Raw genomic sequence first — 72,089 nt, forward strand, 5'->3', positions numbered from 1 at the left:
ACATACGTATACCACAGCCTGGGGGCTAGGTTCATACCATTTATTTATAATGGTTTTAGGAACACATAGTTCCTTGTAAACAATTTCATATAACAAGTTTGACTCATTTTAAAACAAGTTTAAAAGTTTGGGGGCGTATTCACCTTTTCTCTTTAGGATCGGCTTCACTCACCGTCCAAGGGTCTTTCCCTTCTTTATCTCGCACCTATAGTACGAGTATAAATATTTGTTAGTCGGATACACGATCCGGCTTAAGACCTTTAGTCTTATTTTATATCTCGATGAACCTCTAGTTCATTTATCTCATTTACTTGAAAACCTTTAGTTTAAAAGTAATTATAAACCTTTAGTTTATATAAAAACCCGACGTTTCTTCTTCTCCAAGAAACGTATTCATTTTCTTTTATTATTTAAGAATACTCATTATTCATTAAATAATATTTTCATAACAAAGAGCATACATATATACTTACACACATATATACGTATTCATATTCAATATTATATCTTTCATTTATTTCTTTGTTATGATTATTTTCTTTTATCGAGGCATCGAGTATAACCTCGACTTAAGACTTAAGCCTTTAATATAATATTATATTATATTGAATTTGTCATTACGCCTAACCTTTATTGGCGTATTGGAAACCCTACGAAATCGAGCAGCACTCCGTCGCCGCTTTACTTCTTGATCAATTCTTTTCTCGATACGCAAATTGATAAACGCCAATCTTCAACACACCGTGGCACGTACTTCGAGAACAAACACCATTCTTGGTATGTGGGTGGAGGGTGGCACGTACTTCGAGGAAACGTTTACACTGAAAACGAGGAATCAGGACACGCTTATCGAGGTATTTCGGCACGCTTATCGAGGTGGATCGAAGGTACAAATATCGAGGTGTAGAGAGACGTTAGAGAGAGAGTTAAATGTGTGAAATGAGGTGTGGGTTGTGAGATACCCGTGGCCTTCTATTTATAGCCAAAATTTGGCCCCCGTCGCGGTACGCAACGGGTCTTGGCTTAGCCTGTCGCGTACCGCGACATAGGCTTGGCCAGTCACCACTAGACCTGCCACGTATCGTCACGTGGCAGGCGTTGTGCCACGTGTTGACACGTGGCGGACATGTTGCCACGTGGTGACACGTGGCGGCAGGCGATGCCACCGTGTGCCACGTGGCACACGTGTCAAAACGTGTCAGACAACCCATCGCGGTACGCGATGGGTCTTTCTTCTGATCCATCGCGTAGCCCGATGGGTCAGGAAAATCAGAATTTTTATTTTTAACCCTCAACTTAGGAATTTGGCCATTTTAGTCCCTAGACTTTGGAAAGTTTGACATTTTGGACTCGAAATTTTCACGTTGTTACATCCTCCCCACCTTGAAACAAATATCGTTCTCGAGATTGCTTTACATGAACAAATGGGGGTATTTCTTTCTCATTTCCGATTCGAGTTCCCAAGTATATTCGGGCCTTCTACACGAGTCCCATTTTACTTTCACAATTTTCAACGTTCTTTTCTTTAATTTCTTTGTTTTCGAATCTTCGATTTGCATTGGACGTTCTACGAATTTTAAGTTCTTATTTATTTCAACGTCTTTTAATGGCATAGCCAACGATTCATCGGTTAAACACTTACGCAGATTCGAAACATGGAATACATCATGTATCCCTTGCATTTCCTCGGGTAGTCGCAAACGGTATGCAACAGTACCGATTCGTTCAAGTACCTAAAAAGGTCCAACGAATCGAGGACTTAACTTTCCTTTCTTACCGAAGCGAACTACACCTTTCCAAGGCGAGACGGACATCGGCGTAACTCTTTAGGTGATCACGTGCCGTCTTAAGTCGTTCTCAGATTTGGAGAATCTTGTCGATGGTTTCTTGGACTATCTCAAGTCCAGATAATTGAGTGTCTCCGGTTTCAGACCAACACACGGGCGTTCTACACTTTCTTCCATACAATGCCTCAAATGGTGCGGTTTGAATACTTGCGTGATAGCTATTATTGTACGAAAATTCCATTAGGGGTAAGTGGTCATCCCAACTTCCACCTAAGTCGATCATACAAGCGCGGAGCATATCTTCCAACGTTTGTATCGTCCTTTCGCTTTGCCCATCGGTTTGTGGATGATAGGCGGTGCTAAGGTTCAACTTTGTACCAAGTGCTTGTTGGAAGCTCTTCCAAAAGTGAGACGTAAAACGACTGTCTCGATCAGATATTATAGACAGTGGTACTCCATGCAAAGCAACGATGGTGTTTACATAGATACGCGCTAATCTATCCATAGAGTACGACTCATTAATGGGTATGGAGTGTGCAGATTTCGTTAACCGATCCACAATTACCCAGATTGCATTATGTTGTCGAGTCGTCTTCGGGAGTTTAGTAATGAAATCCATAGTTATTAACTCCCACTTACATACAGAAAGTTCGGGTTGCAGAAGCAATCCCGAAGCCTTTGATGTTCAGCCTTGACTTTCAAACATGTCAATCATTTCGCAACATGCGAAGCGACATCCCTTTTCATTCCATTCCACCAATAATTCGCTTTGAGATTATGGTACATTTTATCACTCCCGGGATGCATCATGTATTTCGACTTGTGAGCTTCATTCAAGATTTTCTCACGCAAGCCTCCAACGATTGGTACCCAAATCCTATTACCAAGTCTAAGGATACCATCGTCACCCTTTACTAGCGAGTCAATGGTGCCATTACGGTTTTCGTCGGAGATTTGGTTTTCGTTGATTGCTTGCGTTTGCGCGGTTTTGATTTGCTCAAAGAGATCGATTTGGATTTCTAGGCGCAACGCTCGGACTCTTTTGGGTTTTTCATGCACTTTACGACTTAAGGCATCAGCCACGACGTTGGCCTTTCCTTCATGATAAACAATCTCACAATCGTTTTCGTTAAGAGTCTCCATCCAGCGTCGTTGGCGCATGTTGAGCTCTTTTTGATCAAAAATATGTTTTAGACTTTTGTGATCAGTGTACACGGTAAATCTTACTCCATAGAGATAGTGTCTCCAAATCTTAAGTGCAAAGATTATGGCGCCTAACTCTAGATCATGAGTTGTGTAATTATTTTCGTGTACTTTCAATTGACGAGAGGCATAAGCGATTACCTTTTTGCGTTGCATTAGTACACATCCCAAACCAGAATGGGACACGTCACTAAAGACCACAAAATCCTTAGTACCTTCTGGCAAAGCCAAGATAGGTGCTTGGGTAAGCTTTTGTTTTAGTATATCGAACGCCTGTTGTTGCTTCGTTCCCCATTCATATTTAATATTCTTATGAATTAAGGAAGTTAGAGGATCGGCGATATGAGAAAAATCTTTGATGAACCTATGGTAGTAGCCGGCCAAACCTAAGAAACTTCGGATCTCAGTTGGCGACTTCGGAAACTCCCACTTAGAGATAGCTTCAATCTTAGCGGGGTCCACTTGAATACCGTTGACGTTAATAATGTGACCAAGAAATTGCACCTCGTGCAACCAGAACTCGCATTTCGAGAACTTGGCGTACAACTTCTCGGTTCTAAGAATTTCAAGCAGAGTTCGGAGGTGGACTTCATGATCATCCTTTGACTTAGAATAAATAAGTATGTCGTCGATGAATACAATAACAAATTTATCCAAGTAAGGCTTGCAAATACAGTTCATCATGTCCATGAATGCGACCGGAGCATTAGTGAGTCCAAGCGGCATAACTGTGAACTCATAATGACCATACCTTGTTCGAAACGCGGTCTTTGGAATGTCTTCGGATTGGAATTTGAGTTGGTGATAGCCGGAACGAAGATCAATTTTAGAAAAGAAGCTAGCACCTTGAAGTTGGTCAAAAAGATCATCAATACGAGGGAGTGGATAACAGTTCTTGATTGTGACTTTGTTCAACGCACGATAATCGATACACATTCGCATAGAACCATCTTTCTTCTTGACGAATAGAATTGGCGCTCCCCAAGGCGATGAACTCGGTCGAATGAAACCTTTTTCCAGTAACTCATCGAGTTGTTTCTTTAACTCCTTCATTTCCGTTGGCGCTAAGCGATACGGAGCTTTGGCGATCGGAGCAGTACCAGGAACAAGATCGATCCTAAATTCTACTTCACGATCAGGAGGGATTCCGGGAAGTTCATCAGGAAAGAAATCAGAAAAGTCAGAAACGATAGGAACTTCTTTGATTTCTTTTGGCTTAGAATCTTCAGTGACGTAGGCCATGAATGCGAGGCATCCTTGATTTAAACATTTTTTAGCCCTAATCAAGGAGATTATACTAACTTGGCCAGCGTCTTTGTCCCCTTCAATTCGAATTGTTCGTTTATCAGGGGCTTGAAGTTCAACGGTTTTTCTATTGCAGATGATACGAGCATGGTTATCAGATAACCAATCCATACCAAGTATAATATCAAAACCAGCCAGATTCATGGGTAGCAAACAAATTGGTAGAATATAACCAGCTAAAAGAATTTTTCCATTTTCAAGGGCTTTGGAGATCTTAACGATTTCGCCACTAGCAGTCTCAACGCTTAGAGTTTTATCTAATTTTGTTAATGGTTCGTTTAATAGACTACAAAAATTATAATCTATAAAACTTAGATTGGCACCCGAATCAAATAAAACTCTAGCATAGGTGTCGTTGACTAGAAACGTATCGGTGATGGTTTCCGGCAAGTCAGCGGCTTTCTTTGTGTCGAGTACGAAGACTCGAGTGTTTCCTTTCTTATCCTTGCCACTTCCACCCGCACCACCAGCAGCGGGTTTGTTCTTTGGGCACTCGAAACTCAAATGACCCATCTCCTTGCAATTGTAGCAAGTCATCTTCTTCTTCCAGCAGTCAGCGGCCGCATGACCCGTACGGTTGCATGACTCACACACTTTGGGAGGCGGAGCAAAGTTGCATCGGCCTTTGTGATACCTCCTACAAGTCTTGCATTGCATAGAATTTTAATTGAACCGATTTTGGTGTCGGTTTACGCCCTTGCCTTTAAAATTGGCACTTCCTCCAGCTTTCTCTTGAGCGGTTGATGTCTTATCTTCTTCCTTGTTACGAACCATGCCGCCCATCAGATAACCGGCCAACTCCATCGCAGAGTTAGCGGTTTGAGGTAAGTGTGACCTTACCATGTCGCGGATTTCCCGTGGAAGTCCCCAAATATATCTTGTGACTTTGCTGGACTCAGGGTTAACCAGCTGGGGAACAAGGCGACAATACTCATGGAATTTAGTATTGTACTCTCGGAGGTTTATCCCTACGACCTTGAGATTAAGAAATTTCGTTTGAATCTGGTCGGTCTCGTGCATGGGACAGAACTTTGCCATCAACAAAGCTTTAAACTCATTCCAACTCAAACCATACATCACATTTCTCCCTTTGCTCATCAATAACGCATTTCACCACTCGTGCGCTTCTCCTTTGAACATTAGGGCGGAGTATTGAATTTTCTCCTCCTCGGAACACTTGCTTGTTATAACGATTGTTTCCATTTCCTCGAGCCATCTTACGGTTGTGATGGCTCCTTTGTCACCATGGAACTCTTTCGGTCCATAGTACTTGAAGTCCTTAAACGAACACCCACTAATTTTTAATTTCTTGAACTCATGTCTAACTCCACCATCGGCGTTAGACTCATGCACACTTTCCTCGACTCGAGATGGTTTCGGATGGGATTTTTCAGATTTTCGAGAGGGATGAACGGATTGAGAATTTCGAGATTTTCTAGAGTGAGATCTATTCAAAGATTCCTCCCTAACCGCATATTTTATCATCTTTTGAATTTTATTCATATATTTTTCGGGAATTTCTTCCTCTCGCTCGTTCTCGGGGCCTTTACCCTTATCTTTCATTTCTTTTTCTTTACGAGCATTTTCATTGTTGTTACTTTGTTCAGACATTTTCTTTTATCTTTTTCAATTTAGTCTGAAAATTTTAACAACATTTCTTTCATTAAATACATATCTTTATTATACATTCACACATATATATATCACAAAGGATATATATATATATATATATATATATATATATATATATATATATATATATATTTCACAACACATACCTATATATATCGTTCCAACGATATATATAGAGATCATCCTATCTTTATTAAAAGAACGTTTCAACGTTCTTATTACATACACATTACACACATGACACAAACTATATTACACATAGCTTCACATCGCATTCCTCTTTCCACCATCTTCAATCTCTTAAGAACTTCTTCACAACTTTCGTTAATTTGTTGCATTTTTGAAGAAGTTTCTCTCCCATCTTTTTCTTCTTCTTTCCTTCCTTATCTACCTTCTTTCTCCAGTCGTCGGTCTCGTGCAGAGCGCGATCCAAATGTTCTTCATATGATTGCGGGACTATGTTTGGGTATCCTTATTGCGGAGATGGGTCGCGGTAACCTAGTGTCACCATCTCGTAGTGATTCCTCGGTTCAGGATACGGGACGTAAGTCTGGTCAGATGCAAGGTAGAGGTATGTCTTGGCGGCTTGATTTTGCTCGCGAATCTCATCAGCTTGTTATTGAATTGAAGGAATCCTTCCTTGAAATGGAGGGAAGCTTGACGAAGCTTGGTTCCTTAATTGCTCCAGATATTGAACATACGGACCGACGGAACCGTAGCTTGGGATTTGGGAAGTGAGTGATCCATCCATTGAGCTTGATATCTCGTTGGGGTTTCCAGAATGCTCTTCTTCCGGTTCTTCCTCATTTTCTTCTTCAAGGTCCTCCTTTTCATCGGGGTCCTCTTCTACTTCTTCGGGATCCTCCTCTTCTTCAGGATCCTCCTCTTCTTCCGGTTCATCTTCCTCCATAGGTTGTGTAGTTTCGTTCTCCATTGGGGGCATCTTGAAACTTTCGTAGGGCATCATTACCCTCATTTTGGACTTGCGGGATGGCTCTTCGTCATTGTGGGTTTGCGAGTTGACTTCATTCATGGTGGAGCTTCCAGTTAACCATCTCCGTGGGTCAGAGTGGCACTGCATACAGTCGGAGGATGGGGTTTGTGGTTCTTCCTTTATGGGTCGGTTTGAAAGTAAGGCATAGGATGGGTGTGCATTTGGGAAATATCCAGTGGGATAGTTTTGTGGTTCTTGTGATGGTTGATAAGTGGGAATCTCTGAGGGATGGTATGTCGGTATTTCATATGGTTGATACATCGGTATGGTTGGTGGGTGATAGCTTGAGTGTCTTGGTGGTTCGACTCTTGGTTTTGGTGGACTTTCGGGAACATCTATCGGGTAGTGTCTACTTCCGGGGTAGTACACAGGTTTTGACAAGTCATGTTCCACATCTTGGTCAAAGTATGCCTCATAGTATCCATCACTCATGTTGTCTTCGGGATAGGGTTCGGCAATTCCAGCCTCTTTAGCTTTGCGTATAAAATTTACGATATGTGCTTTGAATGACATCTACATTTTAGGTGATTTAGAATGTGGAGGGAAAGAAAAGGTTACCAGCCTATCTTATCCCTAAAACACATAAACAATTATTTCCTATACTTGGATCAAAGCTTGGGTATTGTTTTATGATACCCAATTCGCTAAGATCGATGGCTCTGATACCAACCTGTCACACCCCCATCTTAGGCCTAGGAGTGTGACCAACAAGTTGGTACCATAATTGTAAATAAATCAGAGTTACGTTAATTTGCGGAAGTCATATAAAACTTAAAGGATCGAAATATAATATTTACACATATTCAAAAGACGGGATTATAATATACCCGTTTAAGTTGTTAACAAAACATTAATTGTTATATTTACAAACCACCATTTTAAGTTATTACAAAATAATCCGAGCCATCGGATTTAAAGTATAGCACTTCGACACATCTAAGCGCTAATTTTGTTCACCTGCAAAATGTATGAAAATACGTCAGCAACGAATGCTGGTGAACATGCTGATGCTAAAATATTTTCTTTTACTTTATTACCCCTCGAGACTACGCCTGCCTCGGCCCAACGTGGCTTAGGAATAACAAAGTCAAATAACACATTATAAATATGAGCCTCTACTCTAGGTCACCTCAGCAAACACCGCAGCGTTTGACTTAGTTAATGTCACACCCTCAAAATCCACTAACGGAGTTTTACCGTCAGAGGGTATGAACTGGCAGGATCGGAATCATCAGTTATAATCAAACCATAAAATAAAGTTTCAAAACCATGAAAACGTTTACGAGTAATTAAATGCGGAAGCGTAAAAACCTTTAATCAAAAATTGCGTCACGCAGGACGACTTAAAACCAATGATAACCGTTAAAAATAAGTGTTGCATAATTAGAATGTGTCAAGCAATGCATGTTCCTAAACCGCGCGCCCGCCTCGGCTACCTGAGAATAACATACTAAAAGTGTCAACACAAGGTTGGTGAGTTCACAAGTTATATAAAAATAAATCGTTTAACGTTTGCGTTCAGCGTTTTGCGTTACAGCGTTTTGCGTTTTGCGTAACCACGTTACGGCGTTTTGCGTTTTGCGTAACCACGTTACGGCGTTTTGCGTTACCAGATAGTGTTATGTCAAATTATATATCGATAGGTAGCTAGTCTATACAACAAGTATTACTAAGTGTTCGACACCGAAGCTGACTCGTTTAGTAAGTGCCTTGTCACCAGGTCCTCCAGACCATGGTACGTGTTAGCCAAAATTACACCCGCTCGACCTCCAGTCGAGTTTAGCGTTGGGTGGGGTTTGTCAAACCCAGTAGTACTACCTATTCCAAATATTAACCGGTTCGATGTGTAGGACTTCAGTTGTTTCGTTTGCCACTTAGCCTTTACAAGTGATATATAATTTACTAACAAAATCTTAAATGCGTTTATCGGAGTATGTTATCTCCCCCAAGTGAAAAGCGTTTAAAACAGTTTAAAAGAGGGGAAAGTGAAACACACTGTTTGCGAAGAATTTCCCAAAATAAATCACCAAGATGCGCGTCACCGAAAAACTCTCTCTAACGTTCTAAAACAACAAAGAGATTTTTCTAAGTGTCGGAATATTATCGAGTCTCTAGACCCGGCACATAATACCTATGCACATAACATGTTTCGTGTTTCGTTTGTGAATCGTGTGTGACTTAAACAAGTGTTTTTGTGACACATTACATGTGTAAGCAATCATATACGTGTCATGTATTCATAACGTACGTTACTAGCAATTATTCCCCGTAAGGGCATTTTGGTCAACAAATAACAATTAACTAGCCATTATTCCCCATAAGGGCAATTTGGTCAAATCATGGCAATCAATTAGCAATTATTCCCCGCAAGGGTATTTTGGTCAAAACATAACAATTATATAACAAGTATCATATTTCATGCATTTTTACACAACTCAGCAGCTAGTTTCACCGAGACAGAAATCCTACTAGAAAGACTGTACTATTTCACCGATCATAGCATCTCAATTAATTTACCAAAAATCATCACAGAAGCACATATGTCTTAGGTTTCCAGAACATATTTTATTTCATTTTTATTCCCCACAGTTTTCTCACAATCATCAAATCATTACAGCAAACTCATAACTGTCAGATTCATGCACAACAGAATGTTATTTGCAATTCCCGTTAAAAGAAAAATTCAATAAATGCAAGACCACTTGGGTTAGGTTCCTAACTTAATGAGTCAACTTCCAGAAGTGGAACCAACCCAATTGGTCTCGTAGTTCATGAGATATAATATTTACAAAACAACCTAACAGGAGGTCTAACAGCTCAGCTTTGCACAACGTTTTTGTAAAATCATAAAAGTTAACTTCTACTTGTCCAAAAATTACAAATTTATACTTTATACTTCATAAAAGTTTACTGCAGTACCAATAATCTTAACCAATTTTCACGTTTACACTTCGTTACAGTCACTTAAACATCATATACACATTCTGTCCAGAAACTGTTTGCATCCAAACTCCACATAATAACAATCTATGAACTATCATGCACTCATATAACCCTCTAGACTCCATAAACACCATCCATGCACATCAATTATATATTACATACTTGATTAGGGTTTGTGTTTGAATTCCAATCAAAGACACAACAATTTACATGCAACAAGATTCAATCTAGTTATCAAATCATTATCAATCAACAACAATCATGTTAACTTTATACATACATGAAATCGGCTCATCTAGGGTTTTCAATTAACCCTTTAAACATCAAAATCAAGCAACAAGAATGTAAAGGATGATCAATTATACCTTCCTAGCACCTAGTTCTTCAATCACAAGCTTGATTTCTTGGTTGAATGTGTGTGTGAAGGCGACGGCAGCAAGGGTTTACAAGGGAGGGGGGCCGATCGGGGTTGGGATAATAATAATAATAATAGTTAGGGTTTACTTGTTAATGATCTATTTATAAACACACAAGTTACACTCAAGTCCCTCTACTTTCAATTGTTGTTTTTCTAACTTAACTAACTAGTTTACATCTTGAGTTAATGTTCATAACCATGTTATCACGTAACACATAAGTCTAACACATAATTATCACATAATTACTGTTTTGAGGTTTTTCGTTTATTCATCAATCGTTTGCATCAACTCGTTTGCGTTTCGGTGCAAATCCCGAAAGACTACACATGTAGTAAGTGTTAAGCGTCATTTAAACCCTAGTTTAAATGTAATGAAGTGTACGTTATAGATTTAGTGATCTTAAGTTTGAATTGACGGAGTTGAGTTAACGGAGTTAACCTGAAATTGACGATTGTCACATCATTCCCATGTTAAAGAATTTTCGTCCCGAAAATTTTAGTCAAGTCGTGATGAGTGTCCGAAAGAGTAAGAAAAAAATTTCAGTTTGTCATATCATCCCCTAGTAGAAAGAAATTGCGTCCCGAAATTTAATTCATACCTCCGGTGATGTCTGACGGTTTGCCGAGTTTTCGCGGTTTTCTGTGTTTGGTTAGCCCTTCAAAAAGGTGAGGATACTTTTTCATCATTTGATCCTCGCGTTCCCACGTGAACTCCGGTCCACGTCTCGAGTTCCAACGAACCTTAACGATTGAAATTTTGCTGTGCTTGAGCGTTTTGGTTTCCCAATCCAAAACCTCGACTGGTTCCTCAATGAAACGTAACTGTTCATCAACTTGAGTAACACTCGATCGTTCACTTGAAATTCAAGAGGTTTTCGGCACTTGTCGGCGTAACTCTTTTGGCGATCTCGTGCTGCTGCCATGCGATTTCGGATTTGTACAATCTTTTCCGAAGTTTCGAGTACCAGTTCTGGACCAGTGATTTGGCTGTCACCCACCTCTGCCCAGCAGAGTGGTGATCGACACTTCCGTCCGTACAGCGCTTCAAACGGCGCTGCTTTAATACTTGCGTGGTAGCTGTTATTATACGAAAACTCTACCAAAGGTAAGTAAGGTTCCCAACTTTTTCCGAAATCCAATACGCATGCACGCAACATATCCTCCAGGGTCTGAATAGTTCGTTCACTTTGCCCATCCGTCTGAGGATGGTATGCTGTGCTCATATCAAGACGGGTGCCTAGTGCGCTTTGCAGCGACTTCCAAAAGTGCGAAGTGAAACGAGAATCTCGATCGGAAATGATCGAGACAGGCACTCCGTGTCTAGATACTACTCCTTTCATGTAAACACGAGTTAGTCTTCCATTTTGTCCGATTCCTTAATCGCTAAGAAGTGTGCAGACTTAGTCAACCGGTCAACGATCACCCAGATGGTATCGCATCCCGTCGGTGTCTTTGGTAAACCCGTGATAAAATCCATTGAGATGTGTTCCCATTTCCACATAGGGAGTTCCGGTTGTTGCAGTAGACCAGATGGTTTTTGGTATTCTATTTTGACTCTGGCACAAGTCAAGCATTTGCTCACGTAGGTGGCAATGTCGGCTTTCATGTTCGGCCACCAGTAAAGTGCCTTTAAATCATGATACATTTTATCTGAGCCAGGGTGGATAGAATATCGGGACTTGTGAGCTTCGTCCATCACTAGAGTTCTCAACTCTCCGTACCGTGGAACCCAAATCCGGTTCTCAAAATATCGGACTCCGTCCGATCTGGTTTCAAGTTGCTTGTTCATGCCCCGCATGAGTTCCGATGGAAGGTTATCATCTTTCAAAGCTTCGTGTTGCGCCTCGCGAATTTGATCGGGTAAGTTGGCATGAATCGTGAGTTGCAATGCTCGCACTCGTCTGGGTTTATCTGTTTCTTTTCTGCTGAGGGCGTCGGCCACTACATTGGCCTTGCCAGGGTGGTACTTGATGGCACAATCGTAATCTTTGAGCAGCTCGACCCAACGGTGCTGTCGCATGTTCAGCTCCTTCTGATCGTAGATATGTTGGAGACTCTTGTGGTCGGTGTAAATGGTAAACTTGGTACCGTACAAGTAATGCCTCCATATCTTAAGGGCAAACACTACAGCTCCGAGTTCCAAATCATGGGTCGTGTAGTTCTTCTCGTGAACCCGTAGTTGTCGAGAGGCGTAGGCTATAACCTTCTCGAGTTGCATCAGTACACAACCGAGACCTTGTATAGATGCATCACAGTGTACCTCAAAATTTTCCGTTCCCTCGGGGAGGGCTAGAATAGGGGCGCTGCAGAGCTTGGTTTTCAACAGTTGAAAAGCGGATTCTTGCGCGTCACCCCAATTGTACTTAGTGCCCTTGTGAGTCAAAGCGGTGAGGGGTTGAGCAATCTTTGAAAATCCCTCGATGAAACGCCGGTAGTAGCCGGCCAGTCCTAGGAATTGTCGCACCTCAGTCGGAGTCTTAGGTGCTTCCCAGTTTTTGATGGCCTCTATCTTACCGGGATCGACATGGATACCATTCTCGTTGATCACATGTCCTAAAAAGTGAACCTTGCGAAGCCAAAATTCACATTTCGAGAGTTTAACATACAGTTGTTCCTTCTTCAATAGTTCTAGAATTACCCTTAAGTGCTCTTTGTGGTCAGCTTCGTTCTTGGAGTAGACGAGTATATAATCGATGAAAACAATCACAAACTTGTCGAGGTACGCCTTGCATACTCGATTCATGAGATCCATAAATACGGCTGGTGCGTTGGTTAAGCCAAAAGGCATAACCGAAAACTCGTAGTGACCATACCGTGTTCTGAAAGCCGTCTTTGAGATATCTTCTTCGCGCACTCTCAGTTGGTGGTAACCGGATCGCAGATCGATCTTCGAGTAGTAACTCGATCCTTGAAGCTGGTCAAACAAATCATCGATTCGAGGTAAAGGATAACGGTTCTTGACCGTCACCTTGTTCAATTCCCGGTAGTCGATGCACATTCGGAAAGTCCCGTCTTTCTTTCGGACAAACAAGACAGGGGCTCCCCACGGCGATGAGCTAGGTCGGATAAAACCCTTATCCAACAAATCTTGCAACTGAGTGGACAACTCCTGAAGTTCCGCCGGTGCGAGTCGATACGGGGCTCGTGCTATGGGTGCTGCACCGGGTGTCAACTCGATTTGGAATTCGACTTGACGGATAGGAGGGAGTCCGGGCAAATCCTCCGGGAAAACGTCCGGGAAGTCTCGCACAACAGGTATATCTTCAATTCGTTTCTCCTCCGCGGGTTTCTCAACAATCTGCGCCAAAATTGCCGGATGACCCTTTCGTAGATACTTCTGCGCCTTCATAAGGGTAATGACGCTGGTGGTCATGCCGCTCCTCTCACCTCGGACCGAAATGATCTCGCCGGAAGGGGTAGTAACGTGAACTATCTTGTTGTGACATATAATCTCCGCTCGGTTCTCGGATAACCAGTCCATGCCGACAACGACATCGAAACTACTAAGCGTAAAAGGAATAAGGTCGATATCAAAAATATGACCTAACAGTTTTAACTTACATCCCGCAAGTACATGAGTCGTTACTATAGTCTTACCGTCAGCTAATTCAACAGGAAACTTAGCATCTAATGGAGTTGGAGTTAAGTCTAAGAGTTGGCTAAAGGCTTTTGACACAAAACTCCTATCAGCTCCAGTGTCAAACAATACAGAAGCAAAACAATCGTTTACAGGGAACTTACCAGTCACCACGGGCGGATCATTGCGGGCTTGACCCGACCCAATCACAAAAGCTCTTCCCTTGCCATTGCTTCCACCATTACTGCAACTTCCATTACCCCCATTGTTGTCATTCTGTTTCAGCTTGGGGCAATCTTTTCTGAAATGACCTTCCTGCCCACATTCAAAGCATCCTTTCGTCGTCATAGGTGGCTTAGGAGCACCCGTTGCCGCAAGGTCTCCTCTACATTCCTTCGCCTGGTGACCCATCTTTCCGCATCTCTGACACTTGACACGGTCACACGGGCCAACATGATGATAGTTGCACCTATTGCACTTCGGATTTTTCCCAGCATATCCGCTCGAACCCTGCCCGCTACCGTTGTTATTGTTGTTGTGACTTTGATTGTTAAAGCTCCGAGTGAATTCGGGCTTACGGTAGTGTTGTTGCGGTGGGAGGTTCGAGGATGAAGATCTGGTGTTGTCAAACTTTCTCTTTCCGCTGCTCGGGTTGCTGTTGCTATGGTTGTCATTATTCGGGTTGTCACGGGCTTTAGTAGTTGAACCCCTAGGTGGTAACGCACCTTGGGTCACAGCCTGATCCGTCAGTTTGTGAGCTAAACGGATCGCTTGTTGAATCGTGGCTGGTCTGGAAGACGTCACCATGCCCTGAATCTGCGGTGCTAACCCATCAATGTACATTTCAATCCTCTTACTAGGCGGATCCACCATCCGCGGACACATCACAGCCAACTCGTGAGAACGAGTAGTGTAGGCTTAAATTTCTGAGCCCACCATCTTCAGCGACCAAAATTCTGACTCTAACTTCGAAATCTCTTCTCTCGGACAGTACTCCTCTCGCATCATGTTCTTGAACTCCTCCCAGTTCATCGCGTTAGCCAGTTCCAATCCAAGAATTTGCACATCTGCACATAGTCTGGGGACACCTCTGAGTGTGCCTCTGGCTCAGCCGGTTCTTCCTCCGGTTCCTCTTCGGGTTCCTCCTCGGGATCCTCCTCAGGTTCCTCCTCAGGCTCCTCTTCGGGATCTGCCTCAGGCTCGGCCTCAGGCTCTGCCTCAGGTTCGGCTGCGTTCTGAGCAATTTGCATTTGTAAGACATCGCAACGCTCTCGAGCTATTTCGGTTCGGGTCCTTGCTTCTTGGAGTTGCTCTTGCAAGTCTATCATCTCGGCTTGCATCTTCCTCAAAATCTTCATCTGTTGATCACTAGCCTCTTGCATTTCCTTCATTGCCGCTGCCATGCGGGCAATCTCCTCCTTAGTCTCGGTTTCGTCTTTTAACAGTCCGGAAACGTTCGCTCTCGTATAGCGCATGTAACCCACATCACGCTCCAAACATGAAACAACAGCTGCGAGAACTCGCTCTACAGGTTCGGTTATGGGTGGTAGGGTGTTGGGATAAGCAGGATGGTTCGAGTGAGGTAACGGGGGAACTTGTTCGCGATAGACCATACGTCTGATCATGTTAGGGTACCAATCCCAGCTAACGTCGTTTTCGTATATGCCTCCGGATAGGTGGTACCTCTTCGGTGCGGGAGTTTCGAGTTCCGGGACTACTCGGGGTGGTGAGGCGGTAGGTAACTGCGGTTCCTTCCCGTGAGCACGCGTCATCGAATCGGATGATGATGAGGGTGGCGTCGACATTCCTACAGGTAAGCCGTGTATGCGCGCGCGTATGAGTGAAAGAGGTAAAGAGATAAGATTACAAGACTACACAAACCTATGCAGTGCGTGTTATTATAACTAATGGGTCGTCGCGGTTATAGTCTAGTATGCATGCAGCTTCTAGTTCGCTATAACCAATGGCTCTGATACCAATCTGTCACACCCTCAAAATCCACTAACGGAGTTTTACCGTCAGAGGGTATGAACTGGCAGGATCGGAATCATCAGTTATAATTAAACCATAAAATAAAGTTTCAAAACCATGAAAACGTTTACGAGTAATTAAATGCGGAAGCGTAAAAACCTTTAATCAAAAGTTGCGTCACGCAGGACGACTTAAAACCAATGATAACCGTTAAAAATAAGTTTTGCATAATTAGAATGTGTCAAGCAATGCATGTTCCTAAACCGCGCGCCCGCCTCGGCTACCTGAGAATAACATACTAAAAGTGTCAACACAAGGTTGGTGAGTTCACAAGTTATATAAAAATAAATCGTTTAACGTTTGCGTTCAGCGTTTTGCGTTACAGCGTTTTGCGTAACCACGTTACGGCGTTTTGCGTAACCACGTTACGGCGTTTTGCGTTACCAGATAGTGTTATGTCAAATTATATATCGATAGGTAGCTAGTCTATACAACAAGTATTACTAAGTGTTCGACACCGAAGCTGACTCGTTTAGTAAGTGCCTTGTCACCAGGTCCTCCAGACCATGGTACGTGTTAGCCAAAATTACACCCGCTCGACCTCCAGTCGAGTTTAGCGTTGGGTGGGGTTTGTCAAACCCAGTAGTACTACTCAACAGTGACTCGCTATTCCAAATATTAACCGGTTCGATGTGTAGGACTTCAGTTGTTTCGTTTGCCACTTAGCCTTTACAAGTGATATATAATTTACTAACAAAATCTTAAATGCGTTTATCGGAGTATGTTATCTCCCCCAAGTGAAAAGCGTTTAAAACAGTTTAAAAGAGGGGAAAGTGAAACACACTGTTTGCGAAGAATTTCCCAAAATAAATCACCAAGATGCGCGTCACCGAAAAACTCTCTCTAACGTTCTAAAACAACAAAGAGATTTTTCTAAGTGTCGGAATATTATCGAGTCTCTAGACCCGGCATATAATACCTATGCACATAACATGTTTCGTGTTTCGTTTGTGAATCGTGTGTGACTTAAACAAGTGTTTTTGTGACACATTACATGTGTAAGCAATCATATACGTGTCATGTATTCATAACGTACGTTACTAGCAATTATTCCCCGTAAGGGCATTTTGGTCAACAAATAACAATTAACTAGCCATTATTCCCCATAAGGGCAATTTGGTCAAATCATGGCAATCAATTAGCAATTATTCCCCGCAAGGGTATTTTGGTCAAAACATAACAATTATATAACAAGTATCATATTTCATGCATTTTTACACAACTCAGCAGCTAGTTTCACCGAGACAGAAATCCTACTAGAAAGACTGTACTATTTCACCGATCATAGCATCTCAATTAATTTACCAAAAATCATCACAGAAGTACATATGTCTTAGGTTTCCAGAACATATTTTATTACATTTTTATTCCCCACAGTTTTCTCACAATCATCAAATCATTACAGCAAACTCATAACTGTCAGATTCATGCACAACAGAATGTTATTTGCAATTCCCGTTAAAAGAAAAATTCAATAAATGCAAGACCACTTGGGTTAGGTTCCTAACTTAATGAGTCAACTTCCAGAAGTGGAACCAACCCAATTGGTCTCGTAGTTCATGAGATATAATATTTACAAAACAACCTAACAGGAGGTCTAACAGCTCAGCTTTGCACAACGTTTTTGTAAAATCATAAAAGTTAACTTCTACTTGTCCAAAAATTACAAATTTATACTTTATAGAAACTAGACTCAACCTAGTTTACTGCAGTACCAATAATCTTAACCAATTTTCACGTTTACACTTCGTTACAGTCACTTAAACATCATATACACATTCTGTCCAGAAACTGTTTGCATCCAAACTCCACATAATAACAATCTATGAACTATCATGCACTCATATAACCCTCTAGACTCCATAAACACCATCCATGCACATCAATTATATATTACATACTTGATTAGGGTTTGTGTTTGAACTCCAATCAAAGACACAACAATTTACATGCAACAAGATTCAATCTAGTTATCAAATCATTATCAATCAACAACAATCATGTTAACTTTATACATACATGAAATCGGCTCATCTAGGGTTTTCAATTAACCCTTTAAACATCAAAATCAAGCAACAAGAATGTAAAGGATGATCAATTATACCTTCCTAGCACCTAGTTCTTCAATCACAAGCTTGATTTCTTGGTTGAATGTGTGTGTGAAGGCGACGGCAGCAAGGGTTTACAAGGGAGGGGGGCCGATCGGGGTTGGGATAATAATAATAATAATAGTTAGGGTTTACTTGTTAATGATCTATTTATAAACACACAAGTTACACTCAAGTCCCTCTATTTTCAATTGTTGTTTTTCTAACTTAACTAACTAGTTTACATCTTGAGTTAATGTTCATAACCATGTTATCACGTAACACATAAGTCTAACACATAATTATCACATAATTACTGTTTTGATGTTTTTCGTTTATTCATCAATCGTTTGCGTCAACTCGTTTGCGTTTCGGTGCAAATCCCGAAAGACTACACATGTAGTAAGTGTTAAGCGTCATTTAAACCCTAGTTTAAATGTAATGAAGTGTGCGTTATAGATTTAGTGATCTTAAGTTTGAATTGACGGAGTTGAGTTAACGGAGTTAACCTGAAATTGACGATTTTCACAGTTAAGTACCCGTAAATATACACAACGGTCGTACTCCCTGCAGGAGAGCGTCCTACGACCAAGGGTGGTGCGATCTGCCCATTCATCGCATAGTACCACCTATGTAAGGATCCAGGCATACGTATACCACAGCCTGAGGGCTAGGTTTATACCATTTATTTATAATGGTTTTAGGAACACATAGTTCCTTGTAAACAATTTCATATAACAAGTTTGACTCATTTTAAAACAAGTTTAAAAGTTTGGGGGCGTATTCACCTTTTCTCTTTAGGATCGGCTTCACTCACCGTCCAAGGGTCTTTCCCTTCTTTATCTCGCACCTATAGTACGAGTATAAATATTTGTTAGTCGGATACACGATCCGGCTTAAGACCTTTAGTCTTATTTTATATCTCGATGAACCTCTAGTTCATTTATCTCATTTACTTGAAAACCTTTAGTTTAAAAGTAATTATAAACCTTTAGTTTATATAAAAACTCGACGTTTCTTCTTCTCCAAGAAACGTATTCTTTTTCTTTTATTATTTAAGAATACTCATTATTCATTAAATAATATTTTCATAACAAAGAGCATACATATATACTTACACGCATATATACGTATTCATATTCAATATTATATCTTTCATTTATTTCTTTGTTATGATTATTTTCTTTTATCGAGGCATCGAGTATAACCTCGACTTAAGACTTAAGCCTTTAATATAATATTATATTATATTGAATTTGTCATTACGCCTAACCTTTATTGGCGTATTGGAAACCCTACGAAATCGAGCAGCACTCCGTCGCCGCTTTACTTCTTGATCAATTCTTTTCTCGATACGCAAATTGATAAACGCCAATCTTCAACACACGGTGGCACGTACTTCGAGAACAAACACCATTCTTGGTATGTGGGTGGAGGGTGGCACGTACTTCGAGGAAACATTTACACGGAAAACGAGGAATCAGGACACGCTTATCGAGGTATTTCGGCACGCTTATCGAGGTGGATCGAAGGTACGAATATCGAGGTGTAGAGAGATGTTAGAGAGAGAGTTAAATGTGTGAAATGAGGTGTGGGTTGTGAGATACCCGTGGCCTTCTATTTATAGCCAAAATTTGGCCCCCGTCGCGGTACGCAACGGGTCTTGGCTTAGCCTGTCGCGTACTGCGACATAGGCTTGGCCAGTCACCACTAGACCTGCCACGTATCGTCACGTGGCAGGCGTTGTGCCACGTGTTGACACGTGGCGGACATGTTGCCACGTGGTGACACGTGGCGGCAGGCAATGCCACCGTGTGCCACGTGGCACACGTGTCAAAACGTGTCAGACAACCCATCGCGGTACGCGATGGGTCTTTCTTCTGATCCATAGCGTAGCGCGATGGGTCAAGAAAATCAGAATTTTTATTTTTAACTCTCAACTTTGGAATTTGGCCATTTTTGTCCCTAGACTTTGGAAAGTTTGACATGTTGAACTCGAAATTTTCACGTTGTTACATGTAATAAAGAAATTTAAGATATATATATATATATATATTAAAAGAGTTTAAATAATTGTTTTGTGAGAAGTATAAGAAGACGTAAATAAAGTACACCATCTAAATAAGACACTGTACCATGTAAATAGGAAACTATACAACTTTTAGAAACTATCAATCTCAACCACTGGATCCTAGATCCAAGGGTCTGCATCTATTCTCATGTTTCTCACTAAACTATTTCTTTTTAAGTTAACCCTACCTATATTTTATATATATATATATATGTGTGTGTGTGTGTGTGTGTGGGAAAATTAACGTACAAATGAAATTAACATGCTTATTGTGAGAATCAAGTAGGGCAATTGTATATGCAAGTAATTTCATTCATATAGAGTAATTACTATATAATGTGATTACATAATTACCCTACTTGTATATATAATTACCCTACTTATTCTCACAATTAACACGTTAATTTCATTTGTATTTGATCCAAACCCTATATATATATATATATATATATATATATGCCCCTTTTATTAAAATATCAAATTTCAAAATATAGTGTTAGAGAAGAAATAAGATTTTTTTGTGTTTAAAAGTGGATGAGTGAAAATATGAAGTGGCTCATTTAGTTTTTTTTTACTCATGCACCATTGTAGATTTATAGATGCTGTAATAAGCCAACATTTATTGAGAACTCAGCCAATTCACAACCTTTTGTTGATACTGTTTGGATGTTATTTCTAATTATTAGCGCATCAATCTTTTATATTTAGTTTAGATTATGTTTGTATCTTGTTTGACCTCTCTATTTATTGTATGTAATCTCTGTTTTAATTTGTCTCTTAATCCCTAGCCAGCTATATGGATATATTAGTGTTTATTCCTCGTATTATGGGGTTTGTTTTACATTATTCGTTTTTAATATTTATATATTTTTTTGGATTTTTAAATTTATTTAGTATAAGGAAGCTAATAATATACTTGGGTTTTTTGATGAAAGAGTTTTACAAATAAATGAGATGCTATAACCAGTTTAAAAGTAATGGATTTGATGAGATTTATGACCCGCTTATTTTTTTACTATAAAATTGTTTCTTAATTATAATAATATTTTTTTTTATAATTGGATATTAATTTTTAGTATATCTCTATTTTATAGGATTTTTATATTAAATATTTAGTGATATTAGTTTTAATTTAATGAGATGTTATAACGCGTTTGAGGACAATTTGGGTTTGGTGAAACCCATACCCGTGAATTCGGGTCATATGCATGAAATTCCTCCATTTACAAATAAAGCACTCCGTTGGCTTGAGAGAATGTAAGAATGTTTCGTTTATATATATAATTAAGATTCGTTTATTATCTATGAAATATTCATTTCAGTTTTGAACAACTATGTTACATGTATTACCGATTCTCTATACTAGTATTCCCAATATGAGATGTCTAAGTTCTCATCATTCTTCACATGGATTGTTTTTTCACCATCAAAGATAATCATATCATCAAAATTATTCCATCCTGAGATTGTTAATAAACAAAAGTAGTTTGAAGGCCAATCTCAAAACAATAAGTTTAATTACATAGGCTTATTGGGCCTTTTCCACCGCTTCTACTTTCAAAGTAATCAATACAACTGCGACCGAAAGTTTGATAACCTTGTCAAAGCAACAAGTTATTGATAATACTAATATCAGTAAATGCAGGAGTTGTCACCCCGTTCACACGTTTGAGCACATATTGATGCACGACGGGCTTGCTTCCCAAAGTGACTACTCGTTCACCGGACGGCGTGGAATATGCACGTTTAAGGTTTCTCTTGTAGTTACATAACTTGTATGTTTATTAGTATTAATTTATAATTCTTATTATTTTTCTGTTTTCCTCTCTTTGGCGTATTAGAAAAGGCCAAATGTCGTTATCATCAAACGCTACGGGTGATTCTTGTTGTTGTTATAATTCCGAGACCACCGATTCCAACAATTTAAGATCTTTTTGTAATCTAAACGGAACATATCTCCTTCAAAACATAAAAAAAATATTAAACAAAACAATGTTAAAACGGTAGTGATTTACAATCTACAATAGAATTATAGGAAGATGTAATGTAAATTAATATTTAATATATGTTTTTAGAATAAGAATAAATAACAAAAATAGTTTAGCATATATCGGTCTAAATTCGGTGAGTCGAACCAAAACCGACCCAATATCAGCCTAAAATGTGTCTTTGGTCCGGTTTTTGAACCGTTAGAACACAAGAAAGAATGAAAGCCCGACTTACCTAACCGTTGTTCTTCATCCTCCCTCATATGAGTGAGGTTATGAAAAAAGAAGAATAATGTGGAAGACAACATATGTGAAGAATGGTATTTATAAAGAAAGTGAAGAAACAAAGATTTGGGTTTCAAATGGTTTTATAAATAAAATTTGATAAAATGAAAAATGTAGCAAAAGCATTTTTAAAGTTTCGTACACGTGAAAAAAACAAAGATGTTACCAAATAAATTAAAAGAAATTTGAAAAGAGGCTCCTATTTTTTCTTCACATTCTATAGAATTTTAATATAGACAAAATGACAAAACTCGTCCTTTATGTTTGCATCAATTTTCAATAGTCATTCTTTACAAATACGAATGCCAGAAAACATCTTTTATGATAAAAAATCTTATCACGTTGTGTCATTTGGCCCTAACCTAGTTAGTTTTTTTCGTTAAGTCATATCATGTGCCTTGCACGTGAGAGCAAATTCGTCATTTTACCCATTTAATTAAATAAAACATTTTAATAATTGAATCAAATATCCTTAAAAGATTAAAAATAAAATACCCTTTATTTTTAAAATCAAATTTAATTAGAATATTTATAAATATATATATATATATATATATATTATTTACATATTATATAACCCATCCCATTATCACCGTCTACAACCTTCGTTAGCCGCCGTCTTCCCCCTCCACCACCGCCATCCTAACCATGGGGAAATCTAATCACGATGTATTCCCAAATCTAGATCTAAATTCTGGAGAGGTTTATTTAGACCTTGATTAAAGAAAAAGAACAGAAAGATGAAGACAATGGTTCCGACGGGAAAGAGAAAGACCACGAATATGATGCAATAGAAGATTCTGACCACTAAGGTTAGTGTCAACAACCTAAAATGATGTTGATGGTGGAGACGGTCCCAGATGAAGGTGATGTTCAAAGGCGATGGGTTTTTTTTTGTTGGTCAATGGACTCATATGGTGGTTGCCTGGATTTTGTCAAGAGATGCTGAAACAAATGTTATTAAACAAATATGCAAAATTACAAAAATACCCTAACGAATAAAACTAACTGAGTTAGGGCCAAAGGACACAACGTGATAAGATTTTTATAACATAAAGGATGTTTTCTGGCATTCATCTTTGTAAGGACGACCATTGAAAATTGATGCAAACATAAAGGACGAGTTTTGCCATTTTGTCTTTAATATATATACTAGTTTTAGAGCCCGTGTAAAACACAAGATGATTTAAATAATTAATTTACAAATAAAGCAATACATAATGTATATAGAAAAATGTATTACATCTATGCTTGTATCATTATACATAAATTGATTTTATTTATATCACAAAATGATTTCTTTCAAAAAAAATAATGCACGTGCAAAAACATACTTAAGAACACTTCATCTATTAAAAATTTATTTTCATTATCATATATTTATAATTGAAATAAATTTGGCTATGAACCAATTTCGAAAAATATTTCTCATATAATAATAGTTTTGAGCTACACCATAAAAAAGATTTTGATAAGTTTGAGGGCTTCTCGACTTTGTCAATTGACAAAAAAAATTACATGTTAACCCGTTCAATTTTGTGAATGTTTTGATTCACTTAAGCATAATTTTGTAAGACATGCTTCACATACAACATTCTGATCATTATTCAAGGAAAAGTCAATAATGACACAAATTTTTCTAATTAGATAAAAGTTAGAAGCATTAATATGCCTGGAAGTGGCATGTCGAAAGTGTTTATCATTTTTTCTTAAATTTTGATAGTCATGAGAAAAATACTTAATGTGCAATCCTAAATCTTTTGACTATTTCCAAATATATCCTTAAAAATAAATTCGAAACCCTATCTCATTTAAAATTCTAACTTTCATTTGTTTACATTTTCAAGTCAAAACTTTAAACCCGTAACACGTTTGACGATAAATCTATATGCATTCTCAAATTTTTAAAAATATTCAGATTACCCATTTTTTACCCGTAACAAATTTGAGCCAAATATAGTTAATTTGTACCAAACGATCTATTTACCAACTTTTAACCTGTAACAATCAAATTTAAGTTCCACAAAAAACTCGAAACGATCATGATAAAAAAACCCAAGAAACTAAATTTGATAAACTTTATTATATTTGAAAGTGATTGGTATATATTGTCCTTGCAAATTAGCACATATATGTTTAGTTTACTAAATTAACCGAAAAAATAAATAGCTAGATTTAAATTATATATTTATAATTTATAAGTTTATATAACAACGTACAAAAAACCAATAGATACATGGATTTATTTTAAAAAATGGATCAACTTTTAACATATATTTATAATTTAATTATTAAAAACTTACTTCGTAAATTGAAAAAATATTAGAATTTTTTTAATTTTTTTATTTAAAATCTTCAACAATATATGTGGTATAATTTGTTAATGATAATATTTAAAATTATATATTCTTTTCAATATTTAACAAAAACATTTTGTTGTGGATTTTTGGATTTCACCAAGTATGTTGTGAAATATATTGTAACAATGTATAGTAGTATAATATGTAATATTTATTTTTATAAAAGTGTATAGATATAATATAAATATAGTTTAAAGAAAAATGAATAATTTAATCATATTATAGATATAATATAAATGGAGTGTAAAAGGAAAGTGAATAATTATTGATTTATGTCATATATTAATTAGTTTTTGAGGGAAAAAAGTTGTGAGGATTAACCATAAACCGACACGTGTTTTACTTTTTTAAAGAAAAATATTAAGTTGGTGATTACAAATTTGGCATAGCAACTCATCTATATACCCCCTAAATTACGAAATATATACTAAAAATTTGTGACCTGTCAACACCATGCTTTTCTTGTTTCTGTTCAACAACTCTTTTACTTATATGTTGATCAAAATAAAAACAGCTTTTTGACGCTCATCCAATAACAAAACACAAGGTCTCCATCACATTATTTGGTCCCAAACCACCAAGACAAGTTTGTTCTTGACCGGTCAATCCTATTGGCCATAATAATGGGGCCCACTTTCACCATCAGAACATAAGAGATTCATGACTTTATCCAACGAACTGGTTTTTTTACATCAAAGAAAAAGGTAACAGTTTCATCAAAGAATACAAATGTTTACAAGGCCTACAAAGAACATTAAAATTAAAAGCTAGAATAAATATAAGAAATACACATTTGCCTTCTTGAATTTGACTTTTATTTGCCAAAGCTAAGCGACCGATGAATTGATGCTTAAAGACAGAAATGACTAACGCGTTCTAAATATTTTTTGGCGATCTAGTTGAAATGCACCTTCCACACGACACGAATCTCAGCAAAGCCCGGGGCTTTCTTGGTCTAAATTTTAATCGAGATATCTACACACACAAGTAAACGTTATAAATATTAAACGATTCAAGAAATTTTATGCATATAATATTTTAAAATACATTTTTTCGGTTCATACAACCCAATTCACTCGACACATTCCATTTTTAGTCAAAATAAAGCTTTTTAACCTTTTTAATATTTAACACGACCCGTGTGACCAAACAAAGTAAGCGGGCCAAAATAGTCACTTCTAATAAAAATAAATATTATATGATAAATCAAAGAATAAGGTAATAACCAAATTTTGCACGTTACCTTGCGACGAGCAACTCTAGATGCCTTCCAGCACAGCAAACTTCTTGATCTCGGTTCCATTCTCCTACAAGTTTAACAATAACACATTTGAAATTCATATATTGACTTTGAAACTCAAACAAACTACTTTCAGTTTTAAATTTTATTCAAGTAGACTTATTTTTAAATAACAGAAATTTAATGCATAACATTGTAATGTACAATATTAAAACATGTAGTAGATGAACCATGTGGAAACATATAACATTAATATACTCCCTCCGTCCCATTATAAGTGTCCTAGTTTGACTTTTCAAGTCTTTCTTTTACAAACTTGACCGTAAATATTTTTGTTCGTGTCATATAATACTTGATGAAAATTATATCAATGTAAAATACATTTAAAACCCAATCCATTCATATATTTTACATAAAATATTATATAACACAAACAAAAATATTGTCGGTCAAAGTTAAACAAGAAAGACTTGAAAAATCAAACCAAGACACTTATAATGGGACGGAGGGAGTAGTATTTAAAGATTTTGTAACTAACAGTTTGACTTTTAGAGTCAAACAAGAGGGAAAGAGGCTTACATATTCTCTTGCTCAAGTTTCTCAGCAATGGAAACCGCTTTGCGTGTTGACCAACCGTTTCTATGTGATTCTGCTTGCTGAATTACATTTGCAAGCGACACTTTACCTTTGACCAAGCTCAAAGATTGACTTTGTTCCCCTAATCTTCTTTGAAACCCGATATTTGAATTGTTATTAGATGTGCTAGCTTCTGCTTTATCATTATTATTATTATTGTTATTATTATCAGTATGCAATTTTGGTTCTTCTACCTCAATGATCTCACTTCTTTTTGCATACAAGTCTTCTTGTGATTCACTTCTGATCTCGATTGTAACGGGTGATCCGAGAACATGCTCAAATGCTTTTAAAATGTGGGTTTTGAATTTCTCGGCTTTTGATTTTGTCACGTGTGATGTGAAGTTAAGTTGGACAGTTGGAGCTGCAAAATGAATTAAATTAGTCTTTTTTTTTTTTTTTGAAAATTATTATGTGATATTGAATAATCATAATTTGATAATCAACATTTTCTTTATAAAGTTATTTAAGCAATTAATAGATAAAACTTTAAGAAAGATAAATTTGTTTTCATGGTCTACAATATTAAGTGTAACATCTGGTCTCCCATATCCCGGGAAGTAATTAATAATAAACTTTAAGAGAAGTTCGTTTTGAGGTCTAGTTCTAAAGCTCGAGCTTAGCGTGTTTATTAATTTATTTATGTGCATTTATAATTATATATATAGTGTTTAGATCAAATATAAACAACTTCTAACATGCGAAGCGTACAGATAACTAGAATAATTATTATTACGATACAATGTAGCAATTAACACTACAACAAAAAAAGAAGTAGAGGAATTAAAATCACGCTACTTTGAAACTTTAGCGTGATAGTAATTACTCTGGTTCAAGCATAATTACTCTAGTTATTCGTAGGTTTCGCACGTTAACCCCTATTTGTGGCAGACTCCACCCCTATATAACTTATAATTTTTATATATTACGTAATATATTATTTAGTTTTTATATTATAACTTTATATACATAATTAAAATAATTATTATATAAAAAATTATATTTTATATATTAAAAAATTTATAGTAACTATAGATTCATTTGGACTCACGAGCCAACTCGACTCGATAAGTGAAGCTCGGGCTTGGGCTTGTTTATTTAACAAACATATTTTTAGGCTCGAGTTCTGGCTCGGGGTCAATTAAAAGTATTTACTAATAAATGTTTAAAAATGACATCTATGATTGTATTTATGTGCAAACACACATAGACATTAGACAAACAGCGATAATCACTTAAGAGAATAAACAACCGGCATTAACAACATATTAATTAACACTCGATTAAGAAAGGTAAAGAAACAAAATTTATGGTAAATAAAACACAAGAAAGTTTGTAAAAGATGTACCGGCACCGAAACTGAGTGATGTCATCTTCCCTTCGTGATACAAAAACTCTTTAATACTATTTATCTGAATATTCTCAAGAACCTCTAACCAAATTTCTTTAATTTCCTGCTCATATAATCTTTCTTTCATTTTCCCATCTTTTTTCAAAACATTCCTTTGAATCACGGTTGACTCACCGTGGTCAAAGTTACTTTTGCGGGGTCTGTCTCTTCGTCCACCATTATTCAACCGCATTGGACTACGATGAATGCTAGTATCAACAGAAGATGTTGGTAACACATACTGCTGATCTGGCGCAAGTTGCAACAAAGCAGCGGTCAACCAAGTCAACTTATCATTCGAAACTCTAAGTTGTTTTTCGGCTTCAGATAATGTTTTTAACGCTAACCTCAGCTTCTCCATGTCTTCTTTAGATACTGAAAAGGAAAACTAAATATTTAACAGAAGGTCAAAAGGAGTTGACATTTTTAAAAATGTCGAGAAGTCAAACTTACAAGCTTGTTGTCTAAAGAACTTCCTTCTTGACCTTTCTTTCATGAAATTGTAACTACCCGCAAGAATGTCGGTTATTACGGTTGCAAGTTGTGACATTAAAGCTAACGGCTCGACACCCGATTCCATAATTTCTCTTAAATGTTTCACGGTATTCACGGTATCCGCTGATAGTGCTAAATCGAGTAGGTCAACTAATTTGTCATCAGATATAAGTCCAACCTGTTTAGTAAAGTGCATGCACAGTAAATTTAGAGATTGAAAAAGGAGAAAAATGTAATAAATTGATTATTTTTGTTAATATGTCGGAAACGGGCTGATTTGGCAGGTTGGGTGACATATCAAATCGGGTCCGGCCATTTCTTTTGTTTCTTGAACATATGAACTATATTGTTATAAAAACTACATCATGATAAAATAATATACCAATTTTGTAATAAATCCACCTGACCTATTTGAAATAAAAGTGAAAAAAAAACAAAATAATGTAAAGCCATAAATTAAAGTATTATTTAAACATGTTTGACCCATTTCCTTTTTAGTTAAATCCTTTACAATATCCACTTGACCCGTTAGAGAATTTAAAAATAAACGAGACACTTACAGCTAAACGGGTCAAAAACGGGCCAAGTTGTCATTTTGTTCCATAAAAATATGAAATATATTATTGTAAAAACTACATCATAATACAAATAATATAACTATTTTGAAAAAAAGTTACACTTGACCCATTTTGAAATAAAAATAAACATAATATTTCAACATGTTTGACCCGTTTCCTTTTTGATTAAATCCTTTAGCTTAATCCACTTGACCCGTTAGAAATAAAAAAAAAACAAAAAAAAACAAATCAACACATTTACAACTAAACGGGTCAAAATCAGGTGAACAAATTCTATAATTGGCAATTTAGTAATTATAAACTACAAGCAATAAAACGCGAATAAAAATACCAGTTCTTGAACAAGAGGGACGGATATTCTTTGCCCAAGTAAACTTAGCTGCTCGAGTGTCATTTCTGCATCCCGCAACGACCCGTCCGATCTCGAAGCAATAAGCTTCAATGCATCTTTATCAATTTCAAAATCTTCTTTTGAAGCAATCCATTGCAAAGTATAAATAATATCTGCATCTTTCAACTTAGGAAAGAAAAACTTTTGACACCGGGATATTATTATATGTGGCAAAACATCGAGACTCGAGTTGACCAACAAAAATACCATACGCCTCGGAGCCCGATCAATAACCTTAGATATTGCGCTCCAACAATTAGGAGGCAAAGAGTCACAATCATCGATTATGAAAACCCGATATTGTGACGGGACACGAGAAGCAATCATGTGTTCTATAAGTTCCATGATTCTTTTATATCCAAGATTGTGCATCGGGCCCACTTCACGAACACTCCGGTTTTTACCCGCGTCATGTGCTATGCAAGAATTGCAATACCCACATGGTTTCGGGTGGTCCAAAGACTGACAAGTTAGAGCCCGGGCAAATATCCGTGCACATGAGGTCTTCCCGGTCCCGTGGGGCCCGTAAAACACATAAAGCAGCCCGACTTTCTTTTTTGCAATTGCGTTTGAGAGAGCTTGGACTGCAAGATTCTGTCCAACGAGGTCCCGGAACGTTCTCGGGGTGTATTTTTGGGTGAGATTTTGGTGTCGGGTATGGTCACGGGCTCGTTTTTTGTGGCCCGATCGGGCTTCTGAAGCAAGATCCGAGTCAATTCCACTGTTTAATAAATTATCTGCATAAATTCCCAATTCACCCGAATAATCATGCACCCATGCACCAGGATTTTCCCGGCTTTCTTGAGAACCGTCCATTAATAACGGAAAGGATTCACCATTTGTAGATGAAGTCGAGTCACCAGACAAAACGGGTATTTGACCAGAGTCCCGTTGACCGCCTCTCTTTGACCTCGAGTCTGATAACCCGCACGACAAACTCTTTCCTGCTATATCAAGAAACGATTTCCCCCGATCGTGAATTCTTGACCAATTAAACGGAATCCCGCACCCATTTTTCGGCCCCCCGGTGACATTTTGTTGATCACCATAGTCAAAATTCGAACCCATTGACACCTCGTTTTTGGGTACTCGAGAAGCCCGCCTTCCATTTTTAAACTTCCGCCTTTTGACCCGGTCAAACCCGTGGCTATGCAAGCTTGATTCAACCTCAACACCACCGTGAAAGCGAGTGTGCGATGAAGCTACATTAGCACTATCAATCGGGCCATCGGTTATTTGTTGTAAAAGGGTCTTCACTTGATCATCTTGCTTACTTTTGCTACTTTTCCGCCCTTTTTGCTTACTCTTGCTATCAGAACTCCCGGGATATATATCACGGGCCAAATTCGCAGCATCTAACGGAGAATCATCCTTAAAACTCTTCCGACCCGATTCTTCTTTCTTCACCCTTCTATGAACCACATCACCCGGGCCCACATTCGACGACGAGTTGCCCGATAAACCAACAGACTGCCTCCCACCACCGCCAGAAGGGGACTGAAACGGAGGCGGGCTCATGGACGGATCCCTCAAAGATCTTGACCTTTGAAGAACAACAAGGTCCCTAATAAGCGACCTATCGGTGGTTATCGGGCTGTTTTTGTGCATATGGTTTTTCAAATGGATACAGTTGGTTAAATGGATATGGTTTCGAAGATGATCACTAATATCACCATTAGCATCTTTTAACACCCGATCACGAACAACTCGGGTCATGATCCGGTTCTGCAAGATACCACAAAATAATAACAATAATAAAACACCATTTTCTTTCTCAAAAATCTTGCAATGCAAGTTAATAATAACTAATACCCCCAAAATAAATCCATTTTAGTAAAATCATTAAACCCTTATAAACAAAAAAAATTCAAATTAAATAATTCACATTATAACAACAATGAATATGCAAATTACAAGATTCAAGATTTTAAACAAACCCAATTGAATAACCCTAAAAGTAAGTGAACCCAGATGATAAAACTTAATATTAACAACAACCCATATGAAGAAGCGGTTAAAAACACAATCTTTATGGGTTTCAACAGCCACCCACTTGGGAAAGAAACCAAATGAATGAAGAGTTAAATCTGTGAATAAATTGAATTGGGTATTGCTTTAAAGTATAAAATATTACCTGAATCAGAGGCAAAGTTGCAAGGCACCCGTTATCATCATTAAATCTTGGATCTTTTGCATAAAAATCACGAGGGTTTAGTTTGACGGTGGGTTTTAATGAGAGTTCGTTAGTAACAGAGTAGTCTAGAGAGAGAAAGTAGAGAGATTGCAGTGGTGATGTAATAGTGATGATGCTGACAATGGTGTCTGGGAACTTGACACTTCGATAATAAACCAGAGAGTTGTGTGTGTGTGTGTGACAATTATTTGAAATCTAATAAAAGTTTGTGTTTGAATCTTAATAACTCAAACCATCTACTTCACTACCCCTATTGATTTGATATAACAATTAATATTAATAAATATATATATATATATATATGGACCGGAGGTGGTGGTATATGTATGATTTTACGAATTTAGGAAATTTTTTTAGATGGGTCGAAATTTTTTTTATATATTATTACTGTATATTCATAGGGTTAGTCAGGATTATTACTGTATAATAATATAGAGCCGGTCGATCCTTTTACCACAAAAGTGGGTTTGCCCTTGTTAATGTTTGTATAAGATGGTTAGTTGTAGTGTATATGCATAGGACAGGCAACATCTAGGTATATATTTGTATAGAGATATAGTTGTTTGAAAAAGTTATATCGTATGATTTATGCACCCACAATGCAATAAAATTTGTTCTACTTGTGATGATATGGAGTGTTATCTTAACTGTTAAAAGTAGATTACGTGTGAAATGAGTGGTATGATAGTGTTACTGCTGGGGGTAAAAATATATTTGTGTAAAAAGCTAATGTGGTGTGTTGGCTAAGAACGACTTGTAGGGTTGTGTACAGTCAAACATATCTTGTGTTAAAGTACTTTTAGTTTTTAAGTTGAATATTTAATAATTGAATATTTATATGAAGAATGTGTAAAATAAGAAAAATATTAATTGAAATAAAAGTTTAGAAATAAGTGTGATAAATGATGTTATACTACCTTTAGCATACCAAATTTGATGCAAAATGGCCAAGCATATAATGTTTGCACCAATATGGATGATCGTGTAAGTCCACCAATTCAAAATAATCATTGAATTTGATACCTTTTATTTTGCAAGGTACCATCAATCCTATATAACTACCCAAATCTTTAAACCCCTCTAAATTCAATTTTTCATCTTTGACTTCTTGTACAGACGGAGCCGTGGGTTTTTTTTTATTTGTGTTATTTTTCCTTTTACTTTTGTCATGAATATGCAGAACATTTTATTTGTATTTAGAAAATTCTTGGATATAAACTGAAAAAACAAATTGAAATAATTGACCCAAACTAATAACCCGATGTTCATTTTTAATCAAAAATTACAGTTTGATTAGCACACCACTAGCAACTCAAGTTATAAATTTACATAGGCATAAGAGTTCTTTACATTTTAGAAATCCAAAATACCACCAAATTGTTTTTAATAAAGATCAAAAGTTAGTCAAATTTCATGATAAAGTAGGAATTTTATGAAAATTTAGTTGCTCCTAAGAAAGGAGGTGGGGTGGTAGCGGGTACCTTGGCCCGGATCGTATCGCCCCCCCCCCCCCCAACACACCCACCCACACATATTCTTTCCTCGGGTAGCATTTCTAGGCTATACAATCCGAAACCAAAATCAAAAAAATAACCGTTGTAACGGCTATATCTCATTTAATACCCATTTTCAATTTTATTTTTTTCCAAATAAATACACTTTGTTTACCCTTTTTTTTCATACACTCTATTAACACGAACACAACCATTTCTACTAAATGTATTCAAATAAATCTTGAGGAGTCGGTATAGGAGGTGGTTCAATGCCGACACAAAAACAATGTCCACCGCAACAAATGTTTACTCAACAACCACAAGGCTACCAGTTTCAACCACCTATGTTTCAATTCCAAACACAAATGTTTTCAAGATCTCCTTCTCTAATCGTACCCGGACAATACCACTTCCCTTTAAATGATCAAATGACCTTCTATGTGTTTGCAAAGAGAAGCCCGACTTATAAGCCCCCCGCGACTTTTAGATTTGTTTCTTTTTTAATTGTTTTATGTTCGTATGTTTGTGTTTTTTTAGTTTGAATTATGTAATTTTTATTTTTAATTAAAGATTTAGATTTATTTATCTGTGTTTAATTTTTATTTTATTAGTAATTTATAATTAAAAAAAATAAAATTTTGTGAATGAAAGAAGTAGCTCCACCATTTAGAATAGTTTAGTGTAAAATTAATGTGACATTGAAGAAATGTTCGAATTTTAGGGTAGTTTTTTTTACTTTGAAAGGGTACCCCATCCCCTAATTTCGTATTGAAAGAGAGATCATTTTCATAAAATGGATGTTGTAATTAATAGTATGATGAAAAGAATAATTTACAAAATGGTATATTGTATTACTAGGTTACTAACCCGTGCACTATACGGGTGGAAATTAAGAAATTCATCACGTAAAGAAATTTGATTATATATTTGAATATTAGGTTATTAATTTTGTAACCATTATAAAATGTTTTTTTATAGCTTCATATAAGATATATTTTTTTCTATCTAATTAAATAAAGTTTTACATGTTTATTAACATAAAAATAAATTTAGATTGGGCCAAAAATAAAATTAATAAACGTTTGGTGAATCCCGTAAACAAATTGGAATCTTGAACTATTCATATAAATTGGAATCACAAAATTGTTTGGAATCTTAATAAACATTTTGAAGTAAACTAAGCATTCATGTCATGTGGTTTCATATCCATTCACATGTTCCACTTCCACTAAGGCTAAGCAATAAAAACCAAGTTGGTTTCATTCTCACGTAGGAACACATCATGTCAGAAGATACATTGTATTATCATGTATGCTTGGATTCTATTGCTCTTCTTATTTCATTATGAATGAATAAAATGTTAGTTATAAGACAAAAAGTTAAAACAAATAGTAATCTGGTTTTGAAAAACATTTAAAGAATGATAAATTACCCTCTCATCTATTAGTATCATCTCTATTGATAAGTTTTCGTTTGGTTTGCTTTTGTCCTTCAAATGTCACATATTTAGAATATGAACTTTCAAAACACAATACTCTTTTCGAACATTGTGATCATTCAACATGATAATCTTGGGTTGTTCCATTAGCCTATTTATAAAATGATAATGTAGACCTTGAATGCACTAATATAAAATAAAATTATAGACCTTGAATGTTAATGAAAAGAATGAGTTGCAGAGAATTGGTGTGAAAAATGAAAGAATTAGTGATGTGTTATACGATTGAAGTAAATGTTGAATTACTTTTGGAATGAAATTATTAAAAATTATATTTACTATAATTATAATGTAACATTACGTAAATTTCGGGCCAAAAATGTCACATTTCCAAAGTCAAGGGACCAATTCTGTCAATTTCAAAACTCCACATTTCCAAAGTCAAGGGACCAATTATGCCAATTTCCAAACTCCAGTGACTAAAATAAAAAATCTGTTATCTTGACCCATCGTGCTACGCGATAGGTCAAGAGAGACACCCATCACATATCGCGATGGGGTGTCTGACAGATTGTGACACGTGTGCCACGTGGCACACGGTAGCAACGGTTGCCGCCACGTGGCAACACGCCCGCCACGTGTCGCCATGTGGACTCGGCGCCAGCCACGTGTTAACACGTGGCAGGTCTACGGTCTGACACAACTGGCCTATATCGCGATACGCGATAGGCCTGCCAAGTGACCCATCGCATACCGCGATAGGGTCCAAAATTTGGCTATAAATAGGCAGCCACGGGTTTGAACCATTCACACCTCAAAACAAACACATTATTCTCTCACTACTCTCTCTCTAAACCTCGTAAAGCGTGCCCTCGATCCACCTCGATAAACGTGCCCCGAAACCTCGATATTCATGCCATTTCCCGACGACATCCCAAACAAGAAGGAGGTGCTGTTCTGACGTCCCAACGATTACCTCGAAGTGCGTGCCAAAGAGTGTAGGTGTCTCGAAAAGCGTGCCAAGTGAGAAGAAAGAGTTTGCAAGGAAGGAGTGTTGATTGAGCAGCGTCGAAATGCTGCCCAAGTGTCTAGGGTATTTCTAAGCCAAGCAAGGTAGGCATGATGCCCGACCAAAATAATAATAAAATATTATAAAGGCTTAATACCCAAGTCGATGTTATTCTCGATAAACAAAGAAATATATAACAAAGAAAATAAAGAAAGAAAAATAAAATATATATATATATATATATATATATATATATATATATATATATGAGTATATATATGTATATGATTATTCTTTGTTATAAAATATATTATTTAAGTATAATGAGTATACTTAAATAATAAAGAAAAGAATACGTTTCTTAAAGAAGAAGAAACGTCGGGTTTTATGAATAAACTAAAGGTTTATAAATTACTATTAAAACTAAAGGTTTTAAAGTAAAAAAGACATTATGAACTAAATGTTTATCGAGATAAATAAGACTAAAGGTCTTAAGCCGGATCGTGTATCCGACTAACAAAAGTTATACTCGTACTATAGGTGCGAGATAGCAAGAGAAGAACTCGCGGACGGTGTTGGAAACCGATCCCTATTAAAAGGTGAATACGCCCCACTTTTACAAACTTGTTTTCAAACAAACAAACGTGTTATGTGTAAAACTTTACATGAGGCTATGTGTCTCTAAAAACATTGTAAATAAGAATATGAGCCTAGCCCTCAGGCTGTGGTATACGTTTGTCTGGATCCTTACATATGTGGTATGCAGTGGGCACATCGCACCACGCCTGGTCACGACCTCCAGCCACGATGGGCCGAACCAAAGTATGTTCGAGTGAGAATGACCTTGTGTATATTTATGGTACCTAAGTACGTCGAGACGTTGCAGTGTCTTGTTGAGGTGACCTAGTGTAGAGACTCGAGTTTATGATGATTGTTTAACTTGATTATTCCTAAGCCAAGATGGGCCGAGGCTTACGTGGTCTCGAGGGGTAATTAAGTAAAGAAAATATTTTTGCGTCAGCATATTCACCAGCATTCGTTGCTGACATATTTTTATAACATTTTGCAGGTAATCAAGACTAGAGCTTGAGAAGACGAAGAAACTCAAGAATCCGATGGCTTGGATAATTTTGTGTAAATATTAAAACATGGTGGTTTTGTAAAACTTATAAAACAAGTAAATTAAACGAGACTTTCGTCTCGTCTTTTGTAATGTAAATATTTATAAATATGATCCTTATGTTTTTATAAAGACTTCCGCTATAAACCGTTACTCTGATTTATTTACAAATATGGTACCAACTATGGTTCATACTCCTAGGCGTAGAATGGGGGTGTGATAGGTTGGTATCAGAGCCATCGATCTTAGCGAATTGGGTATCATAAAACAATACCCAAGCTTCGATCCAAGTATAGGAAATATTTATTTGTTTATTTTAATAGGGATAAGATTGGTTGGTAACCCTTTCTTTCTCTCTCTACAATCTAAACCACCCAAAGATGTCTTACGAAGAATTAATGAAGTATTATGATAATGAAGCAAGAAGAGCAAGGAAGTACTATAAATTCCCAAAGGACATCATGAGTAAGGATTACTTCGAGTCATTTTTCAATTCCAACGAAGGACCAAGCCAACATCTCAACATCGAATCAAGTCCCATTTACCATTTGGACAATACTCCACAGCAAGTGTACCAACCGCCGAGACACTCAAGTTATCATTCGACAAGTCTGCCAATGTACCAACCATCCGAGGTCCCGACATATTATCCTTCCGAGATTCCGACTTATCAACCAATGGAGGTTCCGCCGTATTACCCATCCGGAGGTTCAACACATCTACCGTCAAATCCTCATCCGTCGTATGCTTTTCTCTCTAACCGAACAATCAAGGAGGAATCAAAGTCTCATTTTTCCGAATGGATGAAATGCCACTCCGACCAACGAAGGTGGCATACCGGCACCTCAACAATGGATTCTGCCAATTCCCATATTAACAAAGAAGGGCCATCTCACAAGCCCAAGATGAGGGTGACTATGCCATATGAGAAGATCCATATGTCCGCAATGACCGAAGAAGAACTTGAAAAGGAACCGGAGGATAAATCGGAAGAGGAACCAGAGGAGGAATCGGAGGAGGAACCCGAGGAGGAAACTGATCCCGAAGAAGAGGAATTTCCCGACAACCCGAATGAAGAGATGACACCGGTGGAAGAACCATACTCTCAACAAACCCCAAGTTATGGTTCTGTTGACCCCTACATGCAATTTCTGCAAGAGCTCAAGGGTAAAGCATCGTCAAGCTTTCCACCGTACACTGGCGAGATCCCCTCAGTTGAAGAACAAGCAAAAGAAATCCGAGAGCAGAATGAGGCTGCCGACACTTTCTTCAACTACCAATCCGATGTGACTGCTTCCCCGTATCCTGATCCAAGGAATCACTTTGACGTGGTAATGATAGGGTACCGTGATCCACCACCGCGTTACGGTTATCCCAATGACATTCCCTAGTCACAGGAGGAACACCTGGATCGAGCCTTACACGAGACCGATGACTTGAGAAAGAAGACTGCGGTTGATGGGAAAAAGAAGAAGAAGATGGGAGAAACGCTTCTCCGTAAATGCAATAAGTTAACAAAGGTTGTTAAGAAGTATATGAAGGATTAAGGAGAAGTGGATGGCATGTTTCAAGAAATGAAGTTTATGTGTAATATAGTTTGTATGTGTAATATGTTACATATGATGTGCTAAGGATAGAGACTTATATATCACATAAACGATATATAAGAATGATGTAATGATATATATCACTTTGTGATATATATATATGTGAAATAAATAAAGTATATGATTAATAAAGAAAAACATGATAAAAATTTTCAGATATAAAAGATTAAAAAAAAAAGAATGTCTAGACAAAGTGATAATCGAGAGGCCTCCCGAAAGGAAGCCGAGAAACGTGAAGCAAAAGGGAAAGGTCCCGAGAAAGAACGAGAGGAACCAATTCCCAATAAATACATGAACCAAATCCAAAAAATGATCAAAAAGGCTGTTAGGGAAGAATCTGAAAATAGATCCCAGTCTAGACAAACAAAACATTCTCAATCTGAAAATCCTTCTCTAAAGTCTGTTTCTAAACCCCGAACTAGACCATCCCGTATGGATGAAAGCGTGTATGAATAAAATTCTGATGGAGGTGTGAGACAAGAATTTAAGAAACTCAAAATAAGTGGTTGCTCATTTAAAGAATTTAAATATTATGGACCTAAGGAGTTTCACGGTGACAAGGGAGCCATCAATACCGTAAGGTGGCTAGAAGAGATGGAGACGATTGTGATTACGAGTAAATGTACGGAAGAAGAAAAGATTCAATACTCCGCTCTTATGTTCAAAGGCGAAGTGCTGGAATGGTGGAACACATTAATCATGAGTAGTGGAAGGGAGGTGATGTATAGTCTGACCTGGAATGAGTTCAAGGAATTATTGATGTCGAAGTTCTGTCCAATGCATGAGACATATCAAATTCAAACCAAGTTCTTGGCTCACAAGGTTGTTGGAACAAACCTTCGTGAGTACAACACGAAATTCCACGAATACTGTCGATTGGTTCCCTAGCTGGTTACCCCGGAATCCAGCAAAGTCACAAGTTACATTTGGGGACTTCCACGAGAGATTCGTGACATGGTGAGGTCACACTTGCCACAAACCGCTGACTACGCAATGGAGTTGGCTGGGTACTTGATGGGCGGAATGATCCGCAATAAAGAGGAGGATAAGAACGTCGTGACAACACACGACTCGAGAAAAGGATGACATACCCGATTCAAGGGTAAATGTAGGTTCCCAGCCGGATCTACACAGGAGTATCTCGTAACACGAGGCTGCGGAATCCCCACGTATACGATACGAGTGTCGAGACGATTAATACGTTGAATATATGTAAACACACGAGAATATAAGAATAATACTTGATATATTGCAATGCTTAAAAGCCAAGATAACAAACACGTGACTCAGAGAATCACCAAAGACAATCGTTCCCTAAACTTATGTTGAACAGCCGAAGTTATGGGATTATTATACTCGACAACTTCGCCTAACATACTAGGCGAAGTTGTCATAACTTCGCTGACCACTTCAAGTTCGCTTAAACATGGAGAACATATAAGAAACAATATTCAACACATAGCAAACAATCTAAACGATTACAGACACAAATAAGCACGAGATACTGAACTACTGACATCATGCACCAACAGACTCCCCCTTGGCAGTAGCTTCATCTCTCTCTGTTCTTTCTCGTGTCTTGTAATCCAAAAATCTCGTACCACTCGTCTTCAAGCATGAACGCCCTGTCTCACACAAACAGAGACCACCCTCTGGTACTTCTTAGCTTCATCTTTCCACGCAGGAATATAGAAAATCTTCTTATCATTAAGTACCTGCAAATCAGCTTGAGAAAAATTAACCAAGTTCATGGGATCATACACTCTCAGGATCTCTTGTTCATCCTCTTCTTCCATAACAGCTTCAGTAGTCTGGCAATCAACGTACCACCACTTGAGATCCTTCAACACATCTTTGGGCATCATCTTCATAGGAACCTCTTTCAAGTAGCGAATCGGCTTGTATTTCATCACCATCCAAGGCTTACCATCAGTTATCATGCCTCTTTCCTTGTCTTCGACTAACTTCCCTTTCTGTGGCTTCAACCGTTCAAACTTTTTCTCTTTGACACTTTCCTTCCATACGATCTTTCCAACCCAATCCGCAAAGTTATCATCACTTCGATTAATCAATCTCAAATGTGCCAAATCTTTCACCTCACACTCAGGCAAGGTGTTAAGAGATCTCAAAGCTTTCTTAAAATACTAAATCCCATCATAACTCTTTATCACAAACAACTTCAATTGTTCGTCATACAACCAGCAAATGATACCTCTCTTTGACTCAGCGTAGCCCTTGCTATTGTAATTTTTCTTGAACATTGTGGGTACCGCAGGCTTATTTGTCTTGAAGAACCATTGAGCACATCCTTCTTTCCATCTAGGCTGTTCTTCCCAATCAGACTCATCCGACACATTTTCATCTTGACTCAACTTCACTTCATCAATACTTGGAATATCATGCTCTACACCATCATCAACTATCTCCCCTTCTTCCAACTCACTATCAATCTCTATCTGTTCCCCAATCTTTTCAATCTCATCAACTGTTGACACATCATCACCTAGCTCATCATCATCATTTCCCAACTCCCCTTCATCGTCTACAACCACCACTATATCATCACCTGTACTGCTTGATTATTAACAGTAGCACACATCACAGGTGGATCAACATGACAGTCATACTCAACCGTATTCCAGAAATCTTCAATATTCGGCAGTGAGATCGGAAGAGTAGTAGTAATAGCATGAAAGATGCGTGAGCGTATGAGAAACGAAATGATGTCACGGTAATCGTCAATTCCTCGAGCATTCGGATCTAAGGTGATATACATATTGTGACCCGGAAAGAATTGTCTGTTATTATCTCCACCTTCATCACCACCAGTACCACCAGCACCTGCCACAGCAGCCATCTCTGCAAAATAAACGAGTCAAGTTAGATCAGTCAACAACATGTCATAACTTCGCCGTTTACCAGGAGCAAAGTTATGTTGTGGCGAGGTTGATAACTTTGCTGGGTAAAGAACTTCGCTGGATTAGGAGAAATCAAATATAGAGTGTACCAGGTTCAACACTACCCATACAAAGTTACACATATTGAACATAAGGAACAAAAATGACAAGTCTTAAAGTGGGCGAAGTTAAGATCAACTTCGCCGAACCCTAACTTCGCCCCTATTCAACAAACATTTGATTCATCAAAACATGGTGAGATCAGAGGGAAAGCGAAGGAGGATAAGAATGCGATTAAAATGATGGATGACTCATTATTACTAACATATCCTCCAATCGATCAACCGTGTGTTGATAGGGTTTTCAGAAAGACGAGTCAAAAACCGTTCATTGTAGACCAGATTAACAGCCGATAAAAAGAAATTATGAGACACAATGATGCTACGAACCTTTAATACAGACGAAAAACAGATTATAAAGGTTTTTGATTCAGGTGAATAAGTTCGCTGAGGGTTTGAGTTTGGAGAAATTTGACCAGGTTTGACCACCGTTCCAAGTATATATAGTTTAGAAAAACCTAGGAGCCGAAGTTTGGTTAACTTCGCCGTACATGTAACATCGCTCATCAGTTAACTTCGCCGTTAAGTTAAGTTCGCCCATTATATAACTTATAAACAAAAAACGCTTAAAGTTGACCAAAGGTCAACTTCGCTTTAAAATTCTTCGAAAAGATTTAAACTTAACGATCAAAGAACCAAGTAACCAAAAGTGTAAAAGTTTAAACATAATACGACATACATAACGAAAATTTGAATAGTAGAATAAACGGGATCAAATTTCAGTCTTGACAAGAACCTGCATGTTTTAGAAAAGATCCGAACAGGAATCATACTGATTAAGTGGCTGTCACGTAGATATATGTTCAGCGGTATTATGACATAAAGAAACAGGTTGTAGGCAGGTATAAAACTTAGTATGATTTTCATCGCTTCTGTGATACGGATTAGGTTCAATTAAGCTCAAAATTTAGATGGACATCACATGAGAGATTGTGATGCCTCCTATCTATTCTCAAAGCGTATTTGGCTTTTCCCAAGTCACCCCGAGTTGACTTCGACCCGTAGTGTCTGATTAATCAATATTCACATGTCGACCTTCCGATTCGTCTTCCCGATCTTTCTTATTCTTTGAAATACTCTTTCATGCCTCTTTCTTGATATTTGTCACAAGATTAGCGTCATATGGCATAATGATAATAACCCTTTTTTTATAAGATAAATATTGACAACGATATAACTGTAAGTCTTAAGACTACTGCAAGTCCCGAATCTGGATCACTGCAGATTACTGAACACTATCTTCGCGGGAATCAGAAAACTCACGGGCTCGTGTATGACTGGGTAATCACTTTTCTGCCTATCATTCGAAAAGATGTATGTGGAGACATGCACAACTCAGAATGATTCTCCACAGTAAATCGAGAAGATTTAGTTTGTATCACTTCTACTTTTACGCACCATATAAAGCTATCATAACATACAATGACTGTTCTAGAGTCTTTTAGGCTTAATTACTTCACCAGTTTAGCACACAAAATCAGTTTATCGATCACTTTCCAAGGTTGGATCAATTTTCCTTTAAACACCGTATTGAAACTTCTTATGAAGTTATACACTGAAAATTATATCATCTCCCTAAAAAAAATTAAATTCTAGCGCCCAGATCAAGTCAAAGTCTTGAGGTAAACGGCTATCCTGAAGATCCAGTGAATTAGCCGGACCGACCACATACAAGTATGTGTCCCTCTGACTAAGTATGAACGACTAATTTTAAGCGAAAGAATAAAAACCCATCATAAACCGCCCCAGTTGCTTTCAGTCATCTGGCTAATGGCTATCTTACAATCTACAAGTAGATGCAAGGACCAAACATATTCATGGAATATGTCCTTCGGACTTGAGCAACCGACATAATTTTAAGCGATAGTGACGTTTTTTTTAAATAAAAGAGAAAACAAGGTTACTCGAGATTGATCATCCCATTAAGCTCAACAAGTTTTTGAAAACGGGATCGGAAAAATTATCCAGTGAATCAACCTTTTCAAGTAAAATTAATTTCTTCTCAGCACAATCCCTTATAAAATGATGACGAATGTCAATATGTTTAGTTTTACTGTGTTTAACGGGATTGTTAGTTACTGAGATAGCAGCAGTGTTATCAATGCAAATAGGAGTTTGAGTAAAATTCAGACCATAATCGCGCATTTGTTGTTGTATCCATAAAACCTGGGAGCAGCAGTTTGATGCTGCCATGTATTCTGCTTCGCAGGTGGAAATGGCTACAGAGGTCTGCTTCTTGCACTGCCACGACAACAATCTTCCTCCGAGAAACTGACATCCACCGGTTGTTGACTTCCTGTTCTGATTGCAACCTCCATAGTCAGAATCAGTGTAAGCTACTAAATCCAGTTCTCCCCCTTTCGAGTACCATAGTCCCAACTTAGGCTTTCCTTTAAGATACAACAAAATTCTTTTCACTCCCTTCATGTGTGATTCCTTCGGGTTTGCCTAAAAACGAGCACAAAGACAAAATTGATCTTCAAAGTTAAAATTCTTCAAGGGAACCCCAAGTACCAGCCCGTTCTTGACAATGTAATTCATCTTGCAAAATGAATATGACCCATTCTTCGATGCCACAATTCTGACTCAGATTCTGTTGCTTTTGACAGAAGACATGACTCTTCTGTTGTCATCTCGGTAGATCTCATATCCATTACATACGTGTTCTTCTCTCTTGGAGCTCTCATCACAACCCAGGTCTCTGGTTTCTTGAAACCAGGATAGAGTACGAGTGCCTCATCTTTAGTAAAATGAACGGTGTATTCTTTGTCACAAATCTGAGAGACACTCAACAAGTTGTGTTTCAACTCTTCCACAAAATTCACTTTTTCCAATTTTATTCTTCCATTCGTCACAGTCCCAATACCACTAATTCTTCCTCCACTTTCTCCTGTGAAACTAACCATTCCTCCTTGAACAGACTTCCAATCACGTAACAATTTCTTGTTACCAGTCATGTGCCAGGAACAACCATTGTCAACAACCCACATATTGTTTACAGCCCTGTTTGACTGTTCCTGCACAATTAAAGAAATAGGTTTAAATCTGGGGACCCAAGACCTTCTGGTCTTGGGTTGATTAAACCAGTTATCCGGCATCCAGTACCTTGGTTGCCCAAAGTCAGTTTGAGGAGAGTTTCTATAAGTTTTGAAAGGAAAATTTCTAGATGACTGGCTATGAGGCCATCCAAACCTTCGTGAATTAATGGAAGTATAATTGTTGGTTTGGTAATTTACTGGGAAAGAACGAGACTGATTTCTTTGAAATCTTGGATTAGTCCAAGGATTGAAATTTGGTGCTTTCACATTCTTACCAGCAATATAATTAGTATTCGTTTTATTCTCAGTTTTATTGGGCCTCATATTTCTAGATTTTCTCTGTTTCATAGGACAATCAGCAACAAGGTGTCCTATCCTGTTGCATCTAAAACAACTTCTGTACGACCTATTCTGACTGTTTTGAACTCTCTTCTCAAAAGTTGTTGTAGATGTCGAGGTTGCGTTACTATCCGTTTGTCTCACATATGGTGGGACGAACGGATTTAGAGAAGATTTCTTTCCATCAAACTTATAATCCTCCCCTCGTTTTAGTAACACAACATCTTCTTTTATCTCACCCGATTCAGACGACTTGTCCGAGTTTGAAGAGACAGAGCTAGATACAGAACTTGTGACATTAGAACTTGTCTTACTTGATTCACTCTCATTAACTTCAGTTTCTTTAGCGGAAACTTTTATTGGAACTGTCTGACTAATTTCAAAATTCGCAGATTGCTGATTACTAGGATTATAGGTATAATTATCATTGTACGGTGGTGGAACTTCAGAGAATCCAATTCCCCATTTGATAATCGGGGAACGTTGAACACTTATGATGTGATCTAACATCGAAGAAGAATTTCTAAATTGTTCAATTTTTCTGTTCAGTTCCACCACTTTTACCTGGTAATCAGCTATCTGTTTATCTTTTTCAGCAATTAGTTTGGTTTTTTTTTCTAACACTTCATAACTAAGATCAATCACTTGTATTTTTTCAGCTAGAGTGGCTTTAAGACTTCTGATATCCTTTTCACTAACTTTTATCTTTACCGAGTAACTGTTTTCTTTAGTTTTAGAATAATGATGTTCTTCTTTTAAGTTTTTAAATTGAGTGTCCAAACTAACAAATTGATCAGTTAATGTTTTCAATTGATCAGACAGTTTTTCACATTGTTCACAATGAGATTCAGAACATACATCGGAGAGTTGATCGTTCACTTCTGCCATGTATGCTTGATCTTCCCCAGTCTCAATGTTTACCAGATTTGCCTGTTAGAACACTTCCTCAACTTGTATATTCCAGTTGTATCCACCGTTTTGTTGAGATACCATAGCCTTGTTTTCACTTCCACCCCCATTCTGCTGAGTAAGCCTGTTTTGGCTTCGTTCGACTCTTTCATTTGTACACTCTTTAGCAAAGTGACCATTTTGTTGACAGTTATAACAACGAACTTTTGACTTATCAAACCCCGACCTTTCTCCAACAAACTTTCTACCAGTTTTCTTCATAAATCTCTTTACCCTTCTCACTATCATAGCCATCTGCCACTTCAGATCCATTTCTTCAAGATCATCGGCATCGATCTGATCATAGTCTTCATCCAAAGTTGCAGGGTCGACTATTTTTCCTTTAATGTAGTTCTCATAGGAGGCAATGAACGAGGAATAGAGAGCAAACTGTTGTTCAGCTGATTTCACACTCATAGGCATCTTTGAGTAGTTCTTGCTAGAAGCATTGTTAGAAGCTGTGGTTTGAGGTTTTGAGGAACTACTACCTCCAGCTACGAAGCATACGTCACCATCCATATTAAGAATCACATGACCATCTGGAGTGGAGTTTGGTTCCCCCTTTGAGTAGTAGGTAGTGGATTCTGATTTTGAACTTGAGTTTGGAGTGACTTTAGCACCATACATTCCCGGATCCTGAACCTGATCAGTGTGTGTCTCCTTTCGAGCCATGTTTAGTTCAAAATTCCGTAACTTATTTACCACCGTCTCCAAATCAATCTTATCAAAGTCCTTATCTTCTCTCATCAGAACAGTGTACATCTCCCATTTTGGTGGGAGAGCATCAAGAAGCTTTTCTACTATCTCTTCTTCATTGTATTCAATGGAGTAGTTATTTAGCTCGGTCATCAGATGATAATATCGTGTGATGATGTCATCAAGTGATTCATTTTTTAGATTCTTGAATACTGAGAATTGGGTTTTCAGCAGCTTTTTCTTGGAGGTACGTATCCCTACATTTCCTACATATCTATTCTCTAGTGCTTCCCATAGCTCTCTAGCAGTTTTGTATTTTTTGAAAGTATGAAGAATCTCTTGTGGAAGTGCCATGGTTATGGCTGCATGCGCTTTACTCTCTGCCTCATACATTTTCTTTTCATCATCTTCCATTTTACTGTACTTCTTAATCTGTTCACGACCTTCAAACATGGATGTTGGTGGAATGTACCCGTCTTGAATGCAGACCCACATCTTTGCGTCTTGATACTTCACATACTGTTCAAATCTATCTTTCCAAGAAACGAAATCAGTACCTTTAAGCAGTTTTGGATATTTAGTTGCTGAACCAGCTTCAACCTCCATCTTTACCATTTCTGTGATGTTTATCGAAGTCATACTTGATCGAAACGAAACTTAGAGCTGAAAAATAAGATTCTGTGTGCAGACAGCAGCGAAGTTACTACAACTTCGCCTTCTAACTTTCTTGTAGACAACTTCGCAGAACTAAACTTCGCTACTCAACAACTTCGCCAATCAACAACTTCGTCACTCAACAACTTCGCAGAACTTAACTTCGCTACTACACAACTTCGCTGCTTCACAACTTCGCTGCTTCACAAATTCGCGGAAACCCTATATGTTCACCAAAAACCCTAGTATGGGTGACAGCAACTTCGCCAGACGAACAAAGGAGTTACAAAGGAACAATTAGGTTGATTTCGAGGGACGAGAGGGTGATTTGAAGGTGTATTTGATGAGAGATGAGGAGCAATTGACAAAAACGAGGTATTTCAACGTAAACTCGTTCCGCGAATGGTCTAACGGAACAATATTGACACCGTGTGATAATCCCGAACCACACAATCACGAGCAAAACGCTCTGATACCAATTGTAGGTTCCCAGCCAGATCTACACCGGAGTATCTCGTAACACGAGGGTGCAGAATCCCCACGTATACGATACGAGTGTCGAGACGATTAATACGTTGAATATATGTAAACACACGAGAATATAAGAATAATACTTGATATATTGTAATGCTTAAAAGCCAAGATAACAAACACGTGACTCAGAGAATCACCAAAGACAAACGTTCCCTAAACTTATGTTGAACAGCCGAAGTTATGGGATTATTATACTCGAAAACTTCGCCTAACATACTAGGCGAAGTTGTCATAACTTCGCTGACCACTTCAAGTTCGCTTAAACATGGAGAACATATAAGAAACAATATTCAACACATAACAAACAATCTAAACGATTACAGACACAAATAAGCACGAGATACTGAACTACTGACATCATGCACCAACAGTAAAGGAGTTGATCAACGAAGGTCTGGCTTCAACCCCGGCGTCCCACAATGCAAAAATTGTAAGAAGTACCATAGGGGTAGATGCAACTTAACTCCGCGACTCTGTGAATCGTGTCACAAACCCGGCCACGCTACGGCCGATTGTTGGAAGAAGAAGATGAACTGCTATAACTGCAAAGAGATGGGACATCTCAGCTTTGAATGCCCCAAGAATAAGCCCGCGACTGGTGGTGCGGGTGGTAGCGGTCAAAAGAATGAGCCCAAGAAGGGCAATGCAAGAGTCTTCGTCTTGGATACCAAGAAAGCAGCTGACACACCAGAAACCATAACCGGTACGTTCCTTGTTAACAATGCCTATGCTAGAGTCTTGTTTGATTCAGGAGCCAACTTAAGTTTTATAGATTATAAATTTTGTAGTCTATAAAACGAACCTTTAATCAAACTTAATAAAACTCTAAGCTTCGAAACCGCTAATGGCGAAATTGTTAAAATCTCCGAAGCTCTAGAAAACGGAAATATCCTGTTAGCCGGTTATGTTTTGCCTATTCAATTGTTACCCATGACTCTTGCTGGTTTTGATGTTGTATTGGGTATGGATTGGTTATCCCACAACCATGCACGTATCCTTCGCAATACCAAGACTGTTGAACTTCAAGCCCTTGATAAACGTACCATACGAATTGAAGGGGATAAAGACGCTGGCCAAGTTAGCCTAATCTCCATGATAAGGGCTAAAAAATGGTTGTATCAAGGATGCTTAGCATTCATGGCCTACGTTACCGAAGAATCTAAATCTAAAGAACTCAAAGTCGTTCCCGTTGTTTCTGAATATGCCGATGTTTTTCCCGACGAACTTCCTGGCATTCCTCTCGATCGTGAAGTAGAGTTTAGAATCGATCTTATTCCCGGTACTACTCCGATCGCCAAGGCTCCATATCGCCTCGCGCCAACCGAGATGAAAGAACTGAAGAAACAATTGGACGAACTTCTCAAGAAAGGATTTATACGAACAAGTTCATCGCCATGGGGAGCGCCGATACTATTCGTCAAGAAGAAAGATGGATCCATGCGGATGTGCATTGATTACCGAGCTCTCAAAAAAGTTACCATCAAGAATCGTTATCCACTCCCGCGTATCGATGACCTGTTCGATCAACTTCAAGGTGCTAGCTATTTTTAAAAAATCGATCTTCGTTCTGGCTATCACCAACTTAAGGTTCAATCTGAAGACATTCCGAAAACCGCCTTCCAAACAAGGTATGGCCATTATGAGTTCACCGTTATGCCATTCGGACTCACTAATGCGCCAGCCACGTTTATGGATTTGATGAATCGTATCTGTAAGCCTTACTTAGATAAATTTGTGATCGTTTTCATCGACGACATACTCATTTACTCTAAGTCTAAAGACGATCATGAAAATCTTCTTCGAACCTTACTTGAAATTCTTAGGACCGAGAGGTTGTACGCTAAGTTCTCGAAATGCGAGTTCTGGTTGCACGAAGTGCAATTTCTTGGTCACGTCATTAATGTTAACGGAATTCAAGTAGATCCTGCTAAGATTGAAGCTATATCTAAGTGGGAGATTCCAAAGTCGCCAACCGAGATTCGAAGTTTCTTGGGATTGGTTGGTTACTATCAAAGGTTCATTGAAAACTTCTCTCGAATCGATGTTCCCTTAATTTCTCTAACTCGTAAAAACATTAAATATGAATGGGGGACAAAGCAACAAGAGGCGTTTGATATACTTAAACAAAAGCTTACCCAAGCTCCTATACTGGCCTTGCCAGAAGGAATTGAAGATTTCGTTGTCTTTTGTGATGCGTCCCAATCCGGTTTGGGATGTGTATTAATGTAACGAAAGAAGGTTATCGCTTACGCCTCTCGTCAACTCAAGGTACACGAAAAGAATTATACAACTCACGATCTAGAGTTAGGCGCCATAATCTTTGCACTTAAGATGTGGAGGCACTATCTCTATGGATTAAGATTTGTCGTGTACACTGATAACAAGAGTTTAAAACACATTTTTGATCAAAAAGAACTTAATATGCGCCAACGACGCTGGATGGAAACTCTAAACGACTATGACTGCGAAATTGTCTATCACGAAGGTAAGGCCAACGTGGTAGTCGACGCCTTAAGTCATAAAGAGCACGAAAAGCCGAAAAAAGTCCGAGCGTTAAGGCTAGAACTTCAAATTGATCTTATCGACCAAATCAAATCCGCTCAAAATTCAAGCGATCAACGAAAACCAAATTTCCGACGAAAAACGTAACGGTACCATTGACTCGCTAGTCAAAGGTGACGATGGTATCCTTAGAATGGGAAACCGGATTTGGGTACCAATCGTTGGAAACTTACGTGAGAAAATCTTAAACGAAGCCCATAAGTCCAAATATACGATGCATCCCGGAAGCGACAAAATGTACCAAAATCTTAAAGCAAATTATTGGTGGAACGGAATGAAGAAGGATGTCGCTTCGCAAGTAGCGAAATGTCTTACTTGTTTAAAAGTCAAGGCTGAACATCAAAAGCCTTCGGGACTGCTTCAGCAACCCGAACTTCCTGTATGGAAGTGGGAATTCATTACCATGGATTTCATTACTAAACTTCCAAAAACGACTCGACAACACAATGCTATATGGGTTATTGTGGACCGTCTAACAAAGTCCGCATATTTCATACCTACTAATGAGCCGTATTCAGTGGATAGATTAGCGCGTATTTATGTGAACAACATCGTTGCTTTGCATGGAGTACTGCTATCTATAATCTCCGATCGAGACAGCTGTTTTACGTCTCACTTTTGGAAAAGCTTCCAACAAGCACTCGGCACAAAGTTAAACCTTAGCACCGCCTATCATCCACAAACTGATGGGAAAAGCGAAAGGACAATTCAAACGTTGGAAGATATGCTCTGCGAATGTGTGATAGACTTAGGAGGAAGTTGGGATGACCACTTACCTCTAATGGAATTTTCGTATAACAATAGTTATCACACGAGCATTCAAACCGCACCATTTGAGGCATTGTATGGTCGAAAATGTAGAACGCCCGTGTGTGGTCTGAAACCGGAGATAGTCAATTATCTGGACCCGAAATAGTCCAAGAAACCACCGACAAAGTTATTCAAATCCGAGAACGACTTAAGACGACACGTGATCGCCAAAAGAGTTACGCCGACGTCCGTCGTAAGCCGTTAGAGTTTAATATCGGTGATAGAGTTCTTTTGAAAGTCTCGCCATGGAAAGGCGTAATCTTTTTCGGCAAGAAAGACAAATTAAGTCCTCGATTCGTTGGACCCTTCGAGATACTCGAACGAATTGGTACTGTCGCATACCGTTTGCGACTACCCGAAGAAATGCAAGGGATACACGATGTATTCCATGTTTCGAATCTACGTAAGTGTTTAGCCGACGAATATCTTTCGATGCCACTAAAAGATGTAGAAATTAACGAGAACTTAAAATTCATTGAAAGACCAATTCAAATTGAAGATTCGAAAATGAAGAAACTTAAAAGACGAACTTTGAAGTCAAGGGACCAATTCTGCCAATTTCCAAACTCCACATTTCCAAAGTCAAGGGACCAATTCTGCCAATTTCCAAACTCCACGGATTAAAATGAAAAATCTGTTTTCTTGACCCATCGCGCTACGCGATAGGTCAAGAGAGACACCCATAGCGTATCACGATGGGGTGTCTGACAGATTGTGACACGTGTGCCACGTGGCACACGGTGGCAACGGTTTCCGCCACGTGGCAACACGTCCGCCACGTGTCGCCATGTGGACTCGGCGCCTGCCACGTGTCAACACGTGGCAGGTCTACGGTCTGACACAGCAGGCCTATATCGCGATACGCGATAGGCCTGCCAAGTGACCCATCGTGTACCGCGATGGGGTCCAAAATTTGGCTATAAATAGGCAGCCACGGGTTTGAACCATTCACACCTCAAAACACACACATTATTCTCTCACTACTCTTTCTCTAAACCTCGTAAAGCGTGCCCTCGATCCACCTCGATAAACGTGCCCCGAAACTTCGATATTCGTGCCATTTCCCGACGACATCCCAAACAAGAAGGAGGTGATGTTCCGACGTCCCGACGATTACCTCGAAGTGCGTGCCAAAGAGTGTTGGTGTCTCGAAAAGCATGCCAAGTGAGAAGAAAGAGTTTGCAAGGAAGGAGTGTTGATTGAGCGGCGTCGAAGTGCTGCCCAAGGGTTTAGGGTATTTCTAAGCCAAGCAAGGTAGGCATGATGCCCGACCAAAATAATAATAAAATATTATAAAGGCTTAATACCCAAGTCGATGTTATTCTCGATAAACAAAGAAATATATAACAAAGAAAATAAAGAAAGAAAAATAAAATATATATATGAGTATATATATGTATATATGATTATTCTTTGTTATAAAATATATTATTTAAGTATAATGAGTATACTTAAATAATAAAGAAAAGAATGCGTTTCTTAAAGAAGAAGAAACGTCGGGTTTTATGAATAAACTAAAGGTTTATAAATTACTATAAAAACTAAAGGTTTTAAAGTAAAAAGACATTATGAACTAAAGGTTCATCGAGATAAATAAGACTAAAGGTCTTAAGCCGGATCGTGTATCCGACTAACAAAAGTTATATTCGTACTATAGGTGCGAGATAGCAAGAGAAGAACTCGCGGACGGTTTTGGAAACCGATCCCTATTAAAAGGTGAATACGCCCCACTTTTACCAAACTTTTTTTCAAACAAACAAACGTGTTATGTGTAAAACTTTACATCGCACCACGCCTGGTCACGACCTCCAGCCACGATGGGCCGAACCAAAGTATGTTCGAGTGAGAATGACCTTGTGTATATTTATGGTACCTAAGTACGTCGAGACGCTGCGGTGTCTTGCTGAGGTGACCTAGTGTAGAGACTCGAGTTTATGATGATTGTTTAACTTGATTATTCCTAAGCCAAGATGGGTCGAGGCTTACGTGGTCTCGAGGGGTAATTAAGTAAAGAAAATATTTTTGCGTCAACATATTCACCAGCATTCGTTGCTGACGTATTTTTATAACATTTTGCAGGTAATCAAGACTAGAGCTTGAGAAGACGAAGAATCTCAAGAATCCGATGGCTCGGATAATTTTGTGTAAATATTAAAACATGGTGGTTTTGTAAAACTTATAAAACAAGTAAATTAAACGAGACTTTCGTCTCGTCTTTGTAATGTAAATATTTATAAATATGATCCTTATGTTTTTATAAAGACTTCCGCTATAAACCGTTACTCTGATTTATTTACAAATATGGTACCAACTATGGTTCATACTCCTAGGCCTAGAATAAGGGTGTGACATATAATATTGTAAAATTAAATAAAATTCAATTCTCTATGAACATGTCAAAATTTAAAAATATACTTATATTGTTTCCAAATAACAGATAATGAATATCATATGTGTTTCTAAATCCAATGTCACATTGTCTTCAACCATTTCGTCTTGCACAATCATTTCTATGGATCAATCTTCTCCGGGTTTGAATGTTCTTGAGACGCCAAAGTTTCAAAATAAGCACCTTGAGGATACAGTCACTGTTAAGCACATCCAATTGGTTCAAAATTGTGATGTTTGTTGGCTCCATCTTCCTGGTGGTGAAAAATTAAAAATAAATAAAACATTAATTTATGAACAATAACACTTTTAACCGAAAAACTAAAAAACAAAATGAATGATATAAGCACAACAAAAAATATAAACCTTACAACCAAAGAAAAGATAGTGTAAGAATTCTTGTGTGAGAGTGAAGTATTTATACATAAGTAGTAAAGGATTGAATTTTGGGAGAGTTTAATATAAGAAGGAATGTATAAATGTAATTAATTAAAAACATAAAATTATGGAATTTCAATTAGCTTAAATTATGGACGAAAATTAGGAGATGAGCATTAAGGAATTTTCAAAATTTGAATTACTAAAATGTAATGTTGTTAAATTATATTGTAAATACAAAATAATTAAATTCATATCTTTAAATCTAGACCATATATAAACATGCGGAATTAACTTACTAATGTAGAAAAATAACTTACTAATTTATTTATTTACACTAATATAATTAGTCATCAATTCAATAATTCCGTATATCTTAAATTGATTATCAATTAACGTATATCTAATATCTAAAATTATAATAAATTATGATATATTTAAATCCTGAATCATATGGTTGAAATTTATAAAAATTGTCAACATAATATAATTAATCAACATTTGAATAATTAAGTAATTGATATAAGTTGTGGAAAAATAACTTACTAATTTCTTTTTTATTTATTAACATTAATATAATATTAATATAATTAAACAACAATTGAACAATTGCGTAATTGATATAACATGTGGTAACCGGTAATAATTATCAATTACCATATATTTAAAATTAGAATCATCCTTATATATTTAAATCCTTAATCGTTCAATTTTGAATTAGTCAATCGGTCAAAATCCATAATTATAGTAACCCTTAAGGATCCTTAATCAAATGATATATCATAATGTATTAAAATATAGAAATTCTGTAATTAAAGAATTCCTTAATTAAATGGCTCATGTTTTCCTAATTTACAGAAATTGATTACGGATATACATTTATACTCCAATGGTTCAATTTTGAATGAGTCAATCGGTCAAATTTCACAAATATAAAATTAGAACCAATTATAATAAAGTTAAATCCGTAATCTCTGTATATTAGGTGGAACGGGATGAAACTGTCAATGAGGATGGAGGCGTGAAAGAGGAGAATTGATTTGGGTTTTTAGGTTAAATTATGTTATAGTAATGAATACAGAATAATAAAAATAATAGAAATCATAATTAATAATTATAATTATAATAAACATAATTATTAAACTTACAAAGCATATCCGTTTGGACCGTTTCTATTTGACTACAAGTCATTTCGCGTTTTTTAAACCGGATCCAACGTATTAAAAATGATTGGAATTGCTTTGGTTGAAGATTGTAGTGTACTAATGTGAATGGTTCGATGAGTTGGCATGGATGGATGGTGTATTGGTGTTAGATGTACATGTTGGTGTATCAAGAACAAAACCATGTGCATGTAGTTAGAGAATGCAACAATACACAAAGAGTTAAAAACAAGAAAATGAAATATGCTACATGGAAAAAAAAAAGCAATATGATTTTAAAATGGTGTCTAAATGGCTTGTTGTTTGAAAACGAAGTTAATAAACCTAACATTTGACTATAATACCAAAAAAAGAACTAATATTAAATATTAAAAATGTTGATTTCATCATGTTTTTTTGTTTGTTTTATTTACTTTAAATTTCTTTAACCTAAAGAATAAAGATCATACCCTACTAAGAAATTGCCCATGAAAAGTGAACATTATTAAACTTTACCGTGTAAGCAAAACAATATAATGCTAGCTTTTTTTAACATATGCATCAAAATATGATGATTTTCGTTTGGATCTATAAAAACAATATAGGAAATTGTTGATCTGGATCCATAAAAACAATGTAGGAAATTTGGGTTCAACACATAATCAAGGTAAACATCAAATGCACAGATATAAAACATGTGCTAGTATGAAAAGAAAATGTTAACTCGTGGTATTATTTGATGAACCATGTCATAATCTAACACAACAGCTCCACATCAAGGCCGGTTATGAGGCAGGGCCGGTGGCTGACCGTTCCCGGACCGACACGTTGATAGGTCCGAATTTTTTTAAATAAAAAACTATATATGTTTTTTTTGGAAAAAAAAATGTATTCTTAATGGTTAAACTCAATTACTCAACTAATTTAAGACCTAATATTTTTTCACCATTGGCACAAAATTTTTTTCACGATTCTCGAAAACGACCATACTCGACATGACTATACATTTGATGACACACTTTTGTTGCTATAATAAAAGGCTTAATTAGTTAACAATACTTGAATATTATATCTATTTTTTCATCCTACAAATACTCTACTTTGAAGGTACAAAAGGTAGCCATGTAAAAGAATACATGATTTTTAGGCTAACTTAAACCAACATTTTTTTCTTATTACAGAGAAAGCACCAACTCATGGTATTATCATATTAACCATGCCATTGATTGCCACAAGCTTCTGGCATGGTAAGTCATACAGGGCACTCCTAAGGCTATGTGTATTGGAGGCAGTGGCAAAGTTTGGACTAAGATACCGAGGGGACGGACTCAAAATGTATACAAAATTTCACAAACAAAGAGGGGCAGACTTCAAATTTTGGCCGAAAACGGCTAATTTACGCTACGTATAGAAATTTTTGGACGAAAACGGCTAAATTTTACACTACGTATAAAAAGTTTTGACCGAAAACGGCTAAAATTTACACTACGTATATAAAATTTCGGTCGAAAACGGCTAAACTACACTACGTATAAAAAATTTCGAGCGAAAACGGCTAAATTTTACACTACATATAAAAAATCCCGGGCGAAAAAAGCTAAATTTCATATTACGTATATAAAATTTCGGTCGAAAACGGCTAAATTTACACTACGTATAACAAATTTCGTACGAAAACTGGTAAATTTACACTACCGCATAAAAAAACAGGGGGAACCGGGGCCACCCCTGGCCCTAAGAATGCTTCGCCATTGATTGGAGGGGCTACAAATTGAGGCGTTTTGCTTCATGTGGCGTCCAGTCAGCAAATGATGGGTTTTTGTTTTTGGGGTGTAATGGTGTAGGGGCTACAAATAGTAAGATAATAATATATATATACATATATATATATATATCACACACACATATATATAATAATAATATAAACAAACAAAACACACAGACATGCAGGGCGAGAACAGCCCATCGCCCCCGTCCCATTTCGCCCCAATATCGCCCGGGGGGGGGAGGGGTGTTCCCTCCCAAAATCGCTCATGTCGCCGTCCACTTCTCGCCCACTACACACGGCCTAACTATTGTATTAAATGCAATATTTAGTGAACTGTATATGACAATTTCTAATCTCTCTGTATAAAAGAAATTTTCTCTTAATGAAAGGATGGTTTGCATATGAATTATCTTAAACTCTCACTACTGATGAATCCGTTTACTTAAGTTGACCCGAGAGATCGGTCTTGTGGCACAAACATTAGAAATGTTATTTTGGTACATATCTGAAGTCGAACATTAGCACAAGGAAGTTACGGATTATGGATCATAACAAAACCACTTTGTAAGGGCTTGAGAAGATCATAATATAAAAATATATATTTTTAACATTTATCTTAACTATTCTACGGATAACAATTTAAAAATCAAGTACAACGATACTACACACCCTTATTTCTCACAATTTAGAAAATATCATAAGCCCTTATTAGTTATACAAGGGTATTTATTTATACGGCGATAAACTAGAAATTTATGGAGTTGGTAATTTGAAAAAAAAAATCACACCATGGCACGTGCCTAAATGCCTACATAAACACATCTTCACCAGATTAATGATTTCCAAAATTACCAAATTCTCCCTTGATATAGCACGTACAAATATGACCAATTAACTCCTTTAATGCACGTGACAGTTATCTAGAGATTTGTAACTTTATAAAAAGAATTAAAATATTAATATGTGCTCACAATGTAATATCTTTCTCGCCAATTTTCATGCGTAGCCGCAAGTTAAGTGAACTACACAAAAAGCTAAAGCCTTTGCTCTCGACACTCGATATAGGTACTACGTGAGTGAGAGACTTAAAAGTGTAAAATCATAATATTAATATGAGCTTTGTTCAAGAACCTAAGTGATTGTTCCTTTGGAACTAGACAATGTCAGCCTTTTTCAATGTAAATGCATCATATCTCCATATGTATAACCAAATCCTTTTGATTAAACGAGCATCTAGTCTTGTATCTATATTTACACACTGCAATTCTATATATATGAATCAATACAAGTTCGATCTTTAGAGCGTGTAAGCTGTAACGCGTGTAATACAAAACCAATAACATGTTGAAAACAACGAGAACTGCATTAAGTGTACATAACATATATCTCTCGCCCCTTGCTCGTTTTCATGCATGATGCCGCCGTTATGGTCTAAAGATTCGTTACTATTGTGTGCCATCAAGAAGTTTTCTTAATGTTTTTGTATTTATGGTTTTTTTTCCCTTTCTATATTAAACTATATATTAATTTAGAGATTTATGTCACTCACAAAATTACTATTTAATTTCAATACTTTTGATTGACCGTTTCTCAGCATAGTGTCCTCACTTCTATTATTATTTTCTCCTTTTTTATTTGATTATTTTGATCTGCGACATAATGCTATTTTTTTTTCTTACAAAAAGGCTCCATTTTTTCAAAATAAGTATGAGAATTAGTATGAGAATTTTAACTAATACTAAATATGCATTTCTATATTAATATACATTTTCTTTTTTATAAAAGTTCACCGAACCACCTAGAGTATCATAAGAACTTTTTTGTTTTATATTTCATGTGTGAGTTAAACAAATTTAGCGCGTGTGTGTTGTTTAACGTTTTCACATATGTTTTTGGTACAGTTTAATGACTTTGTCACGACATGTGGGTCATAAATACAAGTATGCTAATTTATACCAAATATTCATTGTCTTTTACTACAGTGAGTATTTGATTTCCATGCGCCCGACGAAAGAAAGAATTAAATAAAATATATTAGTTAGAGTTTGTTATAGTTATATTTACTATTATTAGAAACTAAGACTTGATTAGACTTTATTTATAGTTACAGTCGGTGTATTATTATTATTTTCATGTAGTTGATTATAATTAGATATTTGATTATTATGTGATAATTTGTTAAAATAAAGGGTTTTCTGAACATGTGCAAAGTATTGAATAGAAATTGTTGTCAATCATTTGTTTCAAGTGGTTGAGGTGAGATATCAAAAGATTTTAATTTAAAGGAAAGGTATTTGGTTCAAGTTTCATCTGTTACAAAATATAGAAGGTTTCGGGTTAGATCAATGAGTTTTCTCACTTACGATGTGTTTGTTGGGTTTTCAACGGTTGTTCGAGACTAAACGGTTAAACTATTTGAACCCGTTTTATATAATATTTCGTTTCGATAGTTATTAATCACATTAATGAGTAATCGAACTCAAAAACGCAGCGGATATAATCAATTTAAAACGAACCAAAATCGGAAACCCGAACCCGGATCCGATTACAACTTGAATACGAGTTCGATTTAAGCATAAAATAAACAACCATAGAAAGGTAGTCGATATACCTCGGTTACAAGAACCGGGAAGACACCGAGGGATTAACAAGAAGAGCTAGATGACACGATTGACACCCGAGGAAGATCCGACGGCGGCGGCAGTGAGTGGCGGCGGCGGCGGGTGATAATCCTCAGATCCGGCAACTATAATGGACGGCAAAAGGCAGCAAACAACAACAGCAGGTAGCAGCAGCTTCAAATCACCGGAAAGGAGTTCGCCGGAAAACCGAAGCTCGCCGGAGAAGACGAACCAGGTAGCCGGAAAAACGCGAAACCAACTTTAGCAGCACCGGAGATCATGTAGGACTGCGGTGGTGCTTGCGGTGACCAAAGGATGCAAGGTGGTGGTTGTGTGGTGTAAATAATGGCTGAAAAACACTCGCCGGAAAACAGGCTGGCCGGAAAACGGCGGCGGATTCAAGGGAGGCAGCTAGGGTTTTGTTTTGTTAAGGTTACCCTAAATAGAAATCATACTAACGTATTTATAGGTAACTTATTTAGGGTTTAACAATTAAACCAACTTGGGCTTAAGCCTAAATAACAAACAAAGCCTTTTAATCAATGTCCAGGCCATCTAATTAATCGTGTCGGGCCTAATTAGCGTAAACGTTTAAGTAGACCATTATCTTGTTACCCCCGGTGTAACTCAGTCCAGGTCATATTCGGGTCGGTCGCGTTGACTTGACCCGAAACGACCATAAAATCCAACAGTCTCCCACTTGGACGTATTTGGGTCAAGTGTCACAACGTTGACAGGCAGAGGCGTTCTAGCTACACATAGCTGTCCCCAAACGAATATGACATTTTTAAATCCTTAACCAAAGTATCTTGGAATACCTTATTGCAAGATAATGAATTTATAGTAATTCTTGCCATCTATCCTTTCTGTATAAAACATCAATTGAACAATGAGACATGGATCATATCAATCTCATGTAGTGTTCAATTATTGTAGTTCTCGATATAGAGTCAAAGTGGTCCAATCAAACACACAGTTAGTTTGGGTGAGGCCTCACACTTTACCAGTTTGAATCAACGAGGGCGCCAATATGTCTAACTGTTACATTTAAATGTAAGAGTACAGAATCCCATCTTGACTACATACAACTCCCACTGAACTCCAGAACATTCCCAACCAATGCCTTTATGGCTGGCAGTTACGCAACAGCGGTTGACATGATCAAAGAATATTCTTCGGTAAACGAAAGTTCTAATATGTATCTCAGGTCTAAGGATACTAAATGAGCATACTATTATCAAAACATCTTATGATCAAGATCCATGAAGATGATTTGATGCGAGTTACATCCAACGTCATTCATAATGAGGTCTGTGAGTTTGGAAGTCAACTGCTTGAGTCCAAAGTCAGAATAGTCTTAATTCAGAATCGTTCCCACGAGTCTGACCGACTACAGATAGTTTAGAATATAATATTCATGGATTAAACGTATTAAAAAGAACACAGTTGTATCATTCAACGTTTGCATTTAACCATTAAATCAAAGGTGAACTGAAAAGTACAACTGTCTGAATGTTCATACATCCAAATACTAAATCAAAATAAATCACTAGCAAGTCTAAGCCCGATAGCATCTCTATGCTGATCATGTTTGTCCTAAGTCATTGGCTTAGTGAACGGGTCGGCTAGATTTTGATCTGTGTCTACTTTGCTTATCACGATGTCACCTCGTTCCAATATTTCCCGAATAAGATGGAAGTTCCTTAGAATGTGCTTGGTTCTGTGATGAGACCTTGGCTCTTTGGCTTGAGCAATAGCACCTGTGTTATCACAGAATATCTCGATTGGTTTGTGAATACTCGGAACCACATCGAGATCGGTGATGAACTTCTTCATCCAAGCAGCCTCCTTAGCAGCATCAGATGCGGCTATATATTCGGATTCGGTGGTAGAATCCGCCACGACACTCTGCTTGGAGCTCTTCCAATAAATAGCTCCTCCATTGAGAGTGAAGACGAAACCCGACTGTGAGCGAGAATCATCTCGGTCAATCTGGAAGCTAGCATCAGTGTAACAGTTTACAGTGAGCTCCTCTTCCCCCCCCCCCCAAACACCTAGAACATGTCTTTGATCCTATTCAAGTACCTTAGAATGTTCTTCACAGCAATCCAATGGGCAATGCCAGGACTCTGTTGAAAACGGTTGGTCATGCTCAAGGCATACGACACGTCAGGTCTAGTACAAAACATAGCATACATGATAGAGCCAACCGCAGAAGCATATGGAATTGCTTGCATACGTTTAGATTCAATGTCCGTTGCCGGATATTGCAATTTGCTCAACACGGTTCCCTTAGTCATTGGAACAACTCCTTTCTTGGAGTTTTCCATTGAGAAGCGTGCCATCACTTTGTCTATGTAAGTACCTTGACTAAGCCTAGAATCCGCTTAGATCTATCTCTATAGATCTTTATTCCCAGAATATAAGCGGCTTCTCCAAGATCTTTCATTGCAAAACAAGATTCCAACCATTGCTTAACTTGTTAAAGCATAGGAATGTCGTTTCCAATGATCAGTATATCATCCACATACAAGATGAGGAATGATATAGTGCTCCCACTAGCCTTTCTGTAAACACAAGGTTCATCTTCGTTTTTGACAAAACCAAACTCTTTGATTTTCTCGTCAAAGTGAAGATTCCAGCTTCGAGATGCCTGCTTAAGTCCATAAATGGACTTGTTCAATTTGCAAACCTTATTAGGATATTTTGGATCGACAAAACCTTCAGGCTGAACCATATAGACATCTTCAGAAAGATGTCCATTAAGGAAAGCGGTTTTGACATCCATTTGCCATATCTCATAATCATAGTATGCAGCAATGGCAAGCAATATCCTAATTGACTTAGTCATAGCAACGAGCGAAAAGGTTTCATCATAGTCAACACCTTGAGTTTGAGTAAACCTTTCGCGACTAGCCGTGCCTTATAGGTTTGCACATTTCCATGCATGTCGGTTTTTCTCTTGAAAATCCATTTGCTCCCTACTGCCCGACTATCGGGGGGTAGCTCAACCAAGTTCCAAACTTGGTTATCATGCATAGATTGCATCTCAGCGTTCATGGCATCTTTCCATTTCTTGGATTCCGGATCCAAGATAGCAGACTTGTAGTTAGTAGGCTCGTCCCCAGACTCGGCTACTAATAAGACTTCGGGACCATTTAGATGACATAAGTATCTAGAATTTGGTACGGGAGTCCTACTACTTCTGCGAACGCTTGTGTTCACGTCTGATGTATCAGCAACAACAACTTGTTGATCAGACTCTCCAACTTTCTCAGCGGTTGGTTGTGGTTCTTGAATTTCTTCAAGATCGACAATGTTACTTCTAGTTCCTTGACTAAGAAATTCTTCTTCAAGGAAGTAGCCTTTCCTCCTGACAGAAATCGTATTTGTATCAGGATGAAAGAAGTAATAACCGCTCTTGTAATAGTATCCCACGAAAATAACCTTTTCGCCGCGGGGATCAAGCTTGTCATCAGACTCACTTGTGATATAAGCATCACATCCCCATACTCTAAGATAAGACAATTTGGGTTTCTTTCCCTTATGCCATATCTCATATGGTGTTTTGTCTATCTTCTTAGTTGGAGCTAGATTGACAATGCGGGCGGCGGTCATAAGGGCGTGACCCCAAAAGGAGTGAGGCAAGTTGTTTCTACACATCATCGACCGAACCATATTTATCAAAGTTCGATTTCTCCTCTCGCTCACGCCATTAAGTTGGGGTGTGCCAGGTGGAGTGAGCTGTGAAACAATTCCATGCTCTTTTAGATGAGTGATGAACTCGGTGCTAAAATACTCTCCACCTAGATCTGATCGAAGTATCTTAATGGTTTTGTCAAGTTGTTTTTCCACTTGGCTTTGAAACTCTTTGAACTTTTCAAAAGTTTCGTGTTTGTGTTTCATAAGATACACATAAGCGTTTCGACTATAATCGTCGATAAAAGAAACGAAGTATCTTTCATGGTTTCTAGTCATGGTTCTGAAAGGTCCACATACATCAGTATGTATGAGTCCTAACAGATCACTTGCTCGTTCACTTTTATTAGTGAAGGAGTCTTTGGCGAGTTTGCCAGCTAAACAAGACTCACAATTGTCAAAAAAGTCCGGTCCTGTGGATTCAAGAATCCCTTCGGATTGGAGTCTTTTAACTCTTGCCTTGCTTATGTGGCCAAGTCGACAATGCCATAGAAAAGTATCATTGACACTAGTCTTGATACGTTTTGAAAGATGATATACGTTATTGTCAGGTTGAACATCAATCTCATAAATACCATTTCGAGGTTTAGCCACAAAATAAAAGATATCATTTAAGTAAGCAGAAATAGCCATGCCATTAAGAACATACTTAAATCCTTGTTCAAATAACAACGAAACTAAAATGATGTTTCTGGTCAAGCCAGGAGCATACAAACAATTATTTAAAGGAAAAACTAGGCCAGATGGACAAGTAAAATGAAATACTCCAGTTGCCAGAACCGGTACCCTCTTCCCATCTCCAACGATGAGTTCCATGCTGCATTTATTCAGTTTCCTCCACTTCTCAGGCTCCTGCAAGACATTAACGATGTGGTAACCACATCCGGTATCAAATACCCATGTGTTGCTAGAGACAGTGAAAAGTTCAATAACGTATTTGGAAATACCACCAGAAGAGCCTTCACCATTGGCTCTCTTCTTTTTGATCTCAGCAAGGTATTCGGAGCAGTTTCTCATCCAGTGCCCAATTTGGTTGCATTTGTAGCACTTGCGCTCCTCAAAGGGCAGCGGCTTTTTCTTTGCAACTACCTTGTTAGTGTTGGTGGCAACATTGGCAGCAACAGTAACTTTCTTCTTGCCTTTTCCCTTAAAACCCCGATTCTTTGGTTTTGGCTTCTTGACACCAGCAGATCGAATCATCAGAACTTGATTGGTCCTAGAAGGAATATTCATCTCAGCTGTCTTGAGCATGTTATGAAGTTCCGGCACTGTCTTCACCCAACCATTCATGTTGAAATTCATTACGAACTGGTCGTATGAGTTGGGAAGAGAGTTGAGAATGAAATCCGATGCCATCTCATCGGGCATGGGATAATCAAGTTTCTTGAGCTGATCGATGTGCCCCTTCATATTTAGAACATGAGTACTGACGAGAGACCCCTCTGCCATCTTGCAACTGATGAGTTGTTTCATGGTGTCGAAACGTTCTTGACGGGCTTGTTTCTGGAACATGCCCTTGAGTTTCTCAAGCATCTCATAGGCACCAAAGTCTTCCAAGTCTTTATCAAGCTCAGAAGTCATGGTGGCTAGCATAATATAGGAGACCTCAGCCGAGTCATCCTTATGCTTGTCAAGAACTTTTCGTGCAGCGGCTGTGTTGTTTTCAGGCTCGGTTGGAACAGGTCCATCGAGAAGATACAGGCGCTTTGCCATGGTAAGAACAAGTCTTAAGTTGCGGTGCCATTCGATGAAGTTGGTACCATTCAGTTTATCCTTCTCAAGGATAGTCTTAAGGGCATAGGGTGAAATTTCGTTTGACGACATCTGATTAGTTAAGTAAAAGTAAATTTAATTAGTATTTTCGACGTTGTAGTCCTATTATTAATGACCCAATAACATTAATTAATTAGGAGTATGAGAATCCGGCTTCCAGTTATTAAAAGCAGCTGTAGCACACAACATTAATAAGTGGTTAGGCAGACCGACAACGATTGTCAATTGTGAATAGAGCACAACTCTCTGTTATGAGGCCTATAGAGACAACGATTGTCTGTATAGATACGTTTAGCCTCATCTTTGCCCACTTTAAGTCTCCAGACAGCTTTAGCACGTAACAGGAGAGTAAAATAATAGTTGTCCTAGTACCGTGACGTGTGAAAGGGCCGGATGTGTCAACGAAGCGCTTTCACCTTAATGGGATAGGCTAGAAAACAAGTGCGGTGCTGTAGCTCCAAACACTCGAAATTTCACAGTATGCCTCAAGTGTGACTTGTAGTAGGATTGGCATAAACTATTGGTTTTAAATTGGGATAAATTTTAAAATTACCAAATAGAGTAAAAGTCAAATTTTACTGTATTTATTATCGGGACGAATAGATGAACCCTTTCATCTCTCAGGACACTTAGTTTTAGGTAACCTATTAAAAACTAAGTTTGTCGCGATATGACTAACCAATTTTCAGTTAATAGAAAATAACTTATTAGTTTTGGAAATCAAAACGTTTTTAATTTGCAAAACATAATTGGTTAATAAAATATTTATTTTTCAAATTTATTTGGTATTAGGTCGGTGATATTATAATCCTATTATAAACAATCCAAGCAACCACAAATAGCAAATAACAAAAATATGTAAATCCTTATGGCCAAAATGTGATCGGTCTCACTAGAGCCAATTAGGGAGACCGATCAGGTTAAGGGGTTCACAACACAAACAACCACAAGGATGGACTTCTCCGTGCATCCCGTCGTCTTGTCCGAACTCCCACTAACTCCAAAAGGTCCTCGAGCTCGTCCTTGGTTATCTTCGCGTCTTCTTAATTACAAATTTATAAACTAACAATAATATGTCCTATTACAAATTTGAACCATCTTTATGGCCAAAAGAAAAACGAAAATTAAATAACCTTTTTACAACTTTTGAACTAACCATATGGCCAAAACAAGCTCAAACACCAAACACAACCAAACAAACACATAGGTCGGGGCCGGATTTACATATTCAAAATAAACGAATTTCGAGTCGTTTTGACTTGGTCAAATAAAATAAACAAAACTTTGACCAACTCAAAATTACCCGAAAATAAATCTAGATCTACAAACTTTAAATGATTTAAAGTTTAAGATGTAGATCAGGTTTAAGCGAACCGGTATCGACTCGTACGTTGAAATCGCGGCTCTGATACCACTGTTGGGTTTTCAACGGTGGTTCGAGACTAAACGGTTAAACTATTTGAACCCGTTTTATATAATATTTCGTTTCGATAGTTATTAATCACATTAATAAGTAACCGAACCCAAAAACGCAGCGGATATAATCAATTTAAAACGAACCAAAATCGGAAACCCGAACCCGGATCCGATTACAACTTGAATACGAGTACGATTTAAGCATAAAGTAAACAACCATAGAAAGGTAGTCGATATACCTCGGTTACAAGAACCGAGAAGACACCGAGGGATTAACAAGAAGAGCTAGATGACACGATTGACACCCGAGGAAGATCCGGCGGCGGCGGCAGTGAGCGGCGACGGCGGCGGGTGATAATCCTCAGATCCGGCAACTATAATGGACGGCAAAAGGCAGCAAACAACAACAGCAGCTTCAAATCACTGGAAAGGAGTTCGCCGGAAAACCGAAGCTCGCCGGAGAAGACGAACCAGGTCGCCGGAAAAACGCGAAACCAACTTTAGCAGCACCGGAGATCGTGTAGGACTGCGGTGGTGCTTGCGGTGACCAAAGGATGCAAGGTGGTGGTTGTGTGGTGTAAATAATGGCCGGAAAACACTCGCCGGAAAACCGGCTGGCCGGAAAACGGCGCCGGATTCAAGGGAGGCAGCTAGGATTTTGTTTTGTTAAGGTTACCCTAAATAGAAATTATACTAATGTATTTATAGGTAACTTATTTAGGGTTTAACAATTAAACCAACTTGGGCTTAAGCCCAAATAACAAACAAAGCCTTTTAATCAATGTTCAGTCCATCTAATTAATCTTGTCAGGCCTAATTAGCGTAAACGTTTAAGTAGACCATTATCTTGTTACCCCCGGTGTAACTCAGTCCGGGTCAAATTCGGGTCGGTCGCGTTGACTTGACCCGAAACGACCATAAAATCCAACAGTGTTTCCTCCTGAGATTGAAATGAAGATGATCATGTGAATTAGTAACCCGTCAATAATCCAAATGATCGTTAAAAGAAATTTCTATTTAAAAATGACATAGATCCTCCATGAGTAAAAAGTATACTTCATTGGTAGAATACACAAACAGCTTTCAAGTTAGAAAAAGTTACGGCTGTTAATATTTTAACCTTTATAAGCAAGTAGAATCATATTTTCGGTCAAAAGTTGCTTACTAAACATGGCTTTTGTGGGCAAAAGTTTTATTAGTTTATAAAATATTTTAGTAATTTTGTAGGGAATAGGATCTTGCCTGCATCAAAGGTCAGAAAAATATATATCTTATAGCCCACGACCTTATAAAGAAAAAAAAGGTGTATAGTTACACTTGATTGTGTTATATATACTTTGGAAAATCCGATGAATGAGTTCAAGTGAAGGTCTTGTTTAGCGGTCCACTAGTATGTAGGCTATGATTATGAGAGGGTTGTTCAAACTCTCACGGGGGCAAACCACTTGTCATTAGTTATATCATCACAAACGCGGAAGTTCAAAGAGGTCATCACGTTACCATGCTCGTCATCATATCCTCACAAGCCAACAACTTTTCTTTCTTTCTTTCCTTCCTCACGAGCAGTACGGATTTCTTCTCTTCCCCCCTTTCACTGTTGTGACTTTCCCCTCTCATGGACCATCAGTGTCTATGGATCGCACAATGTTTATGCATTCCACGTTTCTAGTTTGCGGAAATACACTACCCATTACCTTTTAACGTAAAAAGGGCGTAGTCTTGCCTACAAGTGGAATTCGGGGGGCCATTACCAACCAACAGAAATATCTCAATTTTGCAAGAGAAGACTTTCCCAAGTTTCACAACATTCAGATCTTTCTAAAATTAGCTTGGCACGTTTTCTTGTCTTACGTAGGTAGTTTTACATTTAAATAGATGAATAATCAAGTCAAGACCCAAGACACAATCGACGTTGTTCAAATGTCAACGACTCTTTTCTGTTAAACGGAAACTAAAAGAAGATATATAATGAAAACAATAAACCATATCAAGTTTTTTTTATATGCAAACTACTTATGGAACAAGTAACCTAGAATTAGGATGAAAAAATAGCCTCACTCTAAAACAAATCAGATTAAAAAAATTAAATAAGCTTATTTTAGAATAGATACTTTGGTCACCAAGTAATTAAGTTTGATCTCCTTCAAACCACCCTTTAAGATACCACCCTTTTAGCCAAGTAAACAAGTGTTGCTCGAATAATAATTAGGCCCTTATATAATATATTAGTTTTTTGTTTCCCCTATATAAAGGGCTCTGTTGTAATCGTTTTAGATTTCAAAACCGTTTTTTCTTCTTTGATTATTATCTCTCTTTGTTTATTGCTTCCGCTCATCATCACAAGGCAATGTGTCAAAACAAACTGAATGAATATATTAATAAACATAAACGATCGTAAAAGAACTGACATAAACAAACGTAAATGAATGAACATCCATGAATTGAACGAATATATGTGTTCATGCTCGTTTATTTAACAAAATGAACAAAAATGCTTGTTCATTTGATTTGTTTACTAAATAAATGCACATAAACGGATCTAGGCACAATAGCCCAAACCACGTATATGTATAAATGCCTCTTTTTCTCATAGTGACCAAACCAAAACTTCTTATTTAGAGAGTCCTCACAAAGTTCTCTTCTTTTTCGACTACAATAAGGGGTAGACCCATGTTCTTTGAAGAACTCTGACTATTATATATGAAAATTTTACAAATTCCGACAATAAGACGATCAATGGACCCTCTTAACCCTCTCTTAGTTCCACCTCTCTAGTTTCCTCGTAAGAGGGTAGTCCCCTTCACTTTCTTGCATGCTACTCACTCTCAATATCACTCTTGTACATATATTTTTACTCTCAAGTTGAATCTCGTAACATAAAGAAGTCTCATTTTTCTTATGAGTCTATGACAATGCTAAAGGTACATTAAATGTGTAAATACATATTCGTCAACACAATACACTCAATATTCAATAATGTAACCGAACGATTCTTTAAATTTTATTTACTCTTATTAATCTATTCCCCCCTATAATATAAGTTTTCAACTCTTTACATAATGCCTAAAAACTGCCAAACACCATGTCAACATCTGCAATTTCTCAACAGCTACAATTTCTCAACATATCTACAAGACTACAAGTACAACTATGCCTTTCAAATAATAAAACAACAAATTCCTAGCTAAACGGTAAAAAAGTTAAATTATATGTTTATTATATTTGGAGTAAGATTTGTATTTTATTTTACCACACATGGTTCTGACATGCAAAACCCAAAAACGTTTTTAAAAAATTATGATTCCCCAACATATAATACGCATTCAAAAATATAAAACTAAAATATTTCCCAACCCCAATACTCTCTTTAACTTTACTGCCTTGGATTTATGGATACACCTATCATTTTTGTAAAAGTTAAATTTAACATACATTTAAATGGTAACTAACAGTTTTGGTCAAACATTATAAGTTATGCTACATTAATCTGTTCGAATCCAATTTTTTGACCATATAAATTCTCGTTGACCTAACAATGTACCTCCCTGCTTCACCTTTACTATAAGAATTATTTGTTGTTTAATATTAATTCATTTGAACTATTCTAAAAATTTCCAAATTATCATTTTCAATAGTGTTTTTCTTCTTATGGACAGTGGCGGATCTGGCCCTTTAGGGCAGGGCACCTAGGTCTCCGTAAACCCACAAAAAACTATTCTTAGATTTTTATAGAATAGTTCCGGAAAATATATCTTACAGAATTTGATCTCACAATTTTTGATTGTGTTTCAAAGGGACAAACTTTGTATTTCCAGTTAGGCTATTTGTTTACATTATTGAATATGCTCTTGTTTAACCTCTTTAAATCTAACTCTTTACCCTACGTAAGTTATACATTACAAACTTTATTTGTTATATCTATTTTTTCTCATATTTGTTAATTCTAGAAGCATTTACTAAATACCAATTCTAATTCATAATTCAAGTTATCAAATAAACATTTCATTTTAAATAACTATATTTTTTTTTATAAATATATAGTTTGTTAAATAATTTTCATAACCTAACTAGTAATCATTTCATATTATTCTCCGTTTTTTAATCGATCCGTTTTAGCCTAATAAATTTTCGCCCCGGTATCAAAAGTTTCTAGATCATCAAGTTGTGATGAGGGTCCTCATATACTAAAAAGAATCTAGGCTATGCCCCCCCTCACGTTCGACTCGATGGTTTCAAAGGTGAGTGTCGATGGTGAAATTAATAATTAATATATGAATATAGGGGTTGAAAATATTTGCACGTTAGAATAGTGTTGTTTGAATAAATGCACATGGACATCCACATGTGTACAACGACTACCATTCTTTTAATATTTTCTGCTTCCCAAACTTTTAATTCAACTTTTACCTCTACGCCAAGGGTATCTAGATACTTGTACTATTTTGTAAAAAAAGAATAATATAAAGATTTTATGGGTGTTTAGGGCTTCGATTCACCGGTGGGTTGGGTGAGTGGGTCAATCGAATCCATTTGTTCGATGGTTTAACGATTAAGAACGGCTGTTTTATTAAGTTATTAGGTTGTGTTATAATTTTAAGTGCAAAGGATGACAATGGAATGACTTTGAGATGGATAGTAATATTTCAATCCAATACCTGATTGTAAAACCGTGTCTCATATCATGTATAATATCATTCGATTAATTGTCGGGCATAGTTGTTACTATGTTAAAACTTACATGTTTGGATTCCCAAGTACGCTTCTTGTTATTCAAAATTTCAAATATTACTATTAATCAAGAAAATTAGAAATATAAAAACTGAAAAGTTAGTGGATTAGTAGACTACTCTCTTACCCGGAGACAAAAGAAAATAAAACAAAAGGACAACATTTACTGGTATGATTCGAAAAAACGAGTATGCATTTTGCGGGTAATTAAATCATGTATCACTTAATAACCCATCTCATGCCCGCAAAAGTTATTAAAACTAATTACATAACAGGTCTGATACCATAATACTCATCCCATACCGAATACCTTATATTACATGTTTCGAGAGTCTGCGCGTCGGGTTTGGGTTCGTTTGTCATACTTAATAATTAAGTATTCCAAAAATTGAAAAGTATCTATGAATAAAAAAACAGTGTCAGTTCCAAGTTTGAAACAAGACTAAACCATTAGACTATTAAACCATGAAAACTGAACCGTTTGAATCTCAAACCATCAAACGATTTATAAACACCTCTACTCGCGGCCTCAACACGTCAATTGCTACCCCATACCACCTATCATGGCCACCGGCTATAAAGATTAAAATAAAAAATAAAATAAAAAAACAATATAACCAATGGACCTATTATGACGCACAGCCAATGATCCTTTAAACCTGTTTGAACTGGACCTTACTCAAGTCCAAAACCCATCCAAACCCATTATACAACCCAAACCCCTCATTTCAATAAGAGAACGTTTTCGAATGTATATCAATCAATCATACCCAATGGAATTCCATCAAGAGCAAAGCTATAAGTAGAGTTTGGGGAGGGTGGGATGTAGGCACACCGTACCTCTATCCGATGGGATAGAGAGGTGGCTTCCAGGGAGACCCTCAGCTCAAGATAACATTGTATGGGAGAAAAAGAAGGGGCATCAAAGTACAATAGTGATAAAATTGATAATAGCACGTAGTAAAATTAATAATACTAATACATGTATAGAAAACCATATAGAGCTAACTGAGAAGAGAAAACATAATGGTGTGTGACCAAAATCAGGTAAAGAAAAACCGCTAAGGCATTCCTCTCACCCTAAAAATCCTTAGTCTTAATTCTAAGTCTCCAAGAATTTCTATCCTCAACCATGTCCTCTGAGAGTCTTAGGTCTAGCAAATCATGTCTAATACTCTCATCCCAAGTCAATTTAGGTCGGCCTCTACCCCTCCTCCCCCTATAGTAATGTTTTCTACATGTTTTCATGGGTGGCACTCAACTCAACGATGAGCCGAGAATATTCATATATACTCGAAAATTATTTT

The 72,089-nt window shown here is 37.4% G+C and overlaps 1 protein-coding gene across 1 annotated transcript; it reads right to left on the reverse strand.

Moving 5' to 3' along the window:
• Window positions 1-25,071: 25,071 nt before the first annotated feature.
• LOC143629987 (protein STICHEL-like 3) lies at window positions 25,072-31,767 on the reverse strand. Its single transcript, XM_077099119.1, has 7 exons — window positions 31,546-31,767; window positions 29,352-31,136; window positions 28,401-28,620; window positions 27,906-28,322; window positions 26,501-26,921; window positions 25,925-25,988; window positions 25,072-25,656 (listed from the first exon to the last, which is right to left on the reverse strand). The coding sequence occupies exons 2-7, from the start codon at window positions 31,125-31,127 to the stop codon at window positions 25,558-25,560; spliced, it is 2,997 nt and encodes a 998-aa protein (XP_076955234.1). The 5' UTR covers window positions 31,128-31,136; window positions 31,546-31,767; the 3' UTR covers window positions 25,072-25,557.
• Window positions 31,768-72,089: the final 40,322 nt, after the last annotated feature.

The sequence above is a fragment of the Bidens hawaiensis genome, unplaced genomic scaffold (assembly GCF_021521415.1).
Source record: "Bidens hawaiensis isolate Kalapana, Puna unplaced genomic scaffold, B.hawaiensis_p1.1 tig00005498_1, whole genome shotgun sequence".
NCBI classification, from domain to species: Eukaryota; Viridiplantae; Streptophyta; class Magnoliopsida; order Asterales; family Asteraceae; genus Bidens; species Bidens hawaiensis.

What these genes read in the sequence shown, in the direction of transcription:
- LOC143629987 (XM_077099119.1), bottom strand. Translation starts at nt 31,127, where the DNA reads ATGACCCGAGTTGTTCGTGATCGGGTGTTAAAAGATGCTAATGGTGAT. An exon ending in GTTCTTTAGACAACAAGCTT is followed by an intron (nt 28,323 to 28,400) that starts GTAAGTTTGACT and finishes TTTCCTTTTCAG; the next exon opens with TATCTAAAGAAGACATGGAG. An exon ending in CTAGAGTTGCTCGTCGCAAG is followed by an intron (nt 25,657 to 25,924) that starts GTAACGTGCAAA and finishes TTGTGTGTGTAG; the next exon opens with ATATCTCGATTAAAATTTAG.